Source organism: Medicago truncatula, chromosome 1, assembly GCF_003473485.1.
Source record: "Medicago truncatula cultivar Jemalong A17 chromosome 1, MtrunA17r5.0-ANR, whole genome shotgun sequence".
Lineage (NCBI taxonomy): Eukaryota > Viridiplantae > Streptophyta > Magnoliopsida > Fabales > Fabaceae > Medicago > Medicago truncatula.
Window position 1 is genome coordinate 28771526 of NC_053042.1, and position 72089 is coordinate 28843614.

The 72089-nt window shown below is 33.6% G+C and overlaps 7 protein-coding genes across 9 annotated transcripts in view; 4 read left to right on the forward strand and 3 right to left on the reverse strand.

Annotated features, from left to right (window-relative positions):
- LOC25483684 (protein virilizer homolog) overlaps positions 1-4643 on the forward strand; it is a 16648-nt gene extending 12005 nt beyond the window's left edge. For both annotated transcript variants that reach the window (XM_013612387.3, XM_024777471.2), the window contains 5 exons: positions 1063-1246; positions 1332-2675; positions 2811-3602; positions 3702-3773; positions 4239-4643. In XM_013612387.3, coding sequence (XP_013467841.1) covers positions 1063-1246; positions 1332-2675; positions 2811-3602; positions 3702-3773; positions 4239-4259 — 2413 coding nt within the window. In that variant the 3' untranslated portion in view covers positions 4260-4643. The remainder of the gene's footprint in view (positions 1-1062; positions 1247-1331; positions 2676-2810; positions 3603-3701; positions 3774-4238) is intronic.
- Positions 4644-11227: 6584 nt separating this feature from the next.
- LOC25483685 (dof zinc finger protein DOF3.5) lies at positions 11228-12721 on the forward strand. The gene has a single exon (XM_013612388.3). It carries the CDS (start codon positions 11291-11293, stop codon positions 12155-12157), a length of 867 nt encoding a protein of 288 aa, XP_013467842.1. The 5' UTR covers positions 11228-11290; the 3' UTR covers positions 12158-12721.
- A 9384-nt stretch (positions 12722-22105) lies between these two features.
- LOC25483686 (E3 ubiquitin-protein ligase PUB23) lies at positions 22106-23803 on the reverse strand. Its single transcript, XM_039827104.1, has one exon. It carries the CDS (start codon positions 23707-23709, stop codon positions 22396-22398), a length of 1314 nt encoding a protein of 437 aa, XP_039683038.1. The 5' UTR covers positions 23710-23803; the 3' UTR covers positions 22106-22395.
- Positions 23804-31155: 7352 nt separating this feature from the next.
- LOC25483688 (E3 ubiquitin-protein ligase PUB23) lies at positions 31156-32781 on the forward strand. The gene has a single exon (XM_013612391.3). It carries the CDS (start codon positions 31248-31250, stop codon positions 32559-32561), a length of 1314 nt encoding a protein of 437 aa, XP_013467845.2. The 5' UTR covers positions 31156-31247; the 3' UTR covers positions 32562-32781.
- A 5833-nt stretch (positions 32782-38614) lies between these two features.
- On the forward strand, positions 38615-40242 carry LOC25483689 (E3 ubiquitin-protein ligase PUB23). Its single transcript, XM_013612392.3, has one exon. It carries the CDS (start codon positions 38707-38709, stop codon positions 40018-40020), a length of 1314 nt encoding a protein of 437 aa, XP_013467846.2. The 5' UTR covers positions 38615-38706; the 3' UTR covers positions 40021-40242.
- A 4457-nt stretch (positions 40243-44699) lies between these two features.
- Positions 44700-48352, reverse strand: LOC25483690 (DNA-directed RNA polymerases II, IV and V subunit 8B). Of its 2 annotated transcripts, none has more exons than XM_024777503.2 (5): positions 48209-48352; positions 46410-46508; positions 46155-46312; positions 45433-45524; positions 44700-45080 (listed from the first exon to the last, which is right to left on the reverse strand). In XM_024777503.2, the coding sequence occupies exons 2-5, from the start codon at positions 46483-46485 to the stop codon at positions 44969-44971; spliced, it is 438 nt and encodes a 145-aa protein (XP_024633271.1). In that variant the 5' UTR covers positions 46486-46508; positions 48209-48352; the 3' UTR covers positions 44700-44968. The 2 variants fall into 2 exon arrangements, with proteins under 2 accessions (XP_024633271.1, XP_013467847.1); XM_013612393.2 differs by having other exon boundaries at positions 46410-46502; positions 48209-48343.
- A 4400-nt stretch (positions 48353-52752) lies between these two features.
- On the reverse strand, positions 52753-54330 carry LOC25483691 (E3 ubiquitin-protein ligase PUB24). Its single transcript, XM_013612394.3, has one exon. The coding sequence runs from the start codon at positions 54194-54196 to the stop codon at positions 52976-52978; it is 1221 nt and encodes a 406-aa protein (XP_013467848.1). The 5' UTR covers positions 54197-54330; the 3' UTR covers positions 52753-52975.
- Positions 54331-72089: the final 17759 nt, after the last annotated feature.

Consider the following 72089-nt stretch of genomic DNA (forward strand, 5'->3'; position numbering starts at 1 on the left):
TTTAAACACTGTTCTCCCTCATTTTTTTCTGCTTCCTTGACCGCAGTGATGATATACAGAATACAGCTGTCAGTTGCTACTGTTGAATTGCTATTGAAGATTAGTTTAGTTATAAACTGAAAGCTGATTATTATTATTGTTATTAAAATGTAAATGTTACCTTAAATAGATGATGAAACGCCAAATATGAATAATTAGTACTGAATGTTATCGGCGTCTGAAGTTCTATGGCGAATCTTCTGGATTATGCTTGTCTTTAATGTTAATGTTAAAGTTAAAGCCTGCAATTAGTGTTATTTGTAAATATTTTTGAAGAGATCTCACAAAAAACTGTATGCAAGAAAATAATGTTCAATTTGAAGAATTATGGAACAGATTACAGTAACAAAAGATATTAGCTAGAAGTAGTTTTTCAGTCAATTTACAAATTTGATTTAGAACTGAAACCTACAAGCCCAGAGTATAATCCTACCATCCATAGCGAGAGGCTGTGTATTAATTCTACATTAATAGCAATCACTCCTTTTCCAAAGCACAAAAAAGGACTATTGTACACATACCATCTAAGTTCACAATTGTAGGACATACAACAATTTCAGTACTCCCGAAATACAGAATACAAATGTGAAGAGATTAGACCTTATTTGTTCTATGCACATGTAAGGCTGTATATAACTTTCTTGATGATTTTACAATGGACCAAAGATATTTAAAATACGACTGGTATAGTATATAACTTTCACCTCAGCTTCGCTAAAATTACGTTTCATATACTGTTTTATTTCTTCTCATAATGAAGTAACAAATATCAACTCGAAATTTAAACTCTTTCTATGTATGTATATATTTGTGTCTACGTGTTTATACTTCTACTCATGTATGCTAGAAATTAAGGCTTTAACAAATATATTTTTGAAGTTTTGATTTTTTTCTCTCGACACCACAAGTTTCTTTGCGTTGAAAAGAAGGCTGTGATTTATATGAATTTTTTCTGCACTTTCTCTTTAAATTATTGTTTGGGACCATCTAGCTGGACTAATTTACAGTTTCTTTTTTGGTTAGTTTGATTTCTGACAGAGTTGTCGCATTGAAGTACCTCTTTGGACTTTCTGATGTTGTGACAAGATCATTTGACTTTCCTGAAGAAAATATAAACTACATACTAGATTTGAGTACTATATTAAGTTCAAAGGCTACCGTAGATGACTGTTTGGTCACCTCTCACTTGCAAATCCCATTATACCAGGTAAAACTCCATTTCAATACAAGTTCCTGTTTATTATTTTTTCCTTGAATCATTTTTTAACTTCTCCTGACGTTTCTGGTACAAGGTTTCTGAGTCAGTGAAATCATTGTCCTTAGTATTGCAAAGGCCTGTTGGTTCCATGGAGTTGGATGACGTAGTTTTACCTCAAAATGATGTGTTAGTTTTTCCAAAGGCACTTCACATGCTTGAAAACAGTGTTGAAAAGATTGACGATCATCTTTACATTGGAGGGCTTGGTGATAAATTTCTTTGGGAATGCCCAGAAACAGTACCTGATAGATTAACACAAACAAGTCTTGCTGCCAAAAAGAAATTATCAGCAATAGATGGATCAGTGAGACGAGGTAGAGGAGAAAGCTTTCAAACTGATGTCTCTTCTTTTTCACGTGGCATAGCACAGACTACTGTTTCGTCTGGTCCTACGCGTAGGGATTCTTTCCGACAGCGCAAGCCGAATACCAGCAGACCCCCATCTATGCATGTGGATGACTATGTGGCGAGGGAGAGAAATGTTGATGGGGTTACTAATGTAATAGCAGTGCCAAGAACAGGATCTACTGGTGGGAGACCCCCATCAATCCATGTGGATGAATTTATGGCGAGACAAAGGGAACGCCAGAACCCTTCAGCAACAGTAGTGGGAGAAGCCGTGGGACATCTAAAAAATGCTTCTCCGGTGAAAGCAACAGATGTAGAGAAGTCAAATAAATCCAATCAATTGAAAACGGACCTCGATGACGATCTTCAAGGAATTGATATAATTTTTGATGGAGAGGAGTCTGACTCTGATGACAAGTTGCCATTCCTTCAACCGGATGATAACTTACAGCAGCCTGCTCCAGTTATCGCTGACCAAAGTTCTCCCCACTCAATTGTTGAAGAGACAGAAAGTGATGCTGTTTCTCGTATGGGTACTCCATTAGGATCTAACATTGATGACAATGCCCAGAGTGAATTTTCTTCAAAGGTTTCTGGTTCACGACCTGATATGGCATTAACTCGTGAATCAAGTGTTTCTTCGGATAGGAAGTATGGTGAGCAGGCTGATGACACAAAGAATGTTCTTCAAGCTAAGATCGCTGGTGGATACGATTCTGCAACAGCAAATAGTTCATTTCCAGTGTCTCTCTACAACAATCCATCAACATCTACGCAGTTACCAGTTGATTCAAGGACTGCTTCTCAGAATTTCTTTTTAAAGAACAGTCCACAACATGGTGGTATTGATTCAAGGACTGCTTCTCAAGGAATGTATGACCCGAGATTTTTTCAGAACCAACCTCCTTTACCGCCCATGCGACCCCCGTCAACAGTCTCACCTGCAATATCACATGGTTCCGATTCAGTGCATGGTCAGCTAACCTCATTCGTTAATTCTCCAGGTGCACGCCGTCCAGTTACATTCCAAGTGAGTAACTTACCTTATTTCTCTTTAGTTATTTCCTTCTTTCTGGTTACCCGCTTCAGTCTTTGAAATCATTTTTCTATCCTGCTTTGTCTTTCTAATTTTAGCATTGACCCCTCTTGTAATGTTGCTTTGCAGGGACAGTCAGATTATTCATCTCCATTCAACAATAGTTCAATTGCACCTTCATTTTCATCTTCTGTTCCCATGCCAGATTCCAAATATTCTAGACATTCTATATCTTCACCCAGTGGACCTAGTAGACATGCTCCTCCACTGCCGCCTACACCACCCCCTTATGCATCTAGTCCATATAATTTACCATCATCTACAAATACTTCTGTCTCCCAACCTGCTCCATATAATCAGGCAGGTATTGGGAATACCGAACTTTCTCAGGCATCCATTGCTCATTCAGGAGCAAGATTGTCAGCCTATCCACTAAATCCCTTGATCATGCCCCCGGGGTACAATAGGCCGACATCTGTGCCAATGACTGTCTTCAGTAACCCCTCAAATCAGCAACAGAATGAGAACCAGCCAAGCTTCTTGCATAGTATCTCTGTCCCCCAAGCCTCCTTTCCGTCAATGCATACAGTTACTCAGCTGCAGCCGTTGCAGCCCCCCCAGCAGCTTCCACGCCCTCCACAACCACCTCAGGTACCTAGGCCACCTGTTCAAGCCATACAACAGTTAGAGCAAGGGATGACCATGCAGGGCAATGTTCAAGTGCATGAGTTACAGATGCTGCAACAGTCTCAGGTTTCTTCAATGCAGACATATTATCAAACCCAGCAGCAACAGTTTTCACATGAGCAGCAACAGCAGCAAGTTCAGCATGCTCAACATATGGGGAATGCTCAATCACAAGAGCATGCAGATGCTGGAATGTCATTAAACGAGTATTTCAAGTCTCCAGAAGCCATTCAGGTATTTGCCACTTGCCATGAACTTGTTAAGGTGGGATTTGTTAGAGATAGACAAATATGATGTTTTTAATCTTATCATTGTACTATTCTGACATGGCAGTCTTTGTTGAGTGACCGGGAAAAACTTTGCCAGTTGTTGGAGCAGCATCCAAAATTAATGCAGATGCTTCAGGTTGTTTTTCTTGATATTTATTTCACGCATCTTATGTTTGGCTGTTGGCCGAGGATTTTACTGATTAATTTCCAATTTTTTTTACTTTGATGATGTCTTTTATTAGTGTAGTTGTGTGTATTTGCCTGTTGTTTTTTACATAAAGTTTTGCACGGTTTTCATTTTATTTCCTGTTTACAGAGAAAATGTTATATTCAAAAATATAAAACCAAGTGTACACAATCGTTTTGTAATTAAAACTGTAAACAGAAATTAAAAATATATATTTTCTTCTTAAACAAAATGACCTCTCATTTTCAATTTCTATTTTCTCACTTTGCATCAGTTTTGTATTTTACCTAATGAATAATATGATTTGGCACTCTTTGATTTAATATAAATTCTTGTTACAAAAGTAAGATGGTTTATACTTTTGATTCTGCTATTCTGATACATGGACTCAAGTTATTTCTTGCTTTTGTGCAGGAAAGGTTAGGCCAGCTGTAGCAGCATAATGAACAAGTAGAACCTCAGAAGCATGGCTTTTTGCATAGTCAATACCTGTAAATGTCCTTCATTATTGTCCACCTATGAGTGCTGGTGATATTTGTTCATCAGCCACCAAAATTTTGTGTTAATATGTACTTTTTGACATTGTTTAATTTGTTTGAATGCCGATTCCCATTTTGGACGATGATGAGTATGGCTGGAGAGTGATGTCTGGTGAGCCAAGAAGGGAGAAATGGATGTTTAGATCCAACTGGTCTCGACGTTGAATGACTGTTGCCATCGTTATGCTGCTTGTTGTATTTAGTATTGTAAATAACTATTGCTCTTGGAAAATTAAAACTGTAACATTCCTTTACATAGTTTTACCTGACTTTGCACATAGTAATTTTATTTTACTGTTTAAAATAATCGAAGCCTTGTTTGAGAGTTTGGAGTGGATGATGAAAGGGCTTTGGAGAGAGGATGAATGGAAAATAGACGATTAAAGCTTATAGGTTTGAGAATATTATATCAATCAGGATTTGTAAAATTTATCCAAGTTCTCCAATTCTTTCCAAAATTCTCGGTACAATTTTGAGTTCCCTAATTTTGGAGAGATTTGTATTATAAAGAAAAATATACTTTACCACTAAAATTGAATTTCTATCCTTTGCTCTATTTTTCTTCTTATTTTCTCATATCTACGTGTTCTCCTCTCGTCGACCAAATGTCAGCCTTATGATAATTTATAGTACCATGATAGATATATATTTTTAACTGTTAAGATTTACTTGGTCTACCAACGCTATTATAAGTATTTGATTTTTTTTTTCCTCTTTCCAAGAAGTCATTTCACATGGTCACCAATGTCATTAAAATTCAATGTCATCTAAGTATTTTTTGAAAGTTATTATTACTTATATTTTAACAAAGTCATTCTTTTGAAGGATTTTTAGATTTTTAATATACTAATATCTTTGAAGAAATTTGATTGTTGCTGACAAACTTTTTTTTTTTTTTAAGTTGTTGAGAAACTTGATACAAATTATTCGTACATGTGACAGTTTAATTGAATTTTTATTTATAATCAACGGTGTTAAATCTTGCATTTGCTTCTATAAAATCACTTGTTATTTAATTTGGGGTGAATTACACCAATTCTTCAAGGTAATGTAGGCCTCATTGAACGGGTTTTTTCTTACAATCAATTACCATTTTCATTTTAAGAAGATCAAACTTTTTTCATCTCCATAATTCAACATGCGATCTCTGTCTTATTCATTCTAGAATCAAATGCTACTTGTCATTAGGGATGAATTACCCGCAATTAATTAAAGAGTAATATATACCTCACCTTATTTTTAACAAATGACAAATCAATTACCTTCTTTCATGAATATTTTTTCCCTAATATCTTTGCATGACTATTTTGTTCTAAAGTATTTAACACATTTCAAAATTTTATATTCAAGTCATTTCAAAATAAATAAATAAATTATATTTACGTGACAAATGCATTGAAAGTGTAAGTGAAGTTCCACATTGTTAAGAATAAGTTTTTTGGTCCCGTGAGCTTAACTCAGTTGGTAGGGACATTGCATAATTTATGCAGGGGCCGGTTAGATTTACTTCGTCTACCTGCGTTATTATAAGTATTTGATTATTTTTTTCCTCTTTCCAAGAAGTCATTTCACATGGTCACCAATGCCATTAAAACTCAATGTCATCTAAGTATTTTTTGAAAGTTATTATTACTTATATTTTAACAAAGTCATTCTTTTGAAGGATTTTTAGATTTTTAATATACTAATATCTTTGAAGAAACCCGATTGTTGCTGACAAACTTTTTTTTTTGTTTTAAGTTGTTGAGAAACTTGATACAAATTATTCGTATATGTGACAGTTTAATTGAATTTTCATTTATAATCAACGGTGTTAAATCTTGCATTTGCTTCTATAAAATCACTTGTTATTTGGGGTGAATTACACCAATTCTTTAAGGTAATGTAGACCTCACTGAGCGGGTTTTTTCTTACAATCAATTACCATTTTCATTTTAAGAAGATCAAACTTTTTTCATCTCCATAATTCAACATGTGATCTCTGTCTTATTCATTCTAGAATCGAATGCTACTTGACATTAGGGATGAATTACCCGCAATTAATTAAAGAGTAATATATACCTCACCTTATTTTTAACAAATGACAAATCAATTACCTTCTTGCATGAATATTTTTTCCCTAATATCTTTGCATGACTATTTTGTTCTAAAGTATTTAACACATTTCAAAATTTTATATTCAAGTCATTTCAAAATAAATAAATAAATTATATTTACGTGACAAATGCATTGAAAGTGTAAGTGAAGTTCCACATTGTTAAGAATAAGTTTTTTGGTCCCGTGAGCTTAGCTCAGTTGATAGGGACATTGCATAATTTATGCAGGGGCCGGTTAGATTTTCTTGGTTTACCTGCGCTATTATAAGTATTTGATTATTTTTTTTTCCTCTTTCCAAGAAGTCATTTCACATGGTCACCAATGTCATTAAAATTCAATGTCATCTAAGTATTTTTTGAAAGTTATTTTACTTATATTTTAACAAAGTCATTCTTTTGAAGGATTTTTAGATTTTTAATATACTAATATCTTTGAAGAAACCCGATTGTTGCTGACAAACTTTTTTTTTTTTTAAGTTGTTGAGAAACTTGATACAAATTATTCGTACATGTGACAGTTTAATTGAATTTTCATTTATAATCAACGGTGTTAAATCTTGAATTTGCTTCTATAAAATCACTTGTTATTTGGGGTGAATTACACCAATTCTTCAAGGTAATGTAGACCTCACTGAGCGGGTTTTTTCTTACAATCAATTACCATTTTCATTTTAAGAAGATCAAACTTTTTTCATCTCCATAATTCAACATGTGATCTCTGTCTTATTCATTCTAGAATCGAATGCTACTTGTCATTAGGGATGAATTATCCGCAATTAATTAAAGAGTAATATATACCTCACCTTATTTTTAACAAATGACAAATCAATTACCTTTTTGCATGAATATTTTTTCCCTAATATCTTTGCATGACTATTTTGTTCTAAAGTATTTAACACATTTCAAAATTTTATATTCAAGTCATTTAAAAAAATAAAATAAAATTATATTTACGTGACAAATGCATTGAAAAAGTGTAAGTGAAGTTCCACATTGTTAAGAATAAGTTTTTTGGTCCCGTGAGCTTAGCTCAGTTGGTAGGGATATTGCATAATTTATGCATGGGCAGGGGTTCGAACCTCGGACACCCCACTTCTCCATATTTAATTGTGTGAGCTCCAGCCACTAGGCTACTAGACCAAAAAAAAATAAGTTTTTTTTTTTTTTTTTAAAGCTTGTTAAGTATAAGTTAAAGGAAGAGATTCCATAAAAAGAAAGTTAATGGAAGATAAATTCATGTTTTCATGATGTTAGGATTTTTTTTTTTTTTGAGAGGGCATTATGTTAGGAATTGTTTTTTGAGTTTTGCTATGTTAGGAATTGTTTTTTGAGTTCTGCTATAATAAATATGTTTGAGTTAAAGTATGGTTTTAAATTTGCTATTATAGTTATGCATGACAAGAAAACCTATACCCATAGGTACCCATCCGAACAATGTGTTTTGCTATAAGTATGATTTTTTTCCGAATTTAAAATACGGGTGCGGAGCGGATAACGGAGGTATAAGTACCTACACCAAATCCATCCTAAATATAGAAAATTATTGATAAGCAACATGTACACCTCTAAGTTTCATCACTACTTTTGACATATTTTTGAACTTTTAATCACTAAGAACATTTCCGCTGGTTTTCAATTGACAACTATACATGGTGTTGGGTGTTTTCCTACCCTAAATGGATTAGATTAATAGAAATATGATGGAAATTAAAATTTTTTGGTTTTGGGTTGAAAAAACTTCTTTTTAATAAAAAAAAATGATTTCACCGCTAGAGGAACACTTGGTGGAGATACTTGAACTTGTCGAAGACAGAGATGTGATTCACTTTCTCATATCCATTAAAGATTAGATAGAGTTACATGTAAATATATGAAATTTAAAGACGAAGAAGGTAAAATCTGTCCATTATCATGTCTGATTATAGTTAGTCTATGACGCTAGACTGATTAACGTGAACACTCTCCCATCAACAAAATGCATGCTTGCATATTTTTGTATTACAGGTTGTGTATTACGGGGAAATGGTGAGGAGTTTTAGGATTACTAGTTAAAGCAAGTACTAAATGATTTTGCATTAATTTAATTTATAAATTGAGTATTTTACGAATATCAATGAAAATCTTAGTGTCACATGATCCTAGAAGCCCATGATCCAAGAAATAAGAGTCAACGAAAAGTTCCGTATCATCATTCATATGAAAGAGACATTCTTTCTTCATAAAAATGCTTACTTAGCTCCCATGTGCCTCTTTCTTGCCCAAGAGACCAGCTTGTACCATCTCAACTAAATTAGCCTCAACTTGAATTCTTAAGTTTTCACCAAGAAAGTTTTAATGATTAAATTGTGTGATTTTATAAGAGAGTATAGTTCTTTGATCTCTATATCAACATAGTCTTTGCAGTAATATATTTTTTTTTAAATGACAAATGTTAGTAAGTTAATTGTTACGTTAGTATTTTACTTCTTGTCAGGTTTTGAGTTGGAGACAATCTTTGACCAGTAGTAATATGCCGGATTTTTACATGTTGAAACTGCAATGTGATTGCGATTAGGGCTATATCGACTATATTTGAACGCAATATTAATGATCACAACACAACCATTAACGCTACCATTGTTTAATACTCGTACCGTTTCATAAAACTTGTCACTTTTTAGGAATTTATATACATAAATTGTTATTTTTGATGATATTATGTGTTTTTCTATAATACCTTTGACCATTTATCATTTCATTCTATTATTTCACTCACTAGAATAAATAAGTAAGAGTATTATTGACAAACCAATAATTAATGTCGCATTGACACTTGAAAGTGACAAGTAAAATGAAACAAAATTATTCTCCAAAAACGACAAGTATTGTGAGACGGAAAGAGTAAACAATAATAATAAATTAAAGCTAGTCAAGGAGCCTAAACAATGATAAGTAGGGACGAAAACAATAAGCACTTGTACAGTACAGTGCCAAAATTTCATTTTCCTTTTAATATAAGTTAGCTTTGTCAGTGTTGCAATCTTAAAAGTAAAATCTTCAAAGGAAAAAAATAATTTCAAAGGCTTTGTGAGAATAATAGTGAGTTTCTACTTTCTCAAGTATAGTAACTGAGGAATTAATATATGCAATGTGATGTGGGGTTGGGATGCTACCCTTTTGAAGGAATGTGTTGATATCTAAACGCTGTCTGCTGTTGAAAGGAATCTGAAAATTGTACTTTCGATGGCTTTGCTTCCCCAATCACCCTCATCCCTACCAATATCATCATGCCATGTGTACTAAACACCGACAGCCTGTATTAGCCCTAGGGTTTGGTGGCACACTACCTGGCTTATTTACCTCATGCATGCTCATGTGCATGAATACATATACATTTCCAAGATTATATAATCCATGATCTCATCTCATGTGCAATATTTTACACTAATTACTAATTAACCCCAACACTCAATGTGCTTTGGGAACTCAAACTTCACAAATACCATATTAGTTATGTTGTTATGTGTTAATTGTAAGTTGTAATTTCATATTGGTGAAAGAGTTGAGATTGATCATCAACTCACTTGTGTGGCTACTCTTAATCTTATGTGATGATCTAACCATGAGTGTCCCTCTCATGGCCTAAAGCACTGGTTTGATTTTATGAGGTGGCGAATAGATTCATAGTGTTGGATCAACGACGAGGAGAGTTTAGACTTGAGGGAAAGATATTGTGATATGTCCGGTGTGAGTTAAAATCTGATTGGATTAATGAGTTGAGGTTGAACAACATATTAGTGAAAGAACTCGTAAATCCAATGTGTTAAGATTTTGAATGAAGATGTGATGTTCAACTCACCTGTGTAATTGATTTTAGCACAATGTGATGATCCAACTCGGTGAGACTTTCTTTCACAACTCAACAACTTATTGAGAAAAATCTAGCTCATACAAGGATGACTTGGTGGCTGGGTTGGATGAGTTAGAAGGTGGAGTGATAAGGGGTTTAGTGATTCGATATCTACCTTTAGTTAAAACTAACAGTACTAAGATTTGCTGTTTGAAAAAAATGTTATTGAGAAAAATCTAAGTCTTACGTAAATATGAAATATTTTTCACTTAGAGTTTATAATGAGTGACATAATTTTTTGTTAAAAATAAAAGTAACTCTTCACCTTACAAACTGATTTTGTAAAGAGAGTTAGACCCAACTATAAAAACCTAATATAGTAACGGAGCATAACGAATTGGGCCACCCAACGAATTAACCATATAGCAAGCGTACTAGAATTTATAAGGAGTGACATCCGTCACCTTACAAGTCCCTCTTTAAGAATGAAGTTATGCCAATATAAAAAAATCATATATATGAGTAGCGACATCAAAACTTTATTTGACACTCTATTTTCTACACTCTCTGTTACCAGCTAAAATTCAAGTATCTTCTATAAATTTATATAGTGCACATAAGTTTCAATCAATAGTAGAGAGCAATGCCACACTAACATGGACACCATACACGACATTGACACATCAACATGAATAGTAATTTGAAAAAAAAGTGATTGAATATAATCACATGTGTCACTGTCGAACACGAGACACAACTATGATCTAAAGAGTATGTGCTACATAGATAGTGTTAAAAAGAGAGGGAGTGTTGATATCACTTCTTGGACCACATATATAACTCAACTATGTAGCATTGTCACTTTCTGTTAACATTTCCCTTCTCTCTCTCTCTCTCTCTCTCTCTCTCTCTCTCTCTCTCTCTCTCTCTCTCTCTCTCTCTCTCTCTCTCTCTCTCTCTCTCTCTCTCTGTAGTATTTTTTTATGTCACACAGATGCAGACATGGAGAGTGAGTGGAAAGCTAATCAGATATCACCAAATTGTCCAAGATGTGGTTCTTCAAACACAAAATTCTGCTACTACAATAACTACAGCTTAACTCAACCAAGATATTTTTGCAAAGGATGCAGAAGGTATTGGACAAAAGGTGGATCCCTCAGAAATGTTCCTGTTGGTGGTGGCTGCAGAAAAAACAGAAGAGGTAACAACAAAACCTTAGTAAGACATCGATCCTTTGACTCTCTCACTTTCAAAAACTCACCTAATTCTCTCACTACTTTAGATAACAATCATTCTTATGATCCTATTTTGAGGACTAATATTTCATCTTCTAGTTCCTCATTGGTGAATGATAGACCCAATATTGATCTTGCATTGGTTTATGCAAATTTCCTCAATCAAAAACCTGATTCTCATATTCCTGATCAAATGCGAAAAACAAATTTCGATCCTTGTCTAGAAAATTCAAGGCTATCAAATGTTGAAGGCGGTACGAGTAGTTTAAATTTGTCTGAATTAGAACTTGGTTTCAAAGGGTGTTTGAATCTTAATCCAGAACAATTACCATCCACAACAGTAACAAATTTTAGTGAGTTCAATTCTATGCAAACCCTTCAAAAAGATAGAATTGATCATTGTAGTAATATTCATGATGATGGTTTGAATGTGAATTTTGAGCTACCACCTTTACCAGGTGAAGAGGATTCACCATCACATGATCATGTATTGTGGTCCAATTCTGAAATGATGATAAACCTTCCATTTCAAGTTACTCAACCTCCACCACCATTTCTTGGTCCTGATCAAATTCATGATGCAGACTTGTTAATTGGTAATTGGAGCCCTTTTGATTTTCCAAGGGATGCTTAAATGATTCTCTTCATATATTTGGTGCAAATCGGGTATCCTCTATACGCAACTGCGAAGACTAATCCTTCGAGTCGGGTAAGACTGCAAAGACTAACCCTCGAGTCGGATAGGACTACAATGGACTGCTGATCAGGGCTCAATTCTAACCCAAGACCTTTGGTTAAGTTCGAAGAGGCACGAACCATTTTATGATTCTCTTCATATTTTTGCACTTTTTATAATATTGTTGCATATTGTTTGCATATTCATTATATGTAGTTGTGTATAGGATATGGTTGTTATATATTACTACTAAATAATTCAAAGTTGTAAACAAATACAGTCTTTGAGAGTTGAGACTATAGTAACACACTATATATCGATAAACACATTATAGTAACAAATATAGTGTTTGAGTTGGGGTTATTTGATCTATTTGCTTAGGATCAGATGCTTTCCATTTTACTGATCCTAAGATATGATGTAATAACTTTTTTGGTTTTACTCTTGAGCATATCTTATGCTTAAGTTGTATTTTTCTTTTTTATGTTGATTAATGAAATCTTTTTAGCTTACAAAAAGCAATAGATATGTGAAATTTTTCTTGTCATCACTATTACTCTTCATCTTACTTGCATTGCATGTAATATAGCACAGTGGGACCTGGAGTGGATCCTCATAGACGATTTCATACATTGTTTTGTAGTTGCACTCATTTAACATTTAGAGAGACTAAGAAACAAAATTTCATTTCACCTTAAAACAATGTGAAAGTTTGACAAGACGAAGAGGATCAATTCCCTAACAAGGTGTTTTGTGTGAAATTTTTTAAATGTACATATAATTTTTTTAATCAGCAAAATTTATTAATAATCTGACTCTTACATAAGTGAGATAGTTCATACATAATCCTTAAGATGTTAGATGCAGATGTAATATTAAAATCGTTTGTATGACTTCTCTTAGACCAATTATATGATCCTCATGTTTTAGGCTCCATTCGTGACCGAACATGATGGTGACCGAGCTTAGTTTGATTAATTATCCACTCTATGCATAAAAAAATCTTCATAACAATGTGACGATCAGGAAGCGTCCCACTAATATATACTCCCTCCGTCTCACAATAATAGTCTTTTTAACATTTTTTTCTTTTTCTTAAAATAATTGTCACTTTAGAATACCATGTAGCATTTATTATTTCTTTTTCCATTATTATATCCTAATTTATTGAATTTCATCCAACTTACTAACTACTCCACTAACTACAATTAATAAAAGTATTTTAGTAAATGATATTAATTTTACCATTGAAATCAACATAATCAATCATTTCCGTAATAATTATGCACAAACCTTACATAATTTAGAGACGGAGGGAGTATGAACTAACAAAGATACAAATGTATATGGAAGAATGTGTTTTTTTTAAGAAATCCATCCAATGAGCATATGCATTTCTCGATGTGATGATTCTCCAATATTTTATTTAAAAAATATAAATTAGCGAGATAAATTTGAAGAGGAAAATGATGGATTCTCACTCTAAATCCACCACTAACTTTTGTAACTAATTTTATTTCTTAGTAGCGAGTTTCACATCTCTCATCCTACATGGTATAACAATTTTCCATATTTTTTTTTTTAAGGAAACAATTTTCCATATTATTATTCAAATTAACCGAAGTTGCTATTTTATGTAGAAAATTCCTTTAGATAAAACGGTAGAAAATTAAATAAACTTGTTCAATTTTTTTACATAAATAAACTTGTTTATTTACACTATTATTTACCAAATTTCCATATTCTTTTTTTTTTTTTTATTTTAAAAAAGGCCAAATTTTCATAGTCTCAGATATGGTTTTTTAATTTTTTTTTTGAATGCACAACAATGACCGCACATTTTAAACCACACATTTTAAACCACCCAACCATATTTCTTTTATAGTTTGATTTGATTTGATGAGTTCTTCATTTAGACAAAATCTCAACTTTGTTTTATAGACGACCATTGAACCTTAAAAACATTACCTACTTTCCAAGTATTTCATGGACTCACTAATTAGTTGTCCACGAAAGTAGTTAGTTATATTGAAGATTGAAAGTAATATAACAAGAAAAATTTGACAAATACAAGTCAGCAATATCATGCTAATTTATGCCTTTCACAATTAACAGGTCACTCTCAACTAATAATAACCCTATGAATTAATATTCCAACTCATATGCATGAAATAACTGATAGGGAACAATTAACCAAAATTGCAACTAGTCTTAATTTCTCCTTGATTCACATGCATACAATTTTATTTTATTAATGTCCATAATATACATTTTGACCTTCGACGTTAAATGAATGGTGTAGGACATATATATCATGAGGAAATTCATGAACCACATACTTTGTAGCAAGAGTTGAGTTGGCCTTTAACTTAGGCAATCACTGTTTTTTATAGTTGAAAGAAGAAAAATTCAAAGTTTGAATTTATAAAATTAGAGAGACTTGAAAAGCGAGCAACCACCGGCAATAAATTGTGTGCAACACATGATCCAATAAACCCCACGATGGACTTCGAGTCTATATAAATCAAAATGTACTAGTATAATTTTATATTAATTCCACGGTGGCATTTTTTTAACTCAAGAAAATTATAAGCAAATTTGATCAAATTAAGCATATTTAAAAAATACATTCCACACACTTGAGCGATTACGTCTAATTGTCTCATACTTGAGCGATTTTTCCGTGATCATCAATCTTGATTACAAAAGTACTTAGACACGTCTAAGATTTCCTGCCTCGCCTTGAGGAGTTTCTTCAATCCAATAGGATTATGAGTTTACTATAACTATAATTTAACGATTGTTTACACTTGAGACTCAAAAAATGGTAAACTAATTTTTGGTAGTGTTTTTTTTTTTTTGGTAGTGAACGGTAAACTAATTTAAGCATAGTATAAAAGACTTTATATCTTAAGAATATTTCTAAACTCTAAAAGAATTCTAAGATAGAAGTTTGTAAAAAAGATTCTAAGTGTTTTTGTGCTAAGATTCGATCAAAGAATTGCTTATGCATTAAACTTCCTTGAGAAATTTCTAAAGATTCAAAATCCTTTGCCATTTAAGGAGTTTTCTGCATAAAGGTTCTTCACATTTGAACAAACTTTAGAGTATCCAATTATTTAGATTTTAGTTATATGGTTCTACACACTTGAACAAACTTTAAAAGTATCTAATTATTCTTCTATACATTGCTATCATCTAAGCCTTAGAAATATTGTTCTAAAACTCATCTTGGTTCAACACCAACCTCATTATCTCGAGTTCGGGTATGCTCCATTTAGGCTAATCTCCATTTACTCCATTTAGGGTTTGGATGCAAGACACGTGGCAAAAAAAATGTAACGGTTGAGATTTTAAATTAAAATCAATAAAAGGTTGTTGCGATATGAGAGAAGAAGAGAACATGATTTGTTTGTTATTATTATGTATTTTTATTAAACAAATATTTTTTTTTAATTTAAAATCTCAACCGTTAGATATTTTTTTGCCACATATCTTGCATCCAAACCCTAAATGGAGTAAATGGAGCTTAGCCTAAATGGAACATACCCGAACTCCATTATCTCATCCAAAAAATTTAAGTTACGACTTTTCCAAAGACTCCACACAATCATACACAAAATACTCGAGACATTTTCTTTGCAACAATACCATAATAAAAATTAATATATGGATCCCTAAAAAAAATATATGGTTCAATTAAGTCCCAAAATTTTCCATGTCTCTACAAGAATTAGATAAGCAACAAATATGTGCCAAATATTTTCACCATATTCCCCCCACCTAAAGCGAGGGCAAATTATATTTTTTTTGTTATCGATTTGTTCAAGTTGGTAAATAATCTCACATCATACGCCATATAAAATTCTTTACAACATGAGGAGCTTCCAAACTCCATACTAAAGACCGATCATCATTCCCTAAAACTTATTTTTTTGAGTTTGTTTGAGTTGGTTTTTCGAATTGACTCAACTCATGCACACCCCTAAAACAAAGGGCATACTATTTTTTTTTATTTTTATAATTATATATTTATAAGGTATTTTGATCAAGTCGTCGTCTCAACTACCAAATCATCAACATGTTTAATTGTGTTTTTCTTATGATTTTGTTGTTGGCGGAGCCACTCCCTATTTTAGATGGATTGGATGGAGTGAGTTGATCTCTTTTGTAACCGCTACTTTAAGCAGAAACAAAATGCAAAATAAGAAAAATTGAATGAAGTACCGAAGGAGAGCGATATTCAACAAATGTTGCAACCAGCCCCCAAACCTATATAACATGAACCCCACACACACACACACACACACATATATATATATATATATATATATATATATATATATATATAGCTTAGACACCAAAGAAGAAGAATATTACTGATTCAAGAGAAAGTGACAATTGCATAAATGCTGACCTGCCAAAACAACTCAGGCTAATGCGCCTAATTTAATTGCCAACTAGACTTCAAAATTTCAGCTATGCTAAAGGTCAATATAGTTCAAAATACAAAAAAAAAAAAAACAGTATAAAAGATGTACAAATAATGATTACTTAGAGAACTATCATAAATGCATTTCACATATACTTCGTGAAACATGCAAGGGCTGACTTGGATCTTCCGACAAATCAATTCTCAGTGCATATCTATTACTCCCTCCGTTTTAAAATGAATGTCGTTTTAGCAAAAAAAAAAAATTATTTTAAAATAAATGTCACTTTCAATTTCCAATGCAATAATAACTTTTTATTTTCAATTATACCCTTCAATTAATACTAAGTTTCACTACTAAGTTACCCTTCTATTTTTTTCTTTAATGAAAAATAGTGCTAGGTGGTCATGCAGCTTGTGGGGGCTGTTTCGTAATTCTCTTGGTACTTTTCACAAAGCTTTTTGTTGTAATATTGGTATTCAGTTTGTTTTTTATGCGGAGGTGCTTGGTTTTATATTATTGCTATTGAGTTTGCAGCCCACAAAGGGTGGAGAAACATCTGGTTAGAAAGCGACTCCACTAGTGCTTTGTTGATTTTTTCTAACTCCTTGTTGGTTCCTATTATGCTCCGTAACAGATGGCATAATGCTCGACGGTTGGGAGTTCAGGTTATATCATCTCATATTTTTCGTGAAGGAAACTGCTGTGCGGATAAATTAGCCTCTTTGGGACACTCCAATGTTGGTCAAGTTTGGTTGGACAACCTGCCTACTCGTGATAGATGTGGGCTTCCTAATTACAGGCTTCCTTAATTTGTTTTTCGATTGAGTCTGTTGTTTTTACTGTTTTATTTTCTGTTTCTGGAGGGTTTTGGTATAGCCCCCCTCCTTTTGTAATTATTTTCCCCCTTTTTTAATAAATTTTTCAGGAGTGTACCGGTATAGGATGGAGGTATCTCGGGATGCCAACCTAGTAGGGATGTCGATGACGCCTCTTGATGCTGTTTACACTCCTAGTTTATCAAAAAAAAAAAACTTTCTAAATATCAATTTTTTATCATAGATAATTAAAGTTATTAAATATCAAAGTTTTTGAAAGACATGTGTGAAGTGGTTGACTGCGATATATATTTTGAAACAGTGGAAGTAAAAATTGATACATCATTTCTTTTTACAAATTGCAAAGGATTCCATTTGCTTTAAAAAGAAGGGCCATGCTAACAAATGTCATAACGATACTTATTAAGAAACTAAAAATGGAAATCATTTCTAAGATAAAGTTTCTTTTCAATTTTTTTTTTTTATCAAGTGTCCTAATGACACTTAAAAAGAATAACATTACATTTTTTTTAGGGTTTTTTCTAGATTACCTTTGAAGAATGGTGGGTAATTTACCCACCAACCAATGAAAATGAACAATTTGTTGGTGGGGTCAAGATAGTTCATGGATACCACTTAAAAATATGTTTATGTGGATAATGTGTATTGGTTAGGGTAAATTACCCACCATTCTTCCATGAATACCCTAGTTGTCACCTTTTTTTTAGACCTCATCCGAAGGTTAATTAAGAACAACAACAAAACTAATTTTATATCCAAAAGTCAAAGCTGTGGATGTAGTGTATTCGCAAGGTTTAAACATTTGACTGAAATGACTAATTCATCACATATAAAATGAAGTTATAAAATAGAGTTAAATAGTGATTACCTCCATTAATATGAGAAATTTTTGGTTTCTTTCTCTGTAATTTTTTTGTTAGATTCTAACTTCATAATTTGAAGATTTTTCTGTTTTAGATTTTTCTGACATTAAATTTGAAAATTTAAGGTACTTTCGGCTGCTATAATTTGAGCGAATTTTGATTTACTCTGTGTTATATTATCTATGAGGAGTGCTATGGACATTCTCTTTCTAACACTCTCTCTAACACTCACTCTTTTATTGGGTGAAATTCATGTGGGTACCACACATTGTAAATAGATCCCACATAAAGCGGTGAGACCCACATGAGTTTCACCCAATAGGAGAGTGAGTGTTAGAGAGAGTGCTAGAAAGAGAGTGTTCTTAGCATTTCTCATTATCTATTATGTACAATAAAATTTCAGGAAGGTCTAAAAACAAAGAATATTTAAATTGCAAGGTTGTGATCTAATTTTTTTTTCTAGAAGAAGGTAAACCACAACTTGAAGCTGGTGGAGGTTCGATCAAGATCTAGGTTGTTGTTAATCTCGAATTTGGTTTTTCCAGATTTAAGATCTGGTTCCCTTTTGTTCTGATTCATCTGTGTGGTCTCGCCAGATGTTGCTCGAAAGAGTTTGGTGCGTAGTCGCTCCGTGTTGGCGGTAGTAGTCTTCAATCGTACCTTCAGAACTGTAATATCCGTCACGGTTGTGCCGTAGGTGGATTGTGTTCCGACGTATGTTCATTTATATGGACTTCGATTGGACTGTTGGTCCGAAAGGGCGCTTTGGCTTGCTGATGTTTTTATGGAGCTGTTGGACCTTGAATCGTTTCTGTGTTGGTAGACGATTCATATTCCTACCTTAATACTCTAAACTTTCACTATGCGTTTTTTTGCAGTTCGGTTTCGTATCCATACGTGGGTTCGCTGGGCTGTCTGTAGTAGTGTTGTTTAGAGTTGTTTTCTTTACCGCTTGTGTTCTGATTTGTTGTATCATCCGTTAGGGTTTGTATCGGTGGTTATCTGGGTCAGGTTCATGCCCCCCCCCCCCCCCCCCCCCCCCCCCCAAGTCTTGTACTTCCTTCCTTTTTTTATTTCAGTTCTTTGCTAAAAAAATAAAAAAATGTATGAAATAATTTTGAGTTTTAGATGTTAATGAAATGATTAGGAATTTTTGATTTAAAAAAAAAAAAAATCTAGGGGGTAAACACTATTTAACTCATACAAATATGCCAAATGCAACATCTTTTGATGATGATGATTGAAGTTCCATGCCAATGAGCCTATTGCCTGATCAAAAGTGCTTACTCGAGTTGTACTCTTGATCAGACAAACACAATTTCTCTGTTATTATGTTGGTGATAAACCAGACATATCAATTTGATATCGAAATTGAAATTAATCAATGATTTGACTAATAGTTCTCAACAATGATTTTCTTTTTATTTAAAGGATTATGTTAAGGAAGGAACTTTGTTCCTCGACCGTGAGTTCTTTAACTTCTCTAAAGTGCAAGTTTTAGAATTTTTGAGAATATACAAGTCAATGTGCGTAAAAATAAGTTAGTTGATTGAGTGTGTTCGTAATGAAATGCACATATATATTTATTTTTATGTATACAAAGATACAAAGTACATAATGTTATTCGCATGGTTTGCCTTTACTCCCTTCGTTTTGTGGTATTTGTTTGGTAATCTACCGACACAATTTTCTCTCTAATTAGACTTCTAAGATTTTGGTCGTGTTTTTTCTTGAGCTATAAAACCATAAAATGTATCCTTAAGGCCTATTATTTGTTACACGTGACTTTGATCAATTTTAGTATTCTCACGACCTTTGTAACACTTTGAAATTGAGAAAGATCTGACTAACTCATCTTTTATTTGACTGTCCTTAACTTAACTGATAGCTCACTCGATTATTGAAGCATCAACTAACCCTAATTAGACAACTATTAACCGTTTTTCGACTAACAACTTATATTATTTTTAAGTGCAAACAACTTATATTATCAGAATGACTAATTCATCATTCATAAATGAAGTTATCAAAATAAAAATATCCCACAATTGAAGGAACTACACTAGCTACTTATACGCTGGCCGGTTCGATAAAGTTAGACTTGCTCTACCAATGCAGGCAATTGAACTAATATTATTATATAAGTATTCTGATCATGTCCCTAATATTCAATGTCTATACCTATATAGGAGGTTTTTTTTTATTGCTGGCTATAAAAATTATTTGATAGTTAAAACTGTTATAAAGTTAGTTACGAGTGGTTAACTAACCATAGTTAAATTTTGTATAGAGATACAGATAGTATAAGTATGCGAGTCATCGCAACGTACATTCCTCATCCTCAGAGTAGGTTTGTTTTAAGGCAAGAAATTACATTTTTTGGAATGACATTTCTAGGAATAATATTCCAAGGAATAACATTTCTACCGATATGTTTGAGAAAAAGTTAGATTTTCTTAGAATGTTTTAGAAATTAATTAATTAAAAAATTGAAAATGGAAATAAGTGTTAGTGGTAGCGAGAATTTATAGCAAGTTGAATTTTATTTCCATGGAAATGTTAGATTCTCATCCTTTAAGCATGAAAATAACCACAAAAGAAATCATGTGTAAATAAAATTCATGAGAATATAACATTCCTCGGAACAAATTTTCAAAACTTAAAACAAACATGAGTATACTGCATTTCCAATTTCACATTCCCGAGAATCATATTACAAACATCGAAACAAACACACCCTTATATTTGTGAATACAAAGTTTACTCTCGATTCATTATCTTGTCTTGTTTATAGAGCTTAGAAAGTATGTAGTAAATATTGATGGATGAATCCACTTTCTTGCTTTCAATGTATTTGATCTAACTTTTGTATTAGATTTGAGTAAACTCTTATACTTAAGTTACTAGATCTCCTTTGCTTATAAACAAAAATAATCTACGAAGGTTGAGTTTTATCCTTTCACAACACTGCTAAAAATGATTAGCATTCATATATTATATGCAACATGATTCATTTAAGGGTGGTTTGTTGGATGGAATAAAATAAGTGATCTATCCAAGCGTTGACAGGCATAACATATCATACTTAATTGATTGACCGAGCAGTGATCCAAAGTCAATGGCTTAGATCTAGTGATATGGATTTAATAGATGGTGAGGATCAAAACTCATCCTTCATTTTCTTGTAATTACTGATTAGGAATTCGATTTAAGTAAATAAATAGACCACCACATCAAATCTTATCTCAGCACCCTTTAAAAAAACTTATCTCAATCAACATTAATATTTAATTAAACTTAAGTAACAAAATTAGCTCAGTTGGCCGGGAGTATTGTTATATACAAGGGCCGAGGTTCGAACTCCGAACACCCCACTTATTCACTTTGAAAAAGGTGAATTTTAAACCACTAAACTACCTGAAGAAGAAAAAACTTTGTTGTTGTATCAATATTTATTTTGTTTCTTCATAACCCACAAAGAAATTCAAACTCACATCTTTTGTTTCTTGTTGTTAATTCTCAAGTTTTTAGAGAAAGGGAACCCTAGTAACTTGAAGTTTGATTGGCAGATAAGTTAATTTTCTTGCCGACAATTGTTCCAACCAAAAATCGAATTCAGATAAACCATTCTTCTGTATGAAAATTTATTAACCACTACTTGAACGTAATCATTTAATTATAATAATAACCAAATAAACATACTACCACATCAAATTCTTATCTCGTCACCTCAAGCAACATTAATATTCAAATAAAACTAAAACAAGAATGAAATCAAAAGAAGCAACAAAAATTGGCATGTTAAACTTTGTTGTTGTATCAAATATATTGTGTAGTCATTTCTCTTCACAATAAACAACCCTCAATTTGTTTCCGACCCATTCGGACAATATTTTATGTCCACACCTATCCCATCATGTTCCAAAATGTACTTCTTAAATAATTCTATTTTCCTGTACCAAAATAAAACTATTTTCTATACAAGAAAAAAAAAACTAATAAAAAGTGGTATTTTCCACCAAAAAAATTACAAAAAAAAAAGTGAAAACCCTAGCAATTTTTTACCCACTTGTTGGGTATGAAGCAAGTAAATTAAAAGGTATGCAATGAGAATTCATCCAAGACTTTGAATGCAATTTAAGAATCTCCCTTGCTTTCTCCTTTGCCTTATTTCCACTATCAACTTGAAGAACCAAACAAAGCTTAGCAACAACACCAATTCTCAACATTTCTTGAACAACAAAATGTGTAGCAGAAAATCTTGAAACAGATAGAAGAATCCTCACAGCTCTATCATTAGCCATTGTTGAAACCCTCAAAATCTTCTTTGAAACAATAGCTAAACCACATCCATGGCTTAGAAGTTCAAATCTTCCATCAGCACATTGACATAACATCTCCAAAAGCACCAAAATCATCTCACATGGCTTTCTTTCTTTGCAATCAAGAAGAAGTTCTATCAAAGCAGAAACACAACCTGATTCAATTGCTTTTACTCTATTTCTTCCGAATTCGACAAGTTGAATTAACGTTTGTAGTGTTGCTTTTGATGCTTTCTTTGATATCTGGTCTTTGAGAAGTTGAACTAACTCGACGAAATACTCGGTTTTTAGATTCGCTAGTTTTGATGGATCAGCAACTTTTGACATAGATTTCAGCAAACAAACTGCGTATGTTCTTGAATCGTAGTTACCCTTCTGGAAAAATTTCATTAAAGAGTCTAGAAATTCTCCATTTTTGAAGTTTAAGAGAGTTTTCAAACCTTGTTCTGATAATTGAAGATTGTAAAGGATGTTTATAGCTTCATCTTCTGCACCTATTTTGAAGTCAAAAGCAAAACCTTCAACATCATCATCATCAAAGCTAGCTTCAATTAATTCTGTTGCTGAACATGAAGATGAACAACTTGTGTTGTTTTGTGTTACTATTGATGCTAAAAACTCGACAGCGCCGGCCGATTCGATACACCGTCTATTTGTTTCGCTCTCGGATGCAATTGTTTTGAGCTTTTTTAGGGTTTGAATAAGCAAATGAGGTGAATCAGAAGCTTCTTTGAGGAGTTTTTCTATAAGGATTTTTGTTGTTGGAGGTTTTGGTGTTGGAATCCTTTCAATTCCATAAGAAGAATTCATGGTGCACCATGCTTGGATGAGTCTACGAAGAGTGTGGTTTGGAGTGAGAATAATGAGATGATTTGCATCATGTGTGAGTTGTTGTTTTGTGACAGGACATGTTTTGTTTTCCGATGAAAAGAGCCATTTTTCGATGCTTTCTCTGTCGTAGGTTATGCCTGTTGAGACAGTAACTGGATCCTTCATGAGTTGTAGTGAAATAGGGCATAGAAAAAATGGTGTAACTTCAATATCTTGATTCATTGTGTATGATTCAAGTAGCTGAAAAATTGTTTGGACTTTGAAATGTTATTGCTTTTTGGTGGAGAGTTGAGAAAAAGAATGAATGAATATGAGAGAAGGGTGGTGGTATTGTTATTTATAGTGTATCTGTGTTCATATTGTGTGAAAGTCAACACACGCAAAATTGAGGCTTTTTCATTTATTTCAGAAAGGAATAGTTATGACTTTTCTAAGGGAACATGGGAAAGGCTAAAGAATGGCCAAACTTTACCTATTCATGCATGAATTTGAATAAAGTAAAGTTAAGTTTAACAACCGGCTTTTGCTAACAAATTTGTGAGAACGTTTGTTAAGGAAATCAATAGTATATAATTTATACAGGAAATAATAATATTTGACTTTTTAAAAATTGAAGGAGTATTCTATTTTTCAACATAAATTTTTATATTTGTATTTTTAAATGATGTTTTAAGAGAACTTTTTAACATTTTTAAAAAAAATTAAATTAACTTCGACTTTAAGTGATTTTTAGCATATATAACTTAGTATTGGTGTCATGGATTCGTACCCTACCCTATCTCAAGCCCTCCACTTTCTTGACGCCTCAACTTGAGGATGTACGTAACAGTTCATCATTTATTTTATTTTTTTGAAAGAAAACTATTCATCATCTATTGTTCCCAACTTAAATTCATGGAATGTAGAAATTACTAATGACTTATTTAATGCGAGCGATCAGGACCATCCTTATAAAACTGGAGGCTCAGCTGTCGTAGTAAAAATAGGCCTCTAATAAAAAAAAAAACGCACATTTTTTTTTTAAAAGATTAATCTTCTATTTAAATTGAAAATAACACTCGTATAATGGTTATTAGCCACCAAAACCAAAATTAACAATTATTTTTACTAAAGACGTGCTTTTTTAACTTAGAAATAGAAACATGGAACCTGATTTTTTACTTAGAAATTGAAACATGAAATGTTTATTTTTCTTTTTGAGTGGGGGTGGGGATATTGAGCAATATTTTTTTTTTGAAGCTCATCACTTTAGAAGGCCCAGCTCGGTTGAGCTCTTTGCACTCCCCAAAGAACGACCATGCGAGCGACACATATGTTATTATGAGCATTCCCATCCATGCTCGTGATAGCGAACAACCTTAAAATCTTATTGTTATGACACATGCTTTTACATATGATTTTTTGACTTTTTATGCTCATGTACATTTGATATACTAAAAGGTAAATAATGTATAAAACAACACAAGATAGAATAATATAACGGAGAGCATCACATGATAAACTTTCATAGTATTGAATAATTTTTTGTTTTATATTATACTTGGTGATAAAAAAACTTTTATGATATTTTAGACAACTTATACTTAAAACAAAACATAAAATTATCCTATAATTTAGTAAATAATAAGAATATCATAAACAGTTTTACAATCAAATACACAGCAACTATTATTGTCATGCACAATCCCTTAATTTTGTAGATCAAACATACCCTATAAAATAGCACATGGGCACTACCGTAAGTATAGGGTATTTGAGAGACGTAGTTACCCCTATTGACTTTCTATTATTTTTTTCTGATAATATTTTGACTTTCTCTTTAGAGTGCATTCATTGGTTTCTCTCCCCACGTTGCGGTTTGACTGGTAGCCGACATTTGAAAAAATGTTGTGGATTTTATTTTATTTTTCAAAATAATTATTTGATATTGGCTCTTCTGGTTTGTTTCGTTTGCAAATATTTTTCATTCTCAAATTCATTTTCACTTTACAAATGAACAAATGAAGTATAATAATTTTTCATTGTTAGCAAAAAAAAAAGTATTAATAATTTTTCTTTACTACTCTATTAACTCATAAGCCGTCAAAGTGTAAGACTATTAAAGCAATAACTTTAGGCCTACTGGTAAAAACAATCTTCTAAAAAAATAAAAATAAAACTTATTTTTCTTTTTATTTTATAAACAAAAAAGCCACAAACATGAAAATTCGTTTTAAGCCTTATTTATTATTGAAAATGATCGAGTGGATTTTACACCACTAACTAGAGTTAACAAGTGATTCGTCTCTTCACATTTATAAGCAAAAACTATCTTTTTAAGTTTATTAAATAACTATCGTATGTGGTTTATATACAGTCGGATATATTAATTATTCAATGAATCTAAATATGACGGAAGAGAGTATGTTGTTTAAGAAATATTGGGCGCAATTCAATTGTGATACTTTTGGCTTTAAAAAATATAATCAAATGGTACATTTATAGTGAGAATAAAAGAATATCCAAAACATTTATTGGATATTGATACACACTAAACAAAATTAATTAAAAATATAGATTTATTTAAAATAATTAAATATAAAAAATAATATGATATTAAACGATTAGATAATGAATATTTACCTAACAAAATTTAAGGTACATGAGTGTTCACTATTTATTTTTTATAGTGAAGTAACTTGTGATGCAATATGCAAAGGAAAGAAATAACACTAGAATTGTGGAAATAGGAATCCTCTGCCATATGCAACTACTAACCACCTCAACATCACTCCGTCCATGCTTACTACTTGCATATCCCAGTTGTCACGCTCTTTTGACCAATGAATGATATAACGTGTATAATTTGTGTTTCTTTAGGGAAAACAAATTACTTTTTTGAATGATTTCGAGAAAATATTTAATTTGTGTTTTTTGCTTGATATGATTTTATTTTAACAAAACGAAGTCAATTCATTTTATCAACCAACTATCAATGAATAAAATGAGACATATAATCATAAACTTGCTAGCTAGCATAAGAAATGGCCATCTTGGTTAGACCATGGACATCATATTCGTTTGACAGTGGATAAACATAACCTCAAAGTTATAATTAAAACTTAAGAAAGGTCTTATGTTTGCAACAATCAAACTAAATCCTTCAGATTACTTTAAAAAATAATATTATTCATCTCTATAGTTTAAGCCCATATGACATAACCTACCAAAGTGCATATGATTCTTCTTCATGCAGAGACAACATCGACTCACTCCAAGATGCAATAACATTGAAGGGTTCTGCTAGAGAGCCCAACATCATAAACCAAGCAACATCGCAATCAGCTTCACACGTCATAAACCTGTTATACGTCAACAATTGACACTCATTTAACTATTGATCTTAATTACTTGATCAACAAAATGACATTCGTTACGGAGACTTTGATCGTTCAATGAGCTTGGAACGAATAAGGAGGTGTACTTGCAGACACTTCGACGCTCAAGTAAGTAAGAGAGCATAATGAAGGTTAAGGTTTGAAAAATATCGTATCTTTGGGGACTGTGTAAAGTACCCTTACCGTTGCATGAACAATAATTGTTGATCGTTACGAATTGGTAGTTATGGAGAACCATTATAATTCTATATTTGAATTTGTGCCCCATTTTTTTGCGAGCACCCCCTTGCGGAGAAGGGTGTGAAGTAAATAATTGACCAATGATGAAGTTGACTTTGTTTGTTGGGTCTGGAAACTAGTCCAAGCGTAGGCTTTTGGACAATCCATAACAGTAGTCTCCCAGGTTGTTGCTCTTATACTAAGAGTGATGACTTCGAGCAATGAGTAATTCCTATGCAAGGATAGGTATTGCTCACCTAATACTTGTAATTTGTGTGAAAACTGCATGTTTTAGGAGACAAAGTGATTAAACAGTTCGCAAAGAACCTTGCGTGTATAAAGAATTGTGCTCGCAAGGAGCTTATGAATTTGATGTTTAATTACTTGGAACTTGTTTTTGATAACACGCTCACACAGAGCTTGTAAATTCGGATGGAATTATGCTCGCGAGGAGCTAAGGTTAACGATGCTCGTTGGAGAATTGTTTCCTTAGAGTGCTCACAAGGAGCCAATTTGTTTCCATTAGGAGGACTCTACTGGTGTAGATCTAGTGAAAATTTTAGTTTACGAGTGATGCTCGATAATGATTTTACCTTGTGCTCGTAAAAAAATCTTATGTTCGCGATTGGATGTGACTATTTGATGCCTTCGTAGAAGATGTGATCGTTTGTCCTCTCATCATTTATTGCTAGCATCTCGTGGATGAGATTGATGGGACATGACCTTTAAGGATTGAACACCATGTGTAAGGGCTAGAATGTACTTGATTACATAGGCGATAGGCCCTTGAGAGGTTTTGTCAGTGTTGTTTTTTGAGGAAGCATTACATTCGTTAAATCCATCTTGATGCTCAGATATTTGGTGGTTTTTTCCTTGATCCATTGGATTCATCAGTTGCAATGAGCTGGAGCGTTGTTTTGTTTTAATTATGCATGGTCTCAGTTTGGACCGTCGTACTGAATGAATGCTCTTGGGGTTCCAAATGTTTTGACATGAAGTATCAAAGGGTTTGGTGGTTTGTTCAAAACACTTTTTACTTTTCTCTTTCAATTTGGTTACCTTGTGAGTTTTAAAAAGCTTTCGCATTCGAGGCATTTATAGATTTCTTCTCTCTGAAAAGTTTTATTCTCCAATTCATCTTCTATAAACCTGTTGGTGTTCTTTCTACTACTTTGTTTCTCCACTTTTCTTTGAAGCCATTTCTATAGATGAATTTGTTTAAGGGTACATATAATTAAAAGTGAAAAAGTCATTCAAAAACCATGCATTCCCTTTATATATAGCATATAATAGAATTGATTCATATAGGCAATTTGTGTTAAGAGGTCATATAGACAAATTTGTTTAAGGGTATATTTGAAATTGAAAAAATCACCCTAAAACCGTGTATTATCTTTATATAGTATAGATGTAGATCAATTGTTATAGTATAGAAATAAATACAAATTTTACTTCTATATTTCCACGAACTCTATATTTTACACCAACAATATATACAAATTAAGCTGATTTTTTTATTTAAGAGTTCTCGTTCATACATATACACACATACACGGTTGAATCAGTTTGTAAAACAGTTGGCATACCTTATTTATATATTATGTACATAGTTTCATTCTTACAATTTTTTGTGTGCGGGAGTTGACAATGAGATTGCTTGTTGTATAGTTTTTTAAGATGTATATATACGTATTATAGCCAAATAATATGTTTTTAATAAGACGTGCTTATGTTATTCATCCTTTCTTTTTAATTTGTTAAGGGCTCTGACATATGAACACACCAATGAAACCCTAAAATAAAAAATAAAATAATGAAGTGTCTAACTACAAAAAGTTTGATAAATATTGCGAGTCAGATTCCAGCACCGTGCTAGCTTTTATTAATTTGTTATGATTATGTATATGTGTACTTATAACTTATTAAAATAGAGATCTTTTTTTATAAAAAAAATAGTTTAGTCAACTAAGTATGAACTAAAACACTATATGCTAAAATTAATATTTGTTTGAATGTGTTTAGAGAATAATCATCTTCAATCATTTTCAGACTGGTATATTCACACTAATTAATAAGTTTCACGATTGTATAGAAGACCACATGTAACAAATATTATGTGGTATGAGGGGTAATTAAGCGGTTTAAGTCCTTAAACATCCTTTAAAAAAAAAGTCCTTAAACATGTGGTCTTGAAGTTTATCTCTAACCGATCGTATGGTGAGTTACCATTTGAAATAAGCAACTTTTAAATTAAATGAATTATGTGTTTATTTTGGGTGCCATCAGTGGAGGTTATCTTGCTTTTGCAACTATATTAAACTGATTTGCTAAAAAAAAAAAAAACTAGTATATAAAACGGATATATAGTTTTGACGTATTTTTTTCTTCCATTTTTACCATTCGTTCCAACTAGTTTAATTACTATTTTATCCATTTCATAATATGATTTAAACTATTAATTAAAAATAGTTAAATTTCATAAAAATAGGAGTTACCGAACTACAATAGGAGCAATATCAAACACCATAAACAACTTACTTTAATCTTATTTATCAAAAATATATGAACTTAGTATATTTTAAAATTGATATCTCAATCTATATGCAATTAAATGCAATAGGACTTTAGCTTTCAAGTTTATATCTTATAAATTTTAAAGAGGAGTATGTTCATTTGTTCATTTTACACTACCATTGTTAAATTCAGTGGAAGAACAAACTAACTGTTTTACTGTTGTGCAAACATTTTAGAAAGTCTCTCGTCTACGTAAATAAGATCGGAAGGAGTATTATTGTTAGTAGAAACTTTCTCATTGAAATTACCAAAAAAAAAAAAAACACAATTAATCATGTTTTTAAAAATGGTTCATAAATTTACCCTGAAATAACACAAAATGAACACGTTGTTTAATAATTGGTCAAAGGAGCGGTGCCAACTTGGATATGCAATGCAAGTAAGCATGGAGAGAGTGGTAGTTGAAGAAGCTAGCAGTTACATACGAAGCATAGTTGATAAAATACACTATTTGCTTCTTTCTTTTTCATTACGTCCACAACTTTTTTTTATTGATAAAATACAAAATCAACATTTTAAAATGTCGGCCAACGGTCAAACACCAACGTGGGGAGAAAAAACCAACGAATGCACTCTAAAGAGAAAGTCAAAATATTATCCTAAGAAAATCAAAAAGAGAAAGTCAAAAGGAGGTAAATAATCTCAAATACTACCATGTCCATATGCTAACAGTATAAACCATGTGCTTTTATCTCCATTTTTATATCTTAAAAAAAATAAAAATTGTTTTACTATGTCAATCCACATCTTTATACAGTAAATTGACCTCAAAATAATGCGCACCGCAATAATACTTTCGCTACTTTTAGATACAAGTTATTTTTTAGTAGTGATATTTGAACAAACATTTAAAATATTTGAACAAACATTTAAAATAATTTGAGTAGTAATACATCACTAAACAGTTAGGTATCCAACTTTGAGATCTCAATCTCTTATAATATTGTTCCACGTTCTATCTTTAAGTTAGATTAAGGTATTCAAATAAATAGTGATAGGTGAGTGTGAAACCATAAAAGGGTTATTATCGGATTAGTATCGATGGAGTAAAAGTTATTATGGACATCAACTTTTAAGAGACGTGGTATAATGTAGTAGATCCTCAAAAGGCCAATCTGTTAGGTAGGAGAGTCTCGATGCTTAAAAACCACATTAGAGTATTTGATCTACTCAATATAAGCAAAAGTTTCTAAAAGAAAGTTGAGATATTTACTCTAGGATATATCGAACAATTTGCATACCAATTCGGAGTCTCGTACCTAAAATCACTTAAAATTGAAGTTACATGAATTATTAAACTTAACTTTGCTTTGTTCAAGTTCATGCATGAATAGGTAAATTTGGTCATATTTTAAGTCTTCCCCTTGATCCCTTGGAAAAGTCATAACTCTCTCTCATAAATGAAATAAATGAAAAAGCCTTAATTTTGCGTGTATTGACTTTCACACAATATGAACACGGATACACTATAAATAACAACAATACCACCACCCTTCTCTCATATTCATTCATTCTTTTTCTCAACTCTCCACCAAAAAGCAAAAGCATTTCAACGTCCAAACAATTTTTCAGCTACTTGAATCATACACAATGAATCAAGATATTGAAGTTACACCATTTTTTCTATGCCCTATTTCACTACAACTCATGAAAGATCCAGTTACTGTCTCAACAGGCATAACCTACGACAGAGAAAGCATCGAAAAATGGCTCTTTTCATCGGAAAACAAAACATGTCCTGTCACAAAACAACTACTCACACATGATGCAAATCATCTCATTATTCTCACTCCAAACCACACTCTTCGTAGACTCATCCAAGCATGGTGCACCATGAATTCTTCTTTTGGAATTGAAAGGATTCCAACTCCAAAACCTCCAACAACAAAAACCCTTATAGAAAAACTCCTCAAAGAAGCTTCTGATTCACCTCATTTGCTTATTCAAACCCTAAAAAAGCTCAAAACAATTGCCTCTGAGAGCGAAACAAATAGACGGTGTATCGAATCGGCTGGCGCTGTCGAGTTTTTAGCATCAATAGTAACACAAAACAACACAAGTTGTTCATCTTCATGTTCAGCAACAGAATTAATTGAAGCTAGCTTTGATGATGATGATGTTGAAGGTTTTGCTTTTGACTTCAAAATAGGTGCAGAAGATGAAGCTATAAACATCCTTTACAATCTTCAATTATCAGAACAAGGTTTGAAAACTCTCTTAAACTTCAAAAATGGAGAATTTTTAGACTCTTTAATGGGATTATTACAAAAGGGTAACTACGATTCAAGAACATACGCAGTTTGTTTGCTGAAATCTATATCAAAAGTTGCTGATCCATCAAAACTAGCGAATCTAAAAACCGAGTATTTCGTCGAGTTAGTTCAACTTCTCAAAGACCAGATATCAAAGAAAGCATCAAAAGCAACACTACAAACGTTAATTCAACTTGTCGAATTCGGAAGAAATAGAGTAAAAGCAATTGAATCAGGTTGTGTTTATGCTTTGATAGAACTTCTTCTTGATTGCAAAGAAAGAAAGCCATGTGAGATGATTTTGGTGCTTTTGGAGATGTTATGTCAATGTGCTGATGGAAGATTTGAACTCTTAAACCATGGATGCGGTTTAGCTATTGTTTCAAAGAAGATTTTGAGGGTTTCAACAATGGCTAATGATAGAGCTGTGAGAATTCTTCTATCTGTTTCAAGATTTTCTGCTACACATTTTGTTGTTCAAGAAATGTTGAGAATTGGTGTTGTTGCTAAGCTTTGTTTGGTTCTTCAAGTTGATAGTGGAAATAAGGCAAAGGAGAAAGCAAGGGAGATTCTTAAATTGCATTCAAAGTCTTGGATGAATTCTCATTGCATACCTTTTAATTTACTTGCTTCATACCCAACAAGTGGGTAAAAAATTGCTAGGGTTTTTTCACTTTTCATTTTTTTACCCCTTTTTTTGGGATTCTTTTTTGTATAGAAAATAGAATTGTTCATAGAAATTTAATTGGATCATGGGATAGTTGTGGGCATAAAATAATGTCCATGAAGAATAGGTCTTAAACATATTAGGGTTAATTGTTTATTGTTAATGAATACATCATATATTGATACAACAAAGTTTATCATGCCAATTTGTTACCTGTTTTAATTTCTATATTTTTTTTCGAGTTTTAATTATATCCTGTTGCTTGATATGATGTAAGCAGGCCATTAAATTAAATTATCTCAAAATTAATGAGTGAGTACATTAATCATGTAGGGGAGTGTTAACTTTCATTTTTATTAAAAACAAAAAAATAAATGAGTGCATAAGCTGTACTTGGTAAACCTAAAAGTTGAAGAATAAACCTAAGATTATGTGGTGAGAAGTGGTTTGTGGAAAGATCCGAAGTCATCCCTTGCATGCTTTACGAATTGTATGTGGAATACATTTAAGATAGTATTTTTCTAATTTTGAACATTATTTGAACAATATTTACCCTTGGCTGAAGTTTTAAAGTCTAGTTGGCAGACTATAATTAGCCTGAGTTATTTTGGCAGGGCAGCATTTATGCAATTGTCACTTTCTCTTGAATCAATATTCTTCTAATATATGTGGTTCATGTTATAGGTTTGGGGGATGGTTGCAACATTTGTTGAATATCATGTCCTTTGGTACTTCATTGATTTTTTCTTATTTCGTAGGTTAGATCGGGGAGCGGGTGACAATAGTAAAGTTGATTGAATGATTTAGTGACCTATTAGGTTCGGCCATTAACAAATTCTTAAACAAAATAAATTAAAAGGTCGTAAATGACTTGCAAATATGGCCTAAAAGTTGCATAATTTAAAAAAAAAAAATGACGGAACATAACCTGCAATATGTCCTTTTTACTCTATTAACTATATGCATCATGTTTGCCACTTTCTCATTGAAAAAAACATTAACTATCTGTTAGAGCCGGTATTTTATCTTGCGTATATTCGACATGTAAAGTAAGGTTTAAAGCTATGTTTTGGAAATAATAGAATTACAGACTCAAATATTGAAAACAATACAAATGTCCTGAAATGATAAGCAATTGATCTAATACTTCTCTGTTTTGCTGGTAAAATCTACTGAAAATGATTGAAAAATATGCTAAAAATAACGTAAGATGACTTGTAATCAAGTGGTAAATTATCTTAAAGCTCAACAAAACTTCTGACACTTAAGAAATTCTAGAATTGAAAGTTTATAAGAATTTTTTTAAGTGTTTTTGCGCTAAATAATTGGACATAGTTTTGACAGTTTTAAAATTATGTGAAGTCTCTTATGTTCTTCAAACGCTCAAGTCCTTAAATAGGAGATAATAATAGAGTCGTTCTTTGAAGAGGTGTCAACGCATTAATCGTTCTTTAGAAGCTTTGATAAAGTTTGAAATAATTTTCCTGTAATGGTATTGGAGGGGTCCTTTGCTTCTTTGGGGATGATATGTTGCAAATTTTTTAAACTTTGTTTGTTTCTGCATGTGGACAAATGAAGACAAACAATACGATCAAAACTTGAAAGCAGATTAAGTTCCTTTAAAAGAAGACAAAACTGGTTAGAGTCTCTTAGAATGGTAACTACTTACGTGTCCATTAGATGTTGACTTCCTCAGAGTGTGCTTCTATCAAAGTTTGTTTCCATCAGAACTTGTTTTCTTCATATTCTGCTTGGCTTCATGCAATTTTTGATTAGAGATTAGACTTTTTGCTGACCTTTCATAAGATCATAATACAAGTCTTCAGAGCTTCTTTTGAATACCAAATGCATTCATTTGCGTTCAAATCTTGGTGTTTTAGAAGCACTAAGTTGACTTTAGATCCTATTCATATCCAGTTTAATGTCATACAAGACAACAACGAACTCCCTGAAAAGATTGAACCATTTCATTAACTTTATAGCAATGAAAGTGTCTGAATAATATATGAGATTTTAGGTTCACAAACTCCAATTAATTTAAAGCTCTCGCAAATTATTGTCCAAAAGTTTATTGATACTAATAATATTTAACAACAAGAACAACAACAATAAAAATAATAAAGGTCATGTTAACTAATGCCTCCGGAACATAGTTAAAAAGGTTAAAAATAGAATATATATTTTATTAAAAACAACAACCTTTTGACTTTCATGAACTGAAATGTTCCACTTTTCACCACTTTCTAATGTAAAATTTCTATATTAATCTTGTTAACTAATGCCTCGGGGACACTAGTTAGCATTTTTCATAATAATACTACTAATAATAATAATAATAATAATTGATTAAATATGACAATTTTTGTTAAAAAGAAATTTGGAAAAAAATCAAACATCACTATATAGTTAAATATGAGTCACGGTTTTAGCATGATTTTGACCTATATCCACATAATCATAAGTAAATGAAAAGTCTTTCTATGATCAATATCTTTTGGTCTTTTACCTACGGACAAACATTTAGTGAAAAATGTTATCGATGAAGTGCACTAAATAATAACTACTAATAAAGTAGTAAGTTTATCGTTCTCCGCAGGTATTGTCGTTCAACTTAATAATTAATAAAACTTATTTCAAAAGCGAAAGTAAATAAAGGTGAATAAAATTGCAGGGTTGAATTGTCATGCCCAATGCAATATTAGGTTTTTGTGATTCAGGTGATTAACGACGATTATGGTTTCCCTAAATCCCCCTCTTCGTCTTTATTGAAATTATCTTTTTAGAAACCAAATAACTTATGCGGTGCATCATTGATTTAATGAATCTCAACGGTAAAACTCACACTAGTTTCTTTAAATAATTTGTGTAGAACCAACCGGAATCGTGTACTATGTTTTTCTAAAGAAATGAGTAATGACGGAAAGAACTCATACCATATCCGTAACCTCTATAAAAAGTATTAATTAGAAACACTAATGAACTGATAAAATTACATGTTGTGAGGATCTACTTTAATCCTAAAGATCAACCATCAAGGTTATACTCGTAGTTAACCAATTGACGAAGCATTAATGAATGGACATAATCTAATTTAAATCTCAACACAATCAAAGCATAAACTGAATGAAAAATATATTAATAAATTCCAACAAATAAGAAGGGGTTCATCATGGAACCCTAATCAAGAGGTTTAGTTATGTGTTCTGTTGGGTGCCAATTTAGTTGGGATGCTTCAAATTCTTCCGGATGTCTAACCTTTCTCTTGGTCTTATAAAAAAAATACAATATGTTCCTCAAATCATTGACAACTCCACTAATTCTCATCATATTTGTCTTCAAATGCAAAGAAAAAGAAACAAACCACTTTATCTACTTACCACTTCTAGTTACATATTGAAACGGTTCCATATATATTGTATACAATTTTGGCACACGAACAAATTTAATCAAGATCCGCCATTGCCCATACTTTCTTTGTATCGCTACAAGAAATTTACAACAAATTTGAATTTTTGTGACGGCCAAAATCCATCAATATAGGAAAAATTTATGTAGTTAAATCCGTCTCTCAATGCCAAATGGCTTTCACGACATGTTTTCCACCTTTACCTACGGTTTTTTCCGTAGGTAAAACTAATCATTATTTTATTTTGCCCAAACTTTATAAATTTTCTGGCTCCGCCACTGCATATGATGCTCTGTCATCAACATGTTTTCGAGTTATTACTATTGGAGCAATTGTTAATGTATGATACTCCATCCGTCTCAAAATAATTATCTCTTTAATATATTTATTTCTCTATCTCAACATAAATGTCACTTTCGAATACCAACGTTTTTCTCACTATTATACCTTTATATATATTGAATTTCATTCAACTTTTTTTTTTTATAGAGAATTTCATTCAACTTAACTACCTAACTAATTATAATTAATAAAAATATTTTAGTAAATGATACAAATTTTCTCATTGAAATTTAAAAAAAAAAAAAACAATTAATCATGTTGATAAAAATGGTTCATAAATTTACCCTGAAATAACACAAAATGAACACGTTGTTTAATTGGTCAAAGGAGCGGTGCCAACTTGGATATGCAAGTAAGCAAGGTGAGAGTGGTAGTTGAGGAAGCATACTTAGTTGAGAGGATTCCAATTTTCAAAAATCCACTATTTGCTTCTTTCCCTTTCATTACGTTCACAACTTTTTTTTTTTATTGATAAAATACAAAATCAACATATTTTAAAATGTAGGCCACCAGTCAAACCCCAACGTGGAGAGAAAAAACCAACAAATGCACTCTAAAGAGAAAGTCAAAATATTATCCTAAGAAAATAAAAATTGAGAAAGTCAAAAAGAGGTAAATAATCTCAAATACTATGTGCTTTTATCTCCATTTTTATATTTTATACTATTTATTGGTTGGATTTAGTTTATTTAATTTGGTTAATGTAAATGATTTTTGTAGGTACAATTTATTTATTTGAGAAAAGCAGCTAGCACATTGCAAAATATTTATTCAATATACACTAGGAAAAACTTTTTACATCAGTTAAAAATGATTTTTCACATAGAATTTATTTATTTGAGAATTGAGAACTAGGCAACATGTTTTACTATGTCTTCTTCAAAAAGAAAAACATGTTTTATTATGTCAATCCACCTCTTTATACCGTAAATAGGCATCACAATACTTCACACTATTTGAAATAATACCTTCGATATTTTTAGATGCACGTTATTTTTTGAATAGTAATTTTTGAACAACGGTTGAAACAACTTCATTTTTCTCTATTTTATTGATCAAAACGACATAGAGAACAAAACAAAGAGAATAATAGCACAATTTCAGTATGAGAGAGAACTTTCAAAATGTTGTTACAAAGTGATCATATAAATATCATTTCATATATTTTTTATCATCGCCTGACCACCAACCGATTAATACCTCCCTAAACAATTAGGCATCCAACTTCGAGGTTTTGATCTCTTATAATATTGTTCCACGTTCTCTGTTTAAAGGTAGATTAAGGTATTCAAATGAAATGATAGTTATAGGGGAGTGAAACCGTAAAAGATTTATAGGCTTAATGATGTGATTAGTCCTTGCAATTAGGCGTCATTTAAAAATTCGTCCCTGTAATTGCTAATCCTTGCAATTTAGCCTTGCAATTGTTAATCATTTAAAATTTGGTCCTTGGACCAACTTAATCACTGCCACGTCACTAATTTGATGACGTGGCAATCACTGTCGCACATGAAATTCCAATTTTGCCCTTAAGAAGAGGACAAAATATTGAAGAAAGAATTGGAAACCCAGGGGTAAATTTGGAATTTCATGTGGCGTGGCAGTGATTAAGTGGGGAGAGGGACGAAATTTTAAATGATTAACAATTGCAAGGCTAAATTGCCAGGATTAGCAATTACAGGACGAATTTTTAAACGATCCATAATTGCAAGGACTAATCACATCATTAAACCAGATTTATAATAGGATCAATATCGATCGATAGAGCAAAAATTATTATGGATGTTAATTAACTTTTAAGAGACATGGTAATGTATCAGATCCTCAAAAGGCCAACTGCTTAGATAGAAGAGTCTCCTGGGTTAAAAACCACGTTGAGGTATTTTGTCTACTCAATGTTAGACTTCAACATACTCTCTCCATACTTAAATATAAGTTTTTAAAAGAATTTGAAGTATTTAGTCTAAAATTTGGATCAAATACATCAATAATTTTAACTAATTTTACTTATATCTGTTACCAGATTATTGAACAAATTGTATACCAATTCTAAGTTGTGTAAATAAAAACTCACTTAAAATTGAAGTTACATGAATTATTAAACTTAACTTTGTTTAGTTCAAGTTCATGCATGAATAGGTAAATTTGGCCATTGTTTAAGTCTTCCCCATGATCCCTTAGAAAAGTCATAACTCTCTTTCTTTCTGAAATAAATGAAAAGGCCTCAATTTTGCGTGTGTTGACTTTCACACAATATGAACAATGATTCACTATAAATAACAATACCACCATCCTTCTCTCTCATTCATTTCTCAACTCTCCACCAAAAAGCAATAACATTTCAAAGTCCAAACAATTTTTCAGCTACTTGAATCATACACAATGAATCAAGATATTGAAGTTACACCATTTTTTCTATGCCCTATTTCACTACAACTCATGAAGGATCCAGTTACTGTCTCAACAGGCATAACCTACGACAGAGAAAGCATCGAAAAATGGCTCTTTTCATCGGAAAACAAAACATGTCCTGTCACAAAACAACTACTCACACATGATGCAAATCATCTCATTATTCTCACTCCAAACCACACTCTTCGTAGACTCATCCAAGCATGGTGCACCATGAATTCTTCTTATGGAATTGAAAGGATTCCAACACCAAAACCTCCAACAACAAAAATCCTTATAGAAAAACTCCTCAAAGAAGCTTCTGATTCACCTCATTTGCTTATTCAAACCCTAAAAAAGCTCAAAACAATTGCCTCTGAGAGCGAAACAAATAGACGGTGTATCGAATCGGCTGGCGCTGTCGAGTTTTTAGCATCAATAGTAACACAAAACAACACAAGTTGTTCATCTTCATGTTCAGCAACAGAATTAATTGAAGCTAGCTTTGATGATGATGATGTTGAAGGTTTTGCTTTTGACTTCAAAATAGGTGCAGAAGATGAAGCTATAAACATCCTTTACAATCTTCAATTATCAGAACAAGGTTTGAAAACTCTCTTAAACTTCAAAAATGGAGAATTTTTAGACTCTTTAATAAGATTATTACAAAAGGGTAACTACGACTCAAGAACATACGCAGTTTTTCTGTTGAAATCTATGTCAAAAGTAGCTGATCCATCAAAGCTAGCCAATCTAAAGACCGAGTTTTTCGTCGAGTTAGTTCAACTTCTCAAAGACCAGATATCAAAGAAAGCATCAAAAGCAACACTACAAACGTTAATTCAACTTGTCGAATTCGGAAGAAATAGAGTAAAAGCAATTGAATCAGGTTGTGTTTATGCTTTGATAGAACTTCTTCTTGATTGCAAAGAAAGAAAGCCATGTGAGATGATTTTGGTGCTTTTGGAGATGTTATGTCAATGTGCTGATGGAAGATTTGAACTCTTAAACCATGGATGCGGTTTAGCTATTGTTTCAAAGAAGATTTTGAGGGTTTCAACAATGGCTAATGATAGAGCTGTGAGAATTCTTCTATCTGTTTCAAGATTTTCTGCTACACATTTTGTTGTTCAAGAAATGTTGAGAATTGGTGTTGTTGCTAAGCTTTGTTTGGTTCTTCAAGTTGATAGTGGAAATAAGGCAAAGGAGAAAGCAAGGGAGATTCTTAAATTGCATTCAAAGTCTTGGATGAATTCTCATTGCATACCTTTTAATTTACTTGCTTCATACCCAACAAGTGGGTAAAAAATTGCTAGGGTTTTTTCACTTTTCATTTTTTTACCCCTTTTTTTGGGATTCTTTTTTGTATAGAAAATAGAATTGTTCATAGAAATTTAATTGGATAATGGGATAGTTGTGGGCATAAAATAATGTCCATGAATTGAAGAATAGGTCTGAAACATTTAGGGTTAATTGTTTATTGTTAATGAATGAATACATCATATATTGATACAACAAAGTTTATCATGCCAATTTTGTTATATTTGTTTTAAGGATAATGATACAAAGCACGACATGATTTTTCGTGCAACATGCGCGACAAGATTTTTATCTTCTATTTGATCAAAAATCACAAGCATATATCTTCTAGTGGTGTTGTGTGCTATACAACATATGAATTTCATTGCCACAAATCAATCATATAATATGATATATTTAAATAAAGTCTTTGATAGATTACACTTTGATCTTTATTCTATTGAAAAAAAAAACTGATTTTAATTCTAGCGGTACCAACTATGACCGTGATTATAGCAACGTTATTTAAACTATGCTTACTTTTTTTGTTTTGGTATTTAGTTTATAGTAGTTGTATTTATAAAAGGATAAACTAGTATTCAAAGCCTAATAGAGCAAATTGTGTGTAGATTTTATGCTAGTCGTGCAGATTCGTGGGGAAAGAGCGCCGTGCTATATAGCACCGCTCTAGAGCAAATTGTGTGTAGATTTTATGCTAGTCGTGCAGATTCGTGGGGAAAGAGCGTCGTGCTATATAGCACCGCTCTTGTTTTAATTTCAATATTTTTTTCGAGTTTTAATTATATCATGTTGCTTGAAATGATGTAAGCATGCCATTAAATTATCTCAAAATTAATGACATATATGCCACCCTTGACATCCTCTATACTCAACTTCCTCAAGCCAGCATTCAGGAAATAATAAGGGAGTTGATTGTCCTTCCATCAACTCTGATTATATTAGTTACCTTATAAAGTGATTATTCATTCATTTGTAATCAAATTCTTTATACCACTATCATTTCCTATTTCCAATATCAATTTCCTATCATTTTTCTTCTTTTGTTGGCATCTACAATACTTCACAACAAGAACCAAGGTTATCTATTTTAAGAAAATGTAGTCAATTATTGCATGGCATAGGTATTGTGCTTTCAGACAAGGTTTTAAATACGGGTCCATTATTTAAAAAAAGACCGCGACAAAAAAGTATAGGTACCGTTTTTACTTGTTTTTAGGGTGAGATGAAAATTCACACTGAAACACCCGTTACGACCGTGACAAAAGCCAATACAATCGTAAAACTCCGTTACGAATGCGACACACCATTACGGAAACGAAAAACACAACAACATTCATAAGGAAAATAGATAATGAGAGATTGTGATGAACCAGTAGTATCTCATATTCCTTTCATCGCCTATTGTAGTGTTGTAACGTTGTAATTATTATATTTATTTTAACCCTCTAATAATATATAAAATAATAGTTCAATTTAAGTTATTATATAGAATAAATGATTTAATAATATTTGTGCATTGTTGTGATTAATTCACACCGCAACGACTTCAATCTGTAACGCAATACCCGTAATAACTAAAAAAATAAATGATTTAATAATATTTGTGCATTGTTGTGATTAATTCACACCGCAACGACTTCAATCTGTAACGCAATACCCGTAATAACTAAAATCGCGACAACCTTAACGCAACTGCGACAGAGACCGCAACCGTTATTTAAAATCTTGCTTTCAGTTACATTCATATAGGGGAGTATTAACTTTTTTTCATTTTTATATTAAAAAATAAGGAATGGGTGCATAATGTGTTGTGGTAAACCTAAAAGTCTACATAAAAAAAAAAAAAATTGAAGAATAAAACTTGAAAATTAAAAACTTTTCAAAAACTTGAAAATTAAAAACTTTTTTGCTAAGCTAATTTTTAAAATTACAGTTTTAGAAACTGTTTTGAAATTTTTAGTTTTGGGAACTAAAACGAAAATATGTAAAAGGATAACTATTGTGAGAAGAGAACTAGTATATTTTAAAAACTGAAAATAAAAACTATTTCAAACAGGCTCTAAATGATTTTTTTTTTTTCTTTTGTAAGACTAAATGATTCTAGTCAAATAATGAATCTTTCGTGGAAATAAGATTATGTGGTGAGAAGTGGTTTGTGGAAAGATCTATAGTCATCCCTAAGTAATCACTATTTGTGCTTGTCTTATGCTGTTTTTTCGGGTATTTTGAACTATATTGACCCTTAGCTGAAGTTTTAAAGTCTAGTTGGCAGTTGATTAGGCACATTAGCCTGAGTTGCTTTGGCAGGCCAGCATTTATGCAATTGTCACTTTCTCTTGAATCAGTATTCTTCTTCTTTGGTGTCTAAGCTATAAATTCTTATATACGTGGTTATGTTATATAGGTTTTTGGGCTGGTTAGGATGATGCAACATTTGTTGAATATCACTCTCCTTCGGTACTTCATTGAATTTTTCTAATAGAGTTGTGATATTTGTACAACCATATCTAACAACTTTGATGATAATTTTTATTTATTCTATTTCTATTGGTCTAAAATAATAGAGAGAGAAAAAGAAGGAGAGAGATTAAGAATATAATATTAGTATGAGAGAGAAAATTGTCAAAAAATTGTTAAAAAGTGGATGTACATATATCATTTCTCTTTCTAATTTGTATATTTTTCTGCTCAAAGCTTGAATAGTGGTTCTCCATATTGTTTCTTGTTTTATTAGGAAGTCAGTTCGAGAGATATAAACACAACATAAATAATAGATCCAATTATTAAGTAAATCTCATGTTTTTAACTTCTTTGTACAAATATATATATATATATATATATATATATATATATATATATATATATATATATTTATATTTTTTTACTAGTAGTCTGTTGGCTCTAGGTCACACAATTAAATATGGAGAAGTGGAGTGTCCGGGGTTCGAACCCTGACCCCTGCATAAATTATGCAATATCCCTACCAACTACGGGTGTTCAAAACCGAACCAACCCAATAAAAAAACCGCAAATCAATCCAATCCAAACCGCAAAAAACCGCACTTGGTTCGGATGAATTCGGATGACTTTTGCATTGAACCGTGCAGTTCGGTTCAGTTTGTGGTTTGCATCTCAGCAACCGAACCAAACCAAACCAAACCGGAAGAATAATGAATATTACTTAAACATGTACTAGCCCAATTACATAGCTCAAGAATAATCTCTTTCGATTCGATTTTTCAATTGTTGCACCATCAGGTTCGATTCTAATTTCTTTCCATCTCTCTCAATTCATTTCGAGTGATGAATTTGTTTCCTTTACTTCCCAATAATTTGTTTCATGCTTATGTTTCTTCTTAATATTACCTATTTTGATATAAGTTTTACCTAATATTTTATCATATAAACAGTAAAATAAAATGTCCTATGTTTATTTTGTAACAAGTTGGCAATATTAGAGTTAATGTAATATTTTTTTTATCTCGCAATAAACCGCACAAACCGAACCAATCCAAACTGCATTGGTTTGGTTTAGTTTGATTTGGATGATAAAAATCAACCGAAACAAACCAAACCGTATGGTTTTTTATCATTGATTTATCATTTTTTTTTTCCTTATCTCATTATTAGGAGTAAATCTAGTTTAACCCCTTTTAGTATCTTCGTCTATTTTAGAAGTTAGATTGAAGAAGAACTTAAGATAGTTGCTAAGGTACTAATTTCTTGCTAAACTCATGGAGTAATAATATTTGTACATCATAGAGGGAAGAGAGGCTCTAAAATTATCTGGTGGCTGATGCATATTCATGGACTCAGAGCTTTGTCAAAAACTGGCATTATTGCTCAGCCAAATGCGGGGTCAAGGATTCTAGGGTCTGTTGTTGCCGAGAGGAGTGAACTTAAAACCTAGTATCATGTTAGATAAGGAATGCTAATTCACTTTTGAACACTCTCTAGCACTCATTCTTTTATTCGATGAAATCCATGTATGTCCCACCACTTTTTGTGGGTTTTATTTCCAAAGTATAGATACGCAATGATTTAAGAAAGTGAGTATTAGAGAGTGTTACTATCACTCCTCTATGTTAGATTTCTATCTAATTCAATAAAAATTAAATTAAATCATATTTTTTAATACGTTCGACATAAAAAATTTAAAAAAAAAAAAAAACTAGTATGTTTGTACTTGAATGATAAAATTAGAGTGATATTCGTAAAAAAAAAAAAATAAATAAAAAATAAATAAAATAAAATTATTGTATATCCAAAGCTAATAAATAATACTCACATTTGTTGCAAGAACCAATATGTAAGGGTTTCCAATATGACAACTCTTATTTCACTCAAATACTCTAAGCATGTTCTTAGAAGTTTAAAATTTAGGACAACCAAGTACAGAGTATTGAATAATGCTCTAAAAACTTACCTTAAACATCACACTAGCATCATAGGTGTCAATAAAAAAAACTTTCTAATGACAAGGTAGCAATAAATAATAAAAGGGAGTTTTGTGAATTTTTTTAAGGATAACAAAGGAACATGTTTACAGAAAGCAGGTACTCAATTCCACAGTGCCCCAAATGCAAGGCAAAACAGTGGAGAGAGTGGGAAAAAGCTCAAGGATGAGATTTATGATGTAAACATGCATGAAAAGAATGCTAGCATTTATCAGACATTTATCTTAACTAAAATTTATTTACTAGAAACCAATCCACAAACTAGATAGTCATGCTGCAATCATTGGTCTGGTATCACCCAAATTACATTTTTTTGTAGATAATTTCTGCCAGAAGTTACTTCAAGGTTACCAAATATTTGTTTTAAATCATCATCAGGTAGTGAAAACCCGCATTAGAATTACAAACGGTAAACAAGTCTGCCATACATTGATGTTAGAAACAAGCTTTCTTCACCCTTGGTTTTAACTTGATCTTCAGACTTTCCTCATCAGAAGATACAACCTTTGATCAAGCTCAAACTTGTTGAAATGAGAGTGATCTCCCTTCAGCAGCATCAGAAGCCCGCCAAAAGAAATATTCAACTCCCTGCCAAAAGTAACATATTAAGAACAAAAACCACAAATAAATCACAGTACAACCTTGTATCACAATCAAAAGATCGCTTTCAACTCTAACTGGGAAGTCTTCAAAAAAGAACTCTAACCGGGAAGTTGTTTCAGAAAAACATCCATTGATTAACACTATAGTACTAAATCTTCTCAAAAACAACATTTTTAACTAGAGAGCTGAGCCACTTGAAAACAACATGCATCGGCCAGCTCATAACTCCCAGTCCCAGAAACTAGCTTCTAAATGACCAATCAACAAGACTATATGCAAAGTAAAACAGTAATTCCTTTCTCTGTAAACTCATACTCAAAGAAGGTAAAAGACTTACGCTTTTTCACGCCCTCCTGAACCCTCTGTTACTCTGTAGAGCTTTCCATACATGACATATTCATAGTTATCAGCAATTGATTGCCGATTACCCTGGAGAATAAAAAAGTAGCAGCTTTCTGTTAAGCAGATCCAAGATTACTGATTTGGAACACAACAATTAAAAGAACGAAATAGTAACCATAAAAAAAAAAGGTGCCATCTGTACAGTAGTAGCAATTTTATTTTGCATTACTTGGTTAAGAGCAATGGGAATTTTTTTTAAAAGTATCAGTTAGAGTCTAACCAAATTTAGTACAGATAGGCTCAAACACCCGGATAATCATAACTGTATTCGTTCCCTTTGACATTGTTCCAAAAACACGTTCGCATGGAACTAGGGACTGAGGGATTATTTTCAACAACATATTACTATTATTTGTTATACAATTTAATTTAAATCTGTTCCTATTAAATGATTATTATATAAGTACTTATTTATAAGCTAATTCTGTAACAAAGTCAAGCTATTTTCATATATGCTATAAGCTGTTCTCATAAACTATCCACAAGACCTCATGAAAATAAGTTCAAAACAGCTTATGGACATGTCATGAAAATAAGTTCAAATATCTTGTGGACATACGGAAGATGTTCATGTATACTCTCGATAAACAGTTTAACAAGTGTTTATATCGGTAGATAAGCTCAAATAAATGAATCCACAGAGATCCCAAGTCATACCGGATTATAGTAGCCAGTATCTGGGGTGCCATCAGGATTGAGTGTTGGAACCAGTGCAAGAGAAAATTTCTGTCCCATCTTTAAGGGATATAGCTCAGAATTTATGTCCAGTTGCATAAACATGTCAAACTTTTCACTTCTTGCTTCAATGCGTGTCACTTAAGCAGCATAAAAATAAATATGTTAGAATAAAGTTGCATGTCAACGATAAGAGCAAATAATCCCACTAAAAGAATCGAATAATAATAATAATACCTTTTTCAAATAATTTTTTGTCATCTGGGTTGACTTTCTCAACCCTAAAGATATCTTCAAGGAGTGACTCCACCATTGTAGCAATTCACTTCACTGAAACTTAAAAATTAGGTAAAGGGGGTCAAGTATAAACCAAAGAGAAATTAAAAGGTGGCCATAATCTACTATAAACTAAGATGCAATAAGATCATGCGAAGAAACAAATGTTATTTTCAGAACCGAAGTTACTGAGGAGCGTGCTTGTGATCAGCATGTGGAGGTTGGATTCCGCTAAACCCTTCTATTCTCACTGTGAGGAGAGTAGAGAATGACATAAAGTAGGGATTTAGGAATTTACCAACAAGGGTGTTCACAGGTTGGGTTGGGTTGGGTTGGGTTGGGTTGGGTCAAATTTGACCAAACCTAATACCCAAACCAATCAATTTCCTTCGGTTCGGGTTGGGTGACCAACTCGTACTTTTAACACTAAAACCGAACCAACTCACTCATGAACAGGTTGTACCGGGTTCACAGATCGTGCAGAAGAAACGGCATTTTAATTCGAGAAAAAAAGCGTAATTCAATGAATACGCTTGTAGTGCTTGCTTAAACTTTCCAAACAACATAAAATTCAAACACTTAAATTGAAATAAAAGCGAGCACAATAACCCTCAACCCAGACAGCATTTCTTAATATTTTTAGGGTATGTTTGAAATTTGGGTTTTGGAGGGATAGTCTATTTCTTAATATAATTCGAAATTTTGAGAAAATTGGAAAGAATGGTGTGATAGATTGTTATATAACATCTCAATCACCCTTTTCCTCCAAAACCTGTCTTCCAAACATACCCTGAAGTGTTCTCATTGTGATCCAACAGAAGCATTATGTATTGAGCTTTACCAAACACAAGCCATTGGATTGGGTTATTTGATCTTATCTATAAATATAAGCCTATGTTTGGCTTTACGGCACCTTTTTCACATCTGGCCAAAACCACGGCACAAATTCACGTTTATAGTGAAGTTACAAATAGTAGCTTCTCCAAATCAAGTCAAAAAGCATCCAAATGTGAGGCAGCGGCAGCAAAAAGCTAAACCAAAGACATACTATGTTTTGTGAGGCTGTTTGGGACAATTTATGAAAACAACTTATGACATTTTTCATAAGCTTTTTTCAACTTATTTTCACAAGTTCTCCAAGACAGCTTATGAAAACAGCTTATAGCATATACAAAAACAATTTAACTTTATTTTATCTTCTGCTATAGAAATAGTTTATGTAAGCCTATTCACAACCTCTTAACATAATAACCGCGATAAGCGCAAGCGTTTGTGCTATAAGCTACAAATAAGTCGGTTATCCAAAAAGGGCCTAAAATCAAGAAACAATGTTTGATTATGAACATTTAAATTACACTATGAGCAACATTCAAACTCATCAACAAGCACACAATATAAATAATAACCCAATAAACAAAAGCACCAAATCTCAATTAACAAATGTATCACTAATTAACTATCACATTAATCACAAATTAAAAAATTTACAAAAAATAAAAATAAAAATCATCTTCAGTAAAAAGAAAACCCTAGAAGCAGTAAAAACTACGATTTCTACTACGATAAGTGGAAACTCAATTGAAAGAAAACAAAACGATTTGAAGAAGTAAGAAGCGAGCATAATCAGAGTAAAGTAAGAAAACATGCATCGATTGAGTCGTAACTGAAGCGAATCGATGAAGTGAAGGTATAAGTGAGAGAAATGAAGTGCGTAGAGGGAAAAGGGTTGAAATATTGAGTTGAGGTTTAGTGTGACTCACCGAGAGAAGGGGAGGAACGGTGGCGGACGGTGGTGGGTAGGAGCTGCGCTGTGAATGAGTGAGGGAAGGGAAGAAGTGTCGCGTATCAATGAAAAATGAGATGCGACAATAGAATAATGTATTTATTGTAAGAAATATAATTTTTTTGAACAATATTGTAAGAAATAATTGATTTGGTAAATTAGAAAAAATAAAAATAAATGTGTGTTTCATTCCACAATTCACTTTCATGAATTGATTATGCAAAATTGTTTTTCTTTAAAAATAAATTAACATAATTTGTCAATCGATTTTCATGGTTGTAGAAACTACAGTTATCGAAACACAAGCGGCTAAATAAATCACGAAGAATGATTCTTGCATCATTTGTAGGTTATTTGGCTCCATTAAAGTATTTGTGATAGTATCGATTGAACCATCCGCAATTTCATTTGGAGGGAGATTAAAGGAGAAGATTATGCAACTATAAACCACATCCTCCGGATGGAAAATTACTGTGCATATTTTATGGCCAAACTTGGTGTCTCGTCAAATAATGAGCTCATTCAACATTATTCTCCACCAGCGTATCTCTTGTATCTCCTCCAGAATGGTATTGTTGGAACTTTTTATTTGAGACTTTAGTTCTCTGTTTTCCTTTTGTTTTTGTTTTTCCGTTGTTTTCTTGATTTTTAGCATTTGTAACCGGGAAAGAAAAAAAAAACTAGAATTTTCAACCTCGAATGTAACTTTGTTTGAAGTCAAGATCGATTTGAAAAGATGACAACTAGGCATTTGTTTTATCAATGAACTCGTGTTCATATGTTCAACTTATGTTTGAAGTTCTCTAACGCAAACCTAACAAGCAGGAAGAATATATTATAGTTAATTGGGTTGAATATATTTTCATCCCTCAAAATAAAAATATATTGAATTTCACTTTTAATTCATCTAAGATTTTTCATCCAATAATGTCCCCCCTAAACTTTTTTGTTCCTAAATTTACTCCATGTTGTTAACCCTCATTAACAGAACCTGACGTAGCATGGAGTCTTGGACGATTAAATTGAATAGGATATGAGTTAGTTGATACACGTGGCAAAACATATTATTGTTTAAATTAAAAAAAAGAGGATAGAGATGATAAAACATGTTAGGCCAATTTGGTCTGTCTATTTAGCCTGTTTTATTTATGGGGCGAGTTAAGATTTTGAATATGTCGTTTCTAGTTGGTCTATCCCGCCCAAACTACTAAAACAACGAGATGGTGATATGTGTCAGGTTGGTTCAGGTCTAATAATAGCAAGGATTCATTTTTTCACTACTCTTTATTTATATTACAATCAATTTTCTAACTTTCTCTTATATCTGGTTCATATAGTATAGGAAAAAAAACTAATCTAACAAGATCACTTTGATTTTTTGATTTTTGCCGTTTATTTCGAATATATATATTTTAATCTAGGAACTCATTAATTAATTATTTTTGTTGTCTTAAAGGCTTGCTCTATATTTATTTATGATAAATCATGAACTTTTAAATGATAATTTTTATATTTTTAATAGATTCATTACTTAAAGAAGAAAACAAAGATTATCCCTTATCTAAGACTGCTCACAAAACTACTTCATCAGAGCATAATAGTTCAAAGGATGTAAAGTGTGAGTTTCAGTGATCTAGAATTTAAAGTGGCTCAAGTAATATAAGTAGAACTTTTGGGAAAAATGGGGATCATTGTACCAAAATATATCGTTAAATCAGTTGGTTTTTTCATCTAAAGAGACTGCAGACCTTTTATCAAAGACTTTCCTTCAATCATCAAGGATCCAGACTCCAAAGATTTAGCATACATAGTATCACAAGCCACTAAAGATCTGAAAGTTGAGGTCAATCTGGATGAAGTTCCTGATGACTCAGAAATTGCAGATAATAGAAAGAAAAAGAGAAAAGCGTCTACCAAAGTCACAACATCACCACTTGTCAAGAAGTTGAAGAAAGCAGAAGCTAAAGAAAAAGATGATCAACCCCAGAGAAAAGTTCTACTGTTGCTGAAGTCAAGAGAAAAGGTGATGAGAAAATATCTTTAACACCCAAAAGGATGAGGCAATCCAGGACAGGCTCAGAGACAGAAGACGATTTGACTTTGTCCTCTGTCTACAAGATTGATACTTCAAAATTCTCGGAGAGAACCAATGAAACTGTTAGCGTGGGAAAAAATAACCAAAACCCAATTCCTACTGGTTAACCATATCTATTTTCAAAACAACTTATTCAAAACAGCTTATTTTAAAAAAACTTATTTTTTACAAAAAAACTTATTTTAAAAAACAGCTTTTTCAAAACAACTTGTTTTATGAAAACAACTTATTTTAAAAAAAACTTATCCAAAACAGCTTATTATAAAAACAACTTATTCATAATAGCTTATTTTAAAACAGCTTATTTTAAAAAAACAACTTATTCAAAACAACTTATTTCTAAAATAGCTTATTCAAAATAGCTTATTTTAAAACACAGCTTATTATAAAACAAGTTATTCAAAACAACTTATTTTATGCAAAACAGCTTATTTTAAAAACCAGCTTATTCAAAACAACATATTCTGTTTAAAAAACAGCTTATTATAAAACCAACTTATTTTATGCTAAACAATTTATTTTAATAAACAACTTATTCAAAACTGCTTATTTCATGCATAAAATAAGTTTTTTTTTAAAATATGCTCTTTTGAATAAGTTGTTTTTAAAATAAGTTGTTTTTTAAAATAAGTTGTTTTCATAAAATAAGTTGTTTTTTTAAGATAAGTTGTTTTGCATAACATAAGTTGTTTTAAAATAAGCTTTTTTGAATAAGCTATATTTCAAAATAAGTTGTTTTGAATAAACTGCTTTTAAAAAGATATTGTAATAAGCTGTTTTTCACAGAATGAGTTTTTTTGAATAAACTGTTTTTTCAAATAAGTTGTTTTGCAAAAATAAGCTGTTTTGAATAAGCTGTTTTTTAAAATCGGAAGTTTTGCATAAAGTAAGCTGTTTTTTTAAGAAAGAGATCGTAATAAGTTGTTTTGGATAAGATAAGTTGTTTGGAAGAAATAAACTATTCTAACTTTTGATTTTAATTTCTTATTTTTTCTAATCAAAGTGGTTTTATTCATTTGATACAAAATATTTTTTTTGGTTAATAGGTAAGCAAATGGTTAACCAAACCATAACTTTGATTCAGTTTGGTTAATTCCAAACTTTAAACGGTTCAGTTCAATTTTTCCGAACCATTTATGGAATTTGGGTCAGTTCGGTTCAGTTTTGATGGTTAACCGAACCATGCCCACCCATAAAAACCGTCCAATCACCTATTCTCTCCCATGCAAAGACAAGGAATGAAATATGAGGAATGTAATAATCATCAATGTAGATAGATGATTATGAACATCAATGGAAGCAACGGGCAAAAACAGAAGGAGTCAACAAGCTTATTTTTTTTTTTATTCTTTTTCTCTTCTTTTCACTTTTTTCTTTCCTTTATTATTCCTTCATCAACCGAACAAAGTGTAAAGATAGAATATTTTTTGATAAGTAATTTTAGTGGCTAAAAATTCATCTTTTAAAGCAAATAAGAAGGATGTTCGAAATTCAAACTCAAATTAAGCCCAAGATAAGAAGATAAAAATTTAATTGTCTCTATTTATTACTATGAGGAACTAAATGCAACTTCATTTCTCTCAAGGACTAATATATGCCTTCACACTTATGAGAAAAAAAAGGAAAATATCCATTCCTCGTAGATATATTGGTCGTTGCTACAGATTAATCTACTAGTATTTTTTCGAACTTCAGATATTAAGACGAGCACTATAGTATAGTAGTATTTATTGTCATTGTCTTCCCTATTCAATTCTTGCATTGAGCACAAAATAATGATCTTTATATTTGTATTTTATTATTATTATTATTATAAAAAGATAAAGATTTTTTTGACAAAAATTATAAAGATAAAGATTATTATATTCATCATATAGTCCAAGTAGTTTTTCTATTGAATGAGTCAAAATCCTTTTCAAAGTCCAACTTTGAAGATAGTACAAGGCTTATTTTTCCACAATCATCACCTATCTTTATATACATTTAATATTAGGGACCATCTAGAAGAAATGTCTCTCCTTCAAAAATTGTCTGTACATCGAAACAAAACAAATGAAAGATGGATGATAATTGATAACCTCTATCAAACTTGACATTTATTTGAAATTGATTCACTTTGTTGGAAAAATATCATCCTTTTCATGCAAACATAGATGAATCGACTAGCTACATGATATGATGATTTTACAACCAAAAATGTACTACTTTATATAACTGTAATGTAATGCCTAATCGAGGTATCTATAAACCGATCCAATCCAATATAAAATATTCAATGGATTACAGCTCGAATAATCATTAGTTAAACTTTACTTATTTTTCAGTCGAATTTTGAATTGTTAGAGTTTTTCTCCAAATATTGAAGGATCTAAGACTAAAAGAAGCAATGGATCCAAAAAAACTGAATAAATGTAAAATCAAACAAATGAAAGAACCAAAAAAAGAATGAGATCATAATTTATATAAGATAAGATTGATTTGTTATCTTAAAATATACTACTAGTATACTATAGTATCTCACACTTGAGTCACATACTCACATGTACTAAAAACACAATACAAAAACTATTTTCAATGACACTTTTTCAAAGATCTTAACAGAATTAAACTAATGAAGATTATGTTATTGCATAATAATTCCCATTAATTTCACCTAGCATATAAAGATGTTTGAGGAAAACAAGGAGAATTCTTCCAAACCTCAGAATGAGCCTTAAATATTTCCATCACTTTATCTTTCAAATACTTAGCATGATCAGTTTGAAGCAAAACAAAAAGCTTTGCAACAGTTCCAACTTTTAACATCTCATCCAAAACCATCTTTGTAGCAGAAAATTTAGATATCAAAGAGAGTATAAAAACAGCTCTATCATCCACTGTCATTGAAACCTTGAAGAGTCTCTCAGTTAACACTGCAATTGAACCTTGATGACTCAAAAACTGAAATCTTCCATTAGCACAAGAACACAAATGAAACAAAATACCAAATGTGAGTTCTGTGATTCTTTTCTCATGTATTGCCATTAATTCTATCTCTATTAGTTCATAAATTGCACCAGCTTCAACCATCATTAACCTATTTCTTCCCAAAGGACAACAATAGAGGAAAATATGTAAAGCAGAAGACAAACCTTGTTGTGTTATTACACCATTTCTTAGAACTTTCACAATTCTTTCGAAGAATTCGGGTTTTAGTCTCTCTAAAACTGTTGAATCGCATTTGTTTATGAATTTTTTAAGCACTAAAACCGCGTGAGATTTCACAGTAACCGAGTTTTTCATCTCGGATACTAAAATCCATGTTAAAGAATCAAGTATTTGATTATTTTCAAATAGAAGATTCTTCACTTCTTCTGTAGGAACCTTAACAAATTGTAGAAAACCTAGAGCTTCTTCAATACCTTCATAAATTTCGCCGTTTTTGTAACAATCAACTATGAACATAATCATCGCTTTCGGCACACCATTTTCCAACAAAATCTTTCTATTACTCGCTTTCTCAGCAGCAAGCAATTCCAACTGCATTAAACTCTTGAGCTGAATCTTAGGATCTTTGATTCCTTTGAGAAGCTTTTGGACTTGAGTTTTTGTGAGTGGTGGTTTTGGTGTTGGAATTCTATCAATACCAAGTGAAGCATTTTGAGTGCACCAAGATTGAATCAAACGACGAAGTGTGTGATTTGGTGTTAAATCAGAATCTAATGGAAGAGGTTGTTTTGTGACAGGACATGTTGTGTTCTTGTTTGTGAATAACCAATGTTCAATGCTGTCTCGATCATATGTTATTCCTGTTATGGCAGTAACAGGATCTTTCATTATTTGGAGTGATATTGGGCAAATGAAGTATTGTGGAACTTCGATTTCATCCATGTGAAATGGAATGATTTTTTTGAAGCAAATGTGAAATGGAATGATTTGAACAAGAAAAAAATGTGCAAGTTTTTATATGTGTTTCTATCTATGGTCTATTTTTCTAGGTATAATGTGTGTCTATGGTCTATGAAATGGAAAAGTGTCAAAAGTGTATATATTTGAAAATTTGGTATAGGAACGCGGCTATTAATTAATAATATGACACATAGTCTAAATTGTTAAAATTACAATGCAATCATATCAACAATAATTTCTTTTTAGAAACTAAACTATCTCATCCAAATTAACACCGAAAATTATTACAAAAATAAAAAAATCAAACTTTAGAGAGAAGCATACTTCAAGGTGGCAAGTCAATATCACAAAGTCAATTCAAATCCTTTTGCTTTTTCGATTCTTGTTGGTGTGATTTTGGTGTGGTCCTTAGAAGTTTGTCTCAGGATTTGTTACTTGGTGGTTTTCAAGAGCGTCTTTTAACGGCTCTTTTGATGTATTTTGTATAGTTTTTTCTCTTATATATATTTGCCATTAAAAAAAAAGTGGGTTTCATATTAACATTAATAGATCGTATCCAATCAAAATTTTATATTCTTATGTTGCACCTAATCCCCCTTTTCTTATAACAAAAATTGCCAAAATTACATATGCATCCACAAGTATACTTCCTCCTTCCCAAAATATAAAGAAAATTAATAGACAAAAGTTTATGTTTTTAATTCAAAATGTAGACCAAATACATCAACTTTATTGACTCATTTTTGTTGATATTTTTGGACAGAGGAAGTATCTTTTATTAGTCATTTTAGATCTCTCTATTTACAGGTTATTAATTTAGTTCTCCAATGTAATTTTTCATTTATCAATCTAGTCCATAAAATTGTTCGCCACCATGAATCTATTTGTAATTTCCCTGTATCTAATTATTTTTATAGAAAATATTTTGAGCGGATCGTACTTTAAAATTTATCAAGATCGGATCTCAAAACTTAAAGAACGTTTCAGAGATAACACATTATTCATGAAAGAGATACTCATGTCGACTACGATATTTCAATATATTGAGTGATTATAATGACAACACCTCACACATTTCTAACCAAATTATAGTTATTTACTATGTATTTTTTTAATCATCATTATTATAAAAATGGAGTGAGATATTTGGTGAACATTTTGGTCTAAGGTCAAAGTATGTAAATGCGACATATATAAACTATAGCAGCAGAGTGTTTGATCCGCATTCTACGTAACCTATTCGGTGGTCAAACGAAGAAAAACTGAAAGCGATGAAGAAATTATGAGAGCCAGAATTAAATGCACTGTAGCTTGCGGTCATCTACTTTTTATATATCTTTAATTTCCACCTGTTATGAAAAAGAATATTCAATTTAAATTATATAAAATTGTGTTAAAAAGATCAAGAATAAAGATTATGAGGTCGTATATGCTCCTATCCCTATATACTACAATTTTAAACATTTTTGTGGTTGTTTGAAATACTAGTATGTGAGTAGACTATGAATGGGAGGGAAATATTCGGTCAAATGTGAAGATTATTATATTATGTATGTAATTTTTTATATTTTAATTTTAGATTATCTATCTGCGGTCCAGTTCTGAGTAATGAAATAATGTATATAATATCTTCTTTGGTAGAAGAATAATGTATATAATATAATCATGTGGTTGGTGGGAATGGAATCAATTAGTTGTTTTTTAAATAGAAATAATCTATGCAACCATAATAATTTTATGAATCATCAGTTTCCTCTCAAGTCTCAATTAATAATAACTGGTAAAATTGAGTTTTTTTATATGGTAATGAGGAGGTGGTGGTTGAAGATGTGTGGGCAATTGGAAAGGCGATTGGAGTTAAATTTAATGGGGATAAAGCTAATATGTTTAATGTCTTGTCTCATCCGGGGGGTGGGAGTGGTGGAAAGGGTTCGGTCGGGGAGGGAGATAAGGAGAAAGAGGGAGAGCCGGGGAAGTAGGGAAGGGCATGGTGAGGGTGTGAAGAGTGTGGGTGGTTCTTGATGAAGATTATTTCTTAGAATGTTAGGGGGCTTGGGGGTTTTGAGAAGCGGAAGGAGGTGAGGAAGTTGGTCGGAGACAAATGTCCTTTTATTGTTTGCCTGCAAGAAACTAAACTTATGCAGTTAGATGATTTTGTGTGTTCTTCGTTATGGGGTAGCTCTCCTCATGTTTATTCTTTCCGTCCTTCTGTAGGGGCGTTGGGTGGTTTACTCATAATGTGGATAAGGAGAAAGTGGAGATTTTTGCAACTTTTTCCTTTGATCATGTTGTGGAAGTGAGAGGCAGATTTCTGACATCTAATGATGATTTTGTTCTATTTAATGTTTATTCTCCGTGCGATGCTCGTAGTCAACATGTGATGTGGGAGTCATTATCTACTAGGTTGGCAAACTTTGATGTGCTTAATATATGTGTTTGTGGTCATTTTAATGTGGTCTGGGGGGTTAGAGGAGAGGCAAATTGCGGTTTCTTACAATAGTCTGGTGGGTGTTTCCTCCTTTAATAATTTTATTGAGCGTAGTTCCCTGGTGGATCTACCTCTTGCTGGCCATCGGTTTACTTGGTATCGATGTTATGGGCATATTATGAGTCGTATTTATAGATTTATGTTATCAGAGAATTGGTGTTTGAGTTGGCCTAATTGCATTCAGATAGCTCAGTTGCGGGGTCTATCTGATCACTTGATTTGGTTCTCTCTGCTGATGATCAAAATTAGGGACTGAAACCGTTCCGGATGTTGAAGTGTTGAGTGGATTTTCCTGGGTATACGAATGTTGTAAGTAACAAGTGGTAGACTATGCAAGTAGAAGTGTGGGGTGGCTATGTGTTGAAGGAAAAGTTCAAAATGATTAAAGTGACACTTCGGGAGTGGCATCAGACACACAATCAGAATATTCCGGGCAAGATTTATACAGTTAAAGGTCGTATAACAGTTTTGGATGAGAATGTGAGGCTTGTATGTTAGGGAAGGATGAGGTGGAGGAACTACATAGTCTTTCGGCTAAGTTGCATTCGTCATCCCGACTTCATTCTAGTATCTTTTGGTAGCAATCGAGGTTGTATTGGTTGAGGGAAGGGGATGCCAACTCAAAGTTTTTTCATAGTATCATGTCTAGTAGGCGTCGTGTTAATGATATTTTTGTTTTTGATGTGGGTGGTATCTAGGTGGAAGCTGTTGGTAATGTCCGAGCGGCGGTGTTTAATTATTTTTCAAATCGCTTTATTGCGCCGGTAATGGTGCGCCCCCGTCCTGTTGATTTGAATTTTCGTATGTTATCTTATAGGGAGGGGCGACCTTAATAAAGCAGTTTAGTATGGAGGAGTTGAAAATGGCGGTGTGGGATTGTGATAGCTTTAAATGTCTTAGTCCGGATTGTGTAAATTTTGGCTTCATCAAAGATTTTTGGGAGGACTTGAAGGCGGATCTGATGCGTTTTGTTTCAGATTTTCATCGTAATGGGAAGCTTCTGAAAGGTATAAACAATACTTCTATCACTCTCATTCCCAGAAAAGACTGTCCTCAAAGTTTGAATGATTATCACCCCAATTCTTTGGTGGGTAGTTTGTATAAGGTGTTGGCTAAATTATTGGCAAATAGATTGCGGGGTGTCATTTGTACTGTAATATCATATACTCAGTCTGCGTTTGCAAAAGGTCGACAGATTCTTGACGGTATTTTGGTGGCTAATGAGGTGGTAGATGAAGCAAATCAGTTAGATAAAAATTTACAAGTCTTACAACACCTTAAAAATCTAGATCTCAAATCCGACAAGAGTTCTTAGAAAAGTGTTTAATCTGAAAAAGGTTGTAAAAAAAGGGAGGTTGGAGACTTTAGAGTGTGTTTTCAAATTGATTTTATGAGTTACAAAATGAGTGGATATGAGTATATATAGGAAAGTAAGATAGGAGAAAATTTGGTTTAAAATAAAACCGAAAAACGACGTTTGAATCGGTTGATACAATGCTTGAATTGATTAAATAGTGCAAATTAGAACTATGGGCTGACATGAAGATTGAATAGTTTCAGAGAAACTTTGAATCGATTCCAGATGAATATTGAATAGATTAAGAGAAACCTTGAATCGATTCAAATTATTCCATATGAAGATTGAATATATTCAAAATAATTTAAATCGATTATTTTAAACACGTTGAAGACAAAACTTGACTCCAAATTTCACAACCTTTCTAACAACATACTTGTGCAGAGTATGTGGTCTAATTTGAACAGATCCTTTACAAAAACTAATGACATCACACAAAACATAAACTATTACTTAATCAAAAGATATAACAACTTTTATTCTCCCATTAAATTATGGTGGCTTGAACCTTTAAATTGTATAGGAATCTTTCTATAATGTGGGTACTTCACTTCCTTGGTTCATTTATTTTCAGATTATTTATGTAACTTTACTTTTCTTTCCTGGTTTTCTGGCACTCCTAGTGCTTGAAAAGGTAGATTTGTGATTTACTATATTCCATTTTAGTATCTTCAAAAAAAGCATTTACCCAAATAAAAAGCATATAATGTATGAAAAACAAAAAACATATAACAATAAATATCAAAAACTTAGGGTTAATTGATTAATTTTAGTCTTGTATTAATAGGACCGGAGAGAGTATTATTTAAGGTTACTAAACAATGTCCTAAGAACACTTATTAACGTTTCCTTATATGAAAATTATAGTTATAGAGTATGTAATGTACGGGCTGCAAGATGGTGTAGTATAGAATGTTCGTACCCACTTTCATGTCTGCTTAAATTTGCGGATAATTACTAGAACTAAAACTCATACTCAATAATGTAGATATTTATGTGCCCATTTTAGATATTTTTATTTATCCATCTATTTTAGATATTTTTTTGCTGATATCCATTAAACTTGAGTCTAATTGTCATCCCCACATACTTATATTCTCAAAGAGAGTGAATTAAATTCCTGCTACTAACATCAGAAACTCATTGATAAATAAAAGGATAATTTTATTGTTGAAAATTTAGGTCTTAATAAAAACAGATTCATAAAACATGTTCAACGATTATGAATCAATAGCGGAAGCAACCAAAACATTGAACATTAATATGAACGGATCTACGACATGTTTGATTTATCAAGAATATTAAGAATTAACGTATTAGGAATACCTGAAGATGAAGCTTTGGTGGCAGCACTCTCGACAACAACGATAAAGAGAGGAGGTGATCTGAAACAAACATCAACATCAACACGGTTAGTGGCAGCTGATTTGGTTCTTCCTCAACCGGTACCTATATGCCTCAAGTTCTCTTCAGATGGGGAGAAGAGAGAGTTTTCCACGTATGGAGTATTGGGAACCATAGCCTCTTTTATATTGGATGACCATTAGGGTTTCCCATTATTCCGTTAATGGGCCATCCAGACATCCACCATTGAGTCCATATCCATTAATTAATTAATTAATTAATTAATTAATATTCTAAATAGAAATCTTATAAGCCTTGTTACTTAATTTGATCACTAATCAATTAAGACTCCAAATTGATAAATAGCTAATATAATTATTATAGAGATATTTGCCCACATAATGTCATTGGAATATAATTAAATATTAAAATATTCCAACAATCTCCCACTTGGGCTACATATCTTAATAATTATATAAGAATTCTTTAGGCTCGCGTCCGAATGCTATTTATCTTTAGATTTCAACTTTACAATCTGGTCCACCTCATTCATTAATAATGAGACCACCGCAGCTGTCGTCATGTGACGGAACCCCGACGATCACCATATCAATGCACTTGATGACATATATTGAAATGGATGAGTGGCATGAAAATTTCATGCAATGTGATCTCTAAATCATGTCTATTTCCAACTGATCCAACATAAAGCTTTAGTGAGATCAAATTGAAGTTTGCAAATTCAATATTTGCACAAATGATACAGAAATAGTTATTTATAACAACAATAACCTCATGAACTTTATTTCTGCAGAAAATCATAACATAATGTCTGTATCGATACCAAATCAAAAGTATAGAACATTAAATAAAAGAGACACTCACTAATCCAAGACATCCTTAATGAGAACAACCGTATGAAAGACCTTATGTGTCATGTCTTTGATTAGTGGTATAGCTAGCATAAAGTTTGTCTCTACATATTCTATCATTTAACTACAATTATCTATAAGGTAATGAACCTTATAAACTTTGTTATTAAATATATATACGACTAAATTATGTCATTGTATAACTTGAATGGTCTTGCAATACCTTTAATGATATGCAACCGAGTGACATAAATACTTACAGTCATTTTCTGAGTTAGGATGTGTATTATATACAGACATCCAAAAGTCAGAGTCTAACACATTAATGATCTCCAAATTGTCAGATCTCTGATGTGAGCATAAACTCTCTTGTTCTCTTTAAACATCCTTATGGTTGCATTTTCAACAATTCTAACTATGAATTGCTTAAGTATCTGCCAAACAATCTTATTATATACGTGTTATACCCTGATTTTGGACCTAAAAATACTCATTCAAATTTCTTTTCTAACACTGATATTTGTCAATTCTCTGTTATTTTACTCTGAACCTTTACTCTCTTTTCCAGCGTATTTTACTGCCTCTGTCTGTCTTTTCTTGCATTTCAAGTCATTTAAGAACTCTCAGAAGCATCGCATTACTTTTCTTGCGTTTTATTTCAAAAAATCATACAAAAGGGTATTTTGGTCATTTCCTGCAGTGGAACCCATTTTAGTCCCTGTGTTGGCCTCTGAGTCTTTTCGATTTGTCTGTACAAATCATTGTTGAGTCTTTGTTAAAAAAAATCATTTCAAAAATTGCATCTGAGTCAGTTTAGTCCCTGGGGGCATTTTGGTCTTTTCCTGTCAAAATTTCGGCAGGGAGGTATTTTAAAATACCTCATGTCAGTAATTGGTTCGTTTTAGTCCTTTTGTTGCTTTTATTTTAGGTTTCACTTTACTTTTTTTTTCAAATTACCAATTTTAATTCAATTTTCTTTTAATTGCATTTTGGTCCCTCAAAAGGTTTCCAAAATTGCATTTTTGTCCAAAACTTTTCAAAATTGCATTTTTAACCCATTTTTATTAATTGCAGTTTAGTCCTCAATTTTACTTTTTTGCAGAAAGGTCCCTAGATCACAACAAGTCCAAGGCCGAGCCATTTTCATACAAGTCCAGGTGTCACCATTTCATTGGGTCTCAAGCACACTTGTCAGATTATAAATAGTGCACATTGCCACACAGATCCACAGAATCAACGCCACATCACAAACAAAAGAGAAATTTCTCTCTCCTTTCTGTTAGGATCAAAACTCAGAAATCACCAAGAGCACCAAGAACACTCAAACCCTAGATTTTCCAGAATCACAATTCAACACAAAATTCAGTGAATCTTTCGCAATTCTCAGAGATTCATCACTGAATCTTCATCATCGAATCGGTTTCCTTCGCAATTCAAGGTGCGAATTCGCCATTGGCAAACTCCAGCACCGATCACGAAGGAATCAGTGAGAAGAAGAAGAAAAAGAAGCAGAATCTGAACCGGTGAAGAAGAAGAAGGAACAGCACCGATTTATTTTCGGTTTTAAAGCAAGAAATCAACAAGCAGAACCAGATTCAAGCTTTCCCTGAAGATTCCGATTCGAAACCTCCGATTCAAAATTCCAGGTAAAACCTAAACACCTTTTTTTCCATAAAAAACGTCAACAAGGACGAATCTAACGTAGATCCGTGAAGCTCTGAAAGATTCCATTCGAAAAGAACTAAGAAAAACAAGAAAAAGATTTCGTAAACCGCAAACACAAAATTCCAGATCTACGTTGATTCGAACCTTGCATGCAAAATCCAATGCCATATTCATGCTTAGAACGAAAAAGGATGTCTTAATCTGCAAAAAAATTTGAAAAAGGAGGAGTTTCTCATCTCCGGTGCGGCGGCGCCGCCCTGTTGGGCCGGCAAACCACCCCACCGGAGCGGTGAAGCTCACCGGAGAAGAGGACCGGAAGAGAGGAGAGAGGTGAAAGCTTCTCTCACTAGGTTTAGGTTAGAGAGAGAGAGGAGAAGGGAGAATGAATTGGACCGGTCCCCAAACCTTTTTATAACCAACTGAACCGGACCGGTCCAATTCTGGTTCGTTTTCCCTCAATCTAGACCGTTGGATCTAGGTTTCCATCTCCTAGATCAATCCAACGGTCCCTGTACTTTCCTGTGATCCGGTGTTGGGCTTTGGGTTTGGGCCTAAGGTTCCTGCACGTTTTTGCATTTTTGTGCTGTTTACACCATGTTTTCTTGCTGACTGAACCCCTGCTTGCTCAATTTTTCTCTCAAAATTCTAGAAAAATTCCTATTGTTTTTAGTTCATTTTTGGTTTATTTTGTGATGCTTTTCACATGTTTAAAAATGATAAAAATATATGTGCTTTTTTTGTGCCAAGAAATAAAGTGTAAAATATTCCTATAATTGCGTTATAATGCTTGGCTTGTATGTGTCCTTATTATCCTCACATTATAGCTCAAAATCAAACCCCTTTAATATTGCTATGATGAGAGAATTATAGGTCATGTGCATGTCTAAGTGTTATAACCAATTTTAGGTATGTTTTGCCATTTTATTTCATTTCATTGCTCTTTTCTTTTTTGCTATTCTATTCAATTTTGTTTACCTTTTTTTTACCATTTTTATACCTTATGATACTAATCATTTCATTTCATATTTCATCCATCTCATAGTTTAGGCATTATTTTTCTATTCATTTCTATACCAAATGGGCTTGTAATAATTTTAGGTAGATTAGTTTCCTTTTAATTCCTTGCAAGACCATAGCATGTATTTAGGATTCGATGTAAAGGACTATGAACATTATAAGTGATGTACACCGACACAAGCACCGACACATGCACACACCCGACATGGATATTCTAGATGTATGATTAGGGAATGTATGTTTAGATGTATGCTTAGGTTTTACAACGCTTAGACAAAAATCATTTTCCCAAAAAAATGTGTGAATAACCTCACTTGAAAACCTTTTTCTAAAATAGGAGTCAAAACTCCTCATTTTCCTTTTGTTTTCTTAAGTAAAAAAATCTTAATGAATTTTAATCATACTTAGACTTTATTTTGCAAAATAACTACTTCCACCTCACATTTTCCAAATCTCATGCCCTTGAGGCCTCTCATCTCCATTCTTCAAAATTCCTTTTTCAAACTTAAAATCAACCAACAAAAACAAAAACAATTTTCGAGAATGAACTACGTTTGGTTTTGATCCCTTAAAAGGGTACGTAGGCAATGAGTTAAAACTCCTCCAAGCCAAGTAAAATAAAATCTCAATCATCTTCTTTCCCCATTCTTCACTCAAATAAAACCTTTTTTTTTCAATAGGTAGGCAATAAAAAATAAAGCGTAGAAATAAACTTAGGAAAACGGTTCTTATGGAATACCATAACCGTTCCGGGTGCCTAACACCTTCCCGTAGCGAAAACGACCCCCGAACTTAGAATCTAAGGGTTTTTTCTCAATTTTGCCCTTCCCAAGAAAAAATAGAGAATATCAAAGATTGAAAGGTTCAAGCCTAATTAATGACTTGATACCCGAAAATCGCGATAACAGAAATGGCGACTTCACTGGGGACATTTTAAGCGGGTCACGCCTAGTTTTCCTTAGTTTATATTTACGCTTTGTTTTATTGCTTACATATGTGAATACTTGTTTATTTTCATTTGACGTGTGGGGTGAGAATATCAAAAGTCCTATACCCGGGCTGAGTGAACTTATGAATAGGTAGAGATATAATCGACAATTCGATTCGAGGGTTGCCTCGTGTATTGGGTTATGCGATCAATCTCACATAGCTGAGGCATTTTGGGAGCAATATTGTCGGTGTGTGTTGTCATGCTTAGGCACTTTGCTTTCAATTGTCCGACGATGCTACGAACCGTAGTTACCAAACCCATCCCTGGCCTTTTTAGGACGTAGTGCGGTGGCTAAACCGAGTGTTGTCTCGAGTTTTAGTCGTCACGCGATACTACACTCAAGCCAGACCTTCTTGCGAATAAACATGGAACGGACGTTGTCCCGTGCTACCATGATATACGTAAGAGAGGTTGCAGTTTGGGAACTTGATTAGAACCTTGGTTACTATTATCCTAAGCCTTAGTTTACCGGGCACCGTGTCCGCCCGTGGCTCCTCGACTTTAATCTCAACCCTCCATGTTTTCTCTGTAATTGAAAAAAAAAAAAATCATGCATAAATTTTTCTCATGCATTCATCGAAGGGTTGGACAAATTAAAAACTTTGTAAACATCACAGGTATGAAGAAGACTAAATCCTACAAGTTCAAGGAGGTTGATTTGGTTAGTTTGAGAGAATTGGCACTCAAGGTTAAGAATCAAACAAGTTTCCGACTCCGATATGGTGGTTTGCTTACTATTCTCCAGACCAATGTTGAAGAGAAGCTCGTGCACACTCTAGTGCAATTCTATGACCCGAGTTTCCGTTGCTTCACTTTCCCGGATTTCCAGTTGGTCCCTACTCTTGAGGCTTATTCCCACTTGTTAGATTCACCTATAGCCGAGAAGACGCCTTTCACCGGTCCCGGGACTTCTCTTACTCCTTTGGTTATTGCTAAGGATCTCTATCTCAAGACTTCCGATGTCTCCAATCATCTTACTACCAAGTCTCACATCCGAGGGTTCACTTCAAAGTATCTACTTGAGCAAGCTAATCTCAAAACCACTTGTCAGGACACACTCGAGGCTATTCTTGCATTGCTTATCTATGGGCTCATTCTCTTTCCGAATCTCGACAACTTTGTGGATATGAATGCTATTGAGATCTTCCATTCCAGGAATCCGGTTCCTACCTTGCTAGCTGACACATACCATGCTATCCATGACCGGACTCTCAAAGGTCGTGGGTATATCCTTTGCTGCGTGCCTCTCCTATATATGTGGTTTATTTCTCACCTTCCGAGCTCTTTCCATGACAACTCGGAGAATTGGTCCTACTCACAGCGGATGATGACTCTCTCTCCTAACGAGGTGGTCTGGATCACTCCCGCCGCTCAGGTTAAGGAAATTATTACTGGTTGTGGAGATTTTCTCAATGTACCTCTTCTTAGTACCCATGGGGGAATCAACTACAATCCTGAGCTTGCTATGAGAGAGTTTGGGTTCCCAATGAAGGCAAAGCCCATCAATCTTGCTACATCTCCAGAGTTCTTCTACTATTCGAACGCTCCCACCGGGCAAAGGGAGGCTTTCATAGAGGCTTGGTCTAAGGTCCGTAGGAAGAGTGTGAAGCATTTAGGTGTGAGATCCGGTATTGCTCATGAGGCCTATACTCAGTGGGTAATAAATCGAGCTGAAGAGATTGGTATGCCTTACCCTGCTATGAGATATGTGTCTGCATCTGCTCCATCTATACCTTTACCTCTACCTCCCACAACTCAGGGAATGTATCAGGAGCATCTAGCCATGGAGAGTCGTGAGAAACAGATGTGGAAAGCCCGATACAATGAAGCTGAGAATCTAATCATGACTTTGGATGGTAAGGATGAGCAGAAGACTCATGAGAACCTGATGTTGAAGAAGGAATTGGTTAAGGTCCGAAGGGAACTTGAAGAAAAAGATGAGTTACTTATGCGGGACTCCAAGAGAGCTAGAGGACGACGCAACTTCTATGCTAGATACTGCGGTTCGGATTCGGAGTCTGAGTCTGAGGATCATCCCACTACTTCCTATGCTTGAGAGTTTTATTTGTTTATATTTCAAAGTCTTCCCTTGGCTTAGTATTTCAAAGGGATTCATCTTCTAAACACTTCGTTTTGCTTTGCTTGTTTAGATATTGTTTACAAAGCTCCTAGTTTGTCTAAAAATCCTTCGATGTCCAAAAAAAAAAAACTTTTTTGCATTTGCATTTATACATATCATGCATCATGTGCATCATTCATCAAGTCACAAAAGGTTTCCAAGTGCTCACTGCCTCCTGGTTCTTCTGCCACAGATTGAAAGGTGGCTCGTGCTCGGAAAGTCTACGAACCTGACAGAATACATCGAACTAGACTCTACAGAAAGAAGAATTTGGTAGCTATGGAAGAGGAAAATGCTCAGCTCCGTACCGAGTTAGCTTCTCTGAGGGAAGAATTGTCTAAGGCCAATGATACCATGACTGCTCTGCTAGCCGCCCAGGAACAATCAGCCACAACTATCCCTATAGCCGCAGCTATCCTATAACTACAAGGGTGATCCCAACTGCATCTACTGATGCTCGCTTCGTTATGCCGACTGGGTTTCCGTATGGACTCCCACCGTTTTTTACTCCTAGTAATGCAGCAGGCACTTCTGGTACTGCTAACAATGGTCCGATTCCTGCAACGAACGCTGTCTCCATCAATACTACTTTGCCTCAGACAACGGCAACTGTCACTGAGCCTCTTGTGCATGCCATACCTCAAGGTGTTAACATCAACACACATCACGGAAGCATCCCCGTGATCAAAACCATGGAAGAAAGGATGGAGGAACTTGCTAAAGAACTCCGTCATGAAATCAAAGCTAACCGAGGGAACGGGGATCCTTTTAAGACTCACGATCTCTGCTTGGTACCAAAGGTGGATGTTCCTAAGAAGTTCAAGATCCTGGATTTCGACCGATACAATGGGCTGACTTGTCCCCAGAACCACATCATCAAGTATATCCGAAAGATGGGTAACTACAAAGACAATGATTCACTCATGATTCACTGCTTCCAAGATAGCTTAATGGAAGATGCTGCAGAGTGGTATACTAGCTTGAGCAAAAATGACGTTCATACCTTTGATGAATTAGCCGCTGCTTTCAAAAGCCACTATGGGTTTAATACCAGATTGAAGCCAAACAGGGAATTCCTCAGATCTCTCTCCCAAAAGAAGGAGGAAAGCTTCCGGGAATATGCACAGAGATGGAGGGGGGCAGCTGCCCGCATTACTCCCGCTCTTGATGAAGAAGAAATGACCCAGACATTCCTAAAAACCTTGAAAAAGGATTATGTTGAGAGAATGATCATCGCCGCCCCGAATAACTTCTCGAAGATGGTCACCATGGGAACTCGTCTGGAAGAAGCCGTCAGAGAAGGAATCATTGTATTCGAGAAAGCTGAATCCTCTGTGAATGCATCAAAGAGGTATGGTAACGGACAGCACAAGAAGAAAGAAGCGGAAGTAGGGATGGTGTCTGCCGGAGCCGGTCAATCCATGGCTACTGTTGCTCCTATTAATGCTGCCCAAATGCCTCCGTCGTACCCATATGCGCCGTACTCTCAGCATCCTTTCTTTCCGCCATTCTATCATCAGTATCCTTTGCCACCGGGTCAACCTCAGGTACCCGTTAATGCAATTGTTCAACAGATGAAACAACAGTTGCCGGTTCAACAACAACAACAACATCAACAAGCTAGACCTACTTTCCCTCCGATACCGATGTTGTATGCTGAGTTGCTTCCGACTTTACTCCATAGAGGGCATTGTACAACCAGACAGGGCAAGCCCCCACCTGATCCGTTGCCTCCAAGGTTCAGGTCCGACCTCAAATGTGATTTCCATCAAGGCGCCCTGGGTCATGATGTCGAGGGGTGCTATGCTTTGAAGTATATCGTGAAGAAGCTCATTGATCAAGGGAAGCTGACTTTTGAGAATAATGTCCCGCATGTCCTCGACAATCCTCTTCCAAATCATGCCGTTGTAAATATGATCGAAGTATGTGAGGAAGCTCCTAGACTTGATGTCCGTAATGTCGCAACTCCTCTGGTGCCTCTACACATCAAGCTGTGCAAAGCTTCTCTGTTCAGCCATGATCATGCCAAGTGCCTAGGATGCCTTTGTAATCCTTTGGGTTGCTTTACTGTTCAAGATGACATCCAAAGCTTGATGAATGATAATTTTTTGACTGTTAGTGATGTCTGCATGATCGTGCCAGTTTTTCATGATCCGCCTGTCAAGAGTATGCCTTTGAAGGAGAATGCTGAGCCTCTGGTGATAAGGTTGCCCGGAACGGTACCTTATACTTCAGATAGGGCTATCCCGTACAAATACAATGCTACCATGATCGAAAACGGAGTAGAAGTGCCTCTAGTGTCCTTGGCTGTGATGAACAACACCGCCGAAGGAACTTCAGCAGCCCTAAGAAGCGGAAGAGTCCGTCCACCATTGTTTCAAAAGAAGGCAGCTACGCCTACCGTGCCACCTATTGACAAAACAACCCCGACTGATGTTTCTCCTGTTACTAGAGACGCGAGCCAACCAGGCCGGTCTATAGAGGATTCTAATCTGGACGAGATTTTGAGGATGATCAAAAGAAGTGATTATAAGATTGTGGATCAGCTGCTGCAAACTCCGTCGAAGATATCCATTTTGTCTCTACTCCTGAGTTTCGCTGCTCACAGAGATACCCTTTTGAAAGTATTGGAGCAGGCTTATGTGGATCATGAAGTCACTGTGGATCACTTTGGTAGCATAGTGGGGAACATTACCGCCTGCAGCAATCTGTGGTTCAGTGAAGATGAATTGCCCGAAGCAGGAAAGCATCATAATCTGGCCTTGCATATCTCCGTGAATTGCAAGTCCGACATGCTATCAAATGTGTTAGTGGACACAGGCTCATCTTTGAACGTGATGCCCAAGTCAACGCTGGATCAGCTGAGTTACCGGGGAACTCCCTTGAGGAGGAGCACTTTTCTGGTCAAAGCCTTTGATGGAACCCGCAAGAGCGTTCTCGGGGAGATAGACTTGCCAATAACTATTGGCCCCGAAACCTTTCTAATCACGTTCCAGGTCATGGATATTAATGCCTCTTACAGCTGTCTCTTGGGAAGACCGTGGATACATGACGCTGGGGCGGTGACCTCTACCTTGCATCAGAAGTTGAAATTTGCAAAAAGCGGAAAGCTTGTTACAATTCATGGAGAGGAAGCATACCTGGTTAGCTAGCTATCATCTTTCTCTTGCATAGAAGCAGGGTCTGCGGAGGGAACCGCTTTTCAAGGTTTAACTGTCGAAGGTACGGAGCCCAAGAGGGATGGAACTGCTATGGCTTCTTTGAAGGATGCACAGAGAGCCGTCCAAGAAGGTCAAGCTGCCGGTTGGGGCAGGTTAATACAACTCCGTGAGAACAAGCATAAGGAAGGTTTTGGCTTTTCCCCAACTTCAGGAGTTTCCACCGGCGCATTCTTTAGTGCTGGGTTTGTCAACGCAATCACGGAAGAAGCAACTGGATTTGGCCCGAGGCCTGTATTTGTTACACCAGAAGGCATTGTGAGAGATTGGGATGCCATTGACATTCCCTCAATCATGCATGTTTCTGAGTAATATACCTTGTTGCTTAAGTATCTTGTTTTTTCAAAATAACAATCCTCTCGCTCTGCCCAAAGCGAGAGTGATATTTTCTGTAAGGGCACGTTTGTTTCGGCATTGCCGTTGATTAATAAAAAATTTTGTCGTTTCTTTCACGACTGCTATTTTTAGTGCTTTTTCCTTGGAAATAATGGTAATGCTAGAAAAAACCAAAACATCTGTATTTTCTTATTAATTTCAAAAATCTACATAAAAAACCTCTTTCTAAAATCATCCAACCATTTTACGCAGATTGAACTATAATAAACCCGTTGGGCACAGTAACCCTGCATTCCCTCCGAATTTTGAATTCCCAGTGTATGAAGCCGAAGATGAGGAAGGTGATGACATACCATATGAGATCACTCGGCTACTTGAGCAAGAAAAGAAAGCCATTCAGCCTCACAAGGAAGAGATTGAGCTTATCAACATAGGTACCGAGGAGAGCAAGCGAGAAATCAAGATCGGTGCTGCTCTAGAGGAAGGGGTTAAGAAGAAGATCATCCAGCTCCTCCGGGAATATCCGGATATTTTTGCATGGTCGTATGAAGATATGCCAGGTCTAGACCCTAAGATTGTGGAGCATCGGATCCCCACAAAGTCTGAATGTCCTCCCGTCAGGCAGAAATTGAGAAGGACTCATCCAGATATGGCTCTCAAGATTAAGAGCGAGGTTCAAAAACAGATTGATGCGGGTTTCCTCATGACAGTTGAGTACCCTGAATGGGTTGCCAATATTGTACCTGTGCCAAAGAAGGATGGTAAAGTCCGGATGTGTGTTGACTTCAGAGACCTGAACAAAGCCAGTCCAAAAGACAACTTTCCATTACCTCATATTGAAGTGCTTGTTGATAATACTGCTCAGTCTAAGGTGTTCTCCTTCATGGATGGTTTATCCGGTTACAATCAAATCAAGATGTCTCCGGAAGATAGAGAAAAGACGTCTTTTATCACTCCATGGGGTACTTTCTGCTACAAAGTGATGCCATTCGGCCTAATAAATGCTGGTGCTACCTACCAAAGAGGGATGACTACTCTGTTTCACGACATGATTCACAAAGAAGTCGAGGTGTATGTGGACGACATGATTGTAAAGTCAACAGATGAGGAGCAACATGTTGAATATTTGACAAAGATGTTCGAAAGGTTGAGAAAGTACATGCTTCGATTGAATCCTAATAAATGTACATTCGGCGTCAGATCCGGAAAGTTATTAGGCTTCATTGTCAGCCAAAAGGGCATTGAAGTCGACCCTGATAAAGTCCGGGCCATCCGAGAAATGCCAGCTCCACAGACCGAGAAGCAAGTCAGAGGTTTCCTCGGACGTTTGAATTACATCTCCCAATTCATATCTCATATGACCGCAACCTGCGGGCCGATCTTCAAGCTACTCAGAAAGAATCAGCCTATTGTATGGAATGATGAATGCCAAGAAGCTTTTGATAGCATCAAGAATTACCTGCTGGAACCACCTATCCTTGTCCCACCCGTGGAAGGAAGGCCTTTGATTATGTATTTGGCAGTATTTGATGAATTCATGGGATGCGTACTTGGTCAACAAGATGAGACTGGAAAGAAAGAACATGCTATCTACTATCTAAGCAAGAAGTTCACCGATTGTGAAACTCGGTATACAATGCTTGAGAAGACTTGTTGTGCTCTGGCCTGGGCCGCTAAACGCCTGCGTCATTATTTGGTGAATCATACAACTTGGTTGATATCCAGAATGGACCCGATAAAGTATATTTTTGAGAAAGCTGCTGTTACTGGGAAGATTGCCCGCTGGCAGATGCTTTTGTCTGAATATGATATTGTGTTCAAAACTCAAAAGGCAATCAAAGGTAGCATTCTTGCCGATCATCTTGCCTACCAACCTCTTGATGATTATCAACCAATTGAGTTCGATTTCCCCGATGAAGAGATCATGTATGTAAAATCAAAAGACTACGAAGAACCGTTGGTTGGTGAAGGTCCAGATCCCAATAGCAAGTGGGGTTTAGTCTTTGATGGTGCTGTCAATGCTTATGGTAAAGGAATTGGGGCAGTCATTGTATCCCCGCAGGGGCATCACATTCCTTTTACCGCCCGGATCCTGTTCGAATGTACAAACAACATGGCTGAGTACGAAGCATGTATCTTTGGGATCGAGGAAGCAATTGACATGAGAATCAAACACCTCGACATCTATGGAGATTCTGCACTCGTCATCAACCAGATAAAGGGTGAATGGGAGACCCACCATGCCAAGTTGATTCCTTATCGCGATTATGCGAGACGTTTGCTGACATATTTTACAAAGGTTGAGCTGCACCATATTCCTCGTGATGAGAACTAAATGGCTGATGCTCTTGCTACTCTATCCTCCATGTTTCAATAATCATTGGAATGATGTGCCAATAATCAAAGTGCCAACGCCTTGAAAGACCTTCGCATGTGTTTGCTATAGGGGATGTGATCGATCAGACTGG

Coding starts and splice junctions, on each gene's coding strand:
- LOC25483685 (XM_013612388.3), top strand. CDS start 11,291: ATGGAGAGTGAGTGGAAAGCTAATCAGATATCACCAAATTGTCCAAGA.
- LOC25483686 (XM_039827104.1), bottom strand. CDS start 23,709: ATGAATCAAGATATTGAAGTTACACCATTTTTTCTATGCCCTATTTCA.
- LOC25483688 (XM_013612391.3), top strand. CDS start 31,248: ATGAATCAAGATATTGAAGTTACACCATTTTTTCTATGCCCTATTTCA.
- LOC25483689 (XM_013612392.3), top strand. CDS start 38,707: ATGAATCAAGATATTGAAGTTACACCATTTTTTCTATGCCCTATTTCA.
- LOC25483690 (XM_024777503.2), bottom strand. CDS start 46,485: ATGGTGGAGTCACTCCTTGAAGATATCTTTAGGGTTGAGAAAGTCAAC. Junction 46,313..46,409: donor CAAAAAATTATTTGAAAAAG/GTATTATTATTA, acceptor ATGCTGCTTAAG/TGACACGCATTGAAGCAAGA. Junction 45,525..46,154: donor ATACTGGCTACTATAATCCG/GTATGACTTGGG, acceptor TTTATTCTCCAG/GGTAATCGGCAATCAATTGC.
- LOC25483691 (XM_013612394.3), bottom strand. CDS start 54,196: ATGGATGAAATCGAAGTTCCACAATACTTCATTTGCCCAATATCACTC.